Here is a 60,948-nt window from a genome sequence, read left to right as displayed (position 1 = left end):
TCCAATGTTTTCCGCTTACAAATAAAACAAATTTAGGCCCAAAGAAGGGAGGTGAGGGGGCCCAGCTCACAGAGCTATTTGATCCAGATGTGCCGGGCCCTTGTGGGGCTTCTCTCCTCGAGCTGGGTGGATCCAGCAATCCAGTTCGGGAACATATCCCTCTGAGGCTGCAAGCCAGGGAGAAGCCACGAGGGTCCCGCACAGCTTCCCACACTCCCCACAGCCCACCACCACACAAAGTCAGCCATCCACAGTGAAGAGAAAGACATTTAATCACTTCTTGGTCTTATCTCTTAAAGCGCTCAAAGTGTTTTCACAAGTGCAAAGGGAGCGATTGCTCTCAGCCAACAATTACCAGTAATTCCAACACACGCAAAAAAACTACAAATCACCGTGCTTTATACTTACTTTTAATTTCTGCACTGAAAAAAAAAAAAAAGTGAAAACCATAACAGGTTAGTTTACAGTGATGTCACCTCTGCCTTTAAATTAACTTTTGCTCTTGGGGGCAGAAGGGGTAAAGAAAGACAGAAACACATTGAAGCAGGAGAGCAAAACAGTGGCCGAGACTCCTGGGTCTGGCTAATCCGGCTCTCAACGCCCAGAGGCGGTGGCACCCTTGGCGCGCGAGCCTGTAAACACAGACAGGCAACAGTTAAGATACATTAAAAAAAAAAAAAGTCCCACAATTCCATTCTTAGAATCAAGCACAAAAACAGACAGTGACTCCAAGATTCATATGAGTGCACCCTGTCAGCGGCGAGGGCGGCCACACAGCAGGGTGTGCAACCCAGGCCTCCCAGCGGAACCTGCTCTGCAGAACTCTGCAGGGCTGAGCTGTCCCAGGGCCCCTTGCTGGGCCAGGCGCAGGGCACTCTGCGGGGAAGGGGTCTGCAGGGGAGGGATTCGCAGAGAGGGGTGCGGCCCACAGCCGCAGCCTCCCCCGCCAGACAGCAGGAGCCGCGGGGGCGGGTCTGTGTGCTTTCGAGGCTCTGCCTCTGGAATGTTCTGCACTCAGTCTGGGTGGGTGGTGGGTTTGAGTTACGCTTCACACGTTGTTTAAGTGCTTGCTTTATTTTTCATGTGCAAACTGTCACTGTCTAAAGCTTTCAGAAGGACGTGTACAGGTATGGACACCCTGCAGAGAGCTGAGGGTACGCGCGGTAAGGCCCCCCCTTTTGAGCGGGTGGGGACGTGGGGGCGCATGGCAGAGAGACTGGGAGAAATGACGTGTTCGGCTGCATAAGCTCTAGTCCCTGATTCGGTCCGTCCAACGGAGGGGGTCCTCAGTAGGTGATTGTCCACTCTTTGACAGAGGCATCATGAGACGTCGTGACCAGCGTGTGCTCGTCCAGCCAGGCCAGGCTGCTGACATGGTGAAGTCGGTGCGCATCTGGGGAGAGAGAAGTTATGCTGAGGGTGAGCCCCGTGTCTCTGCCCCTGCAACACCGCAGACGAGGAGCAGGGGACAGGCTGTGGCAACACTGACAGCGGGCCCTGAGGAACTGACCGCAGACTGCTGTTCATCCAATCCTGGCCCTTCTCCCGGAAGGGTGAACATCTATCTGGGTGGACAGTGGGTGCAGCCATTCTCAAGCCGGTCCCTCCCAGACATGGGGACTGTCTCAACAACCAACAAGGTCCCCTGGGGGACAGAACTGCTCCTCCCATGGGGTGTGTGTGAGAAAAGTCTTACTTCTTTTCATGCATAAGCAACACTACACAGAGGATACACAGCCTCCTGGCGTATCTGCGGTGATGGGGTGGGGGGGAGGATGAAAAGGCCGAGAAACCTCTGTAATTGGTGGACTCGTGACCAGAAGACCCCGAGAGTCGCCCCCTGTGTGAGGTGCACCAGGGGTGACCCCATTCCCCCCCAGTCTCCTGCCTCCACCCTGCTGACTTGGTGGGTCTTACTACAAACAGAGCAGGGAGCCCAGGTAAATCCCCTCTGCCTGGGGGGGTGACACCGGGACAGACACAGTTCCCACGAACCACTTGTGACCACAGAGTCCTTGAAGTGAGCTATTGCCACATGGAGAAAAAAATATGCTGGGCTAAATAAAACTTACTATTAAGAATAGTTTTACTTTTTTGTTGTTGTTTTGTTTTTTAAACAGGGCTGCTAAAAAACCGGCTCTGAGGGGCGCCTGGGTGGCTCAGTGGGTTAGGGCCTCTGCCTTTGGCTCGGGTCATGGTCCCGGGGTCCTGGGATCGAGCCCCGCGTCGGGCTCTCAGCTCAGCAGGGAGCCGCTTCCTCCTCTTTCTCTCTGCCTGCCTCTCTGCCTGCTTGTGATCTTTGTCTGTCAAATAAATGAATAAAATCTTTAAAAAAAAAACCCGGCTCTGAACTACTATTGAATGCTGCCCACTGTGGGGAAAATCTGCTCAGCTGTTTAATTTAGGGGGTGGGGTAGGGGAAGGGGCAGTGCTGTGGTCTGAATGCTTGCATCTGTCGCCCACGTTGTACGCCGGAAACCTAATGTCCAAGGGTGGGGGGATCAGTGCCTTATTAAACAGACCCCACAGAGCACTGCCCCTCCCTGCAAGTCTCTGACCTGGAAGAGCTCCCCCACGCCCCAGCCCTGCAACCCCCCATCTGGGACTTCAGCCTCCTGAACTGTGAGCAATAGTTCTGTGGTTTCTGAGCCACCTAGTCTGCGGTACTTTGCCATGGGAGCCCAGCGGGATAAGGAAGAGATGTCAAGAGGAATCCCCATCTGTGAAGGTGAGTGTCCGGTGAATGGACACCACCTCCTCTCCTTCAGGGAACACACGCATCATCCCTCCCTCTGTGTGTCAAGCAGGGGCCAGGGGAATGAGGGCCATGCTTCTCAGGGCTAACTTCCCCAGAAGCACAAAGAGGACACTTGGGCTTGGGGACAGCCTCTCTGGGGCTGCCTGGGGAGCTGATGTAGGAGCGAGAGTCACCTTGGATCTTGACCCTGGTCTCGGGGTCACTCAGGGTCCAGACGTACACCATCATGTCCATGCCACCAGAGGCAAAGTGCTCGTTGTCTGGTGACCAGGCCAGGCAGACGATCTTCGCGTGGTGTCCGTAAAAAACATTGTTCTCCTAGTTTCGGGTTAAAAACAGAAGGGGTAGGTCAGGGTTCAGGCCAGAGGGGCACGTGTCATCTCACCTGCCCTCTGACCACAGTGAGGGCCGATGCTGACATAGTGCTCTCTGCCAGAACCCGTGTACACCTCCTGAGGTGTCCGCTACTCCGTGACAAGGCCCAGGAGGATGCAGCCCAGCACTGGGCAGCAGCCACTGTGTCCCTGGGACCAGACGGCCTCTACCACAGCACCTACCCTGAGGTGCTAGGTGTGTGTGCGCTCCTTCACGGGGCCCTCAGCCCAGCCAGGGTTATCACGCTGACACGAAGGCTCAAGGGGCCCCGCCTTGGGCAGGGGGTGCGCAGGGAAAGTACGGCAGCAGAGGGAGGCAGCCGGCCCCTCCCCACTACATCTGCCTGCTACTCTCTACTCTGTGGGGCGAGGACTGGACGGGGCCTGCAAGCTGGAGGACTAGCACTTTCCTGACGCTGTAGGGATGGTTTTTCTTCAGGGCATTCCATTTCCTTAATCCCTAGATGAGGTCGACCTCCCGAGGATTTTCTTTTTCAAGTTTGCCTGTTCCATACTGTGTTGATACCACCCTGCCTACTTAGCATAACGTCAACAAGACTTCTGTTGTACATACATGAAATCACTAAAAATGAGATAAACACAAAAGTTGAGAAACGTGGCAAGGGAGCAGAAAAATCCCCCAGGAGGCAGGGTGTATGTCCATGGAGGTGCAAGTTACAAGCTTTCTGTCCAACACAGGCGGACACTTGCCTTCACCCGCCCCTCTTACCAGAAGTGACATTATAGCATCACACAGACTAAGAAAAGACACAAGCCTACTTACTGGGTAAGTGCATGTATTTATGGGGAAGTATACAGATGCCTGTAATTTACTTTAAGTGCACCCCGAATTAAGATCACGGGATGGATAGTGTAATACAGGGAGATGTTAATGGCAAAACCTCAGTGGTAAATTCTTTCATCTTTGCTGCATTCCAAAACGTTCAAGTGCTGGGGGGCTGGCGTGGTGCACGGCCCCGAGACCGGAGACCTGCCAGCCTGTGCCCCCTGCTCTGGCCAAATCCAGCAAGTGACCGACCCCCTAACCAAGCTCAGTCTCCTGCCCCGAGCCCCCCGCGAGGCAGTGCTGAGAGGATGCGCGCTCATCCTCGTGAGACCCAAATGGTAATGAGACTCAAGAAGAAAATCTAGTCTCAGCCCTTCGACAGAGAAGAAACCAGGAAATCACTCAGCCAGGCAGCCCAGGTGAACCAATCGGCTTGTCTTCATGGCAAGTCTCACCGACGTCTAGGGCCCTAACTTTGTGGCAAGTGCTCTACCTCACTCATAAAACCCCAAGACCCTGGACAGCAGCATGTCTTGTCTCGCATCATTCAGCCCTGAGAGCAAGGAAGCTGTGTGGTCTCATGCAACTGCCAGGCTGATGACAAGGGAGAGAAGCCACGGCCCCCAACCCGCCCACTCACCGAGTAGCCATCAGCAACGCTGAAGACCGTGACCACTTTGCTGGCATCGCACACAGCGAGGAAGGCGCCATCATGGGAATATGCCACATCGGTCACGGGGCCCTTGGCCTCCAGGAGCTTGCCCTCGTCCTTCAGCGTGGTGCCCAGGATGGAGTACAAGCGGACATTTCCGTCCTGCAGGAGGACAGAGGGGCAGTGAGTCACTTCCCGGCGTGCACGCTACGGGAGAGCATACGTGAGTACACACACATGCTCCCGATACCTTCCCCCCAAAACCTGTCAGCAGTTCCCATGACATACCAGCAGTGTGGGAAGAACTACTCAGGGAAGTAATTAAGAGGCTGAATGCTAGGTACCCCCAATTCTGATTCCATGTGTGTGGGTGTCCAGGACTCTGACTTTTTCCATCAACGCTCCAGTCAGTCCTGACGCAGGGTGTTCACAGGGCAAACCATGAGGTCCGCCTATACACGTTAGTGCTGCACTGGTAGCCCTGGTCTGGCTCTGTCCTCCAGCCACACTGCTTGCCCCCTGTGCTCTGGATCCACACCACCCTCTCCAGCGCCCTGGAGGTTCCTTCAGGCACCGACTCGCTCTCTGACCACGCCCTGCTCCGTCCAACCTGCTGGCTCCTGGCGAGCTCCCCATCCTTGGCGTGACCCAAGCGCTTCACAGGGGAGGCACACCTGCTCTCTGAGGGAGAGGGACCCTCAGAGGGTCCAACTGCCCCAGGGGTCCCTGAGGTTGGGATGCCCAAGCACCTGGCTCTACCCAGCTCTCCTCGGCTGGAAGCCTCTGAGGGTGTCTGGACATCTTTGCTAACAGTTCTGCCCATGCCGTGGGAGCCCAGCCAGGCGGACATACCTTGGGCACCTGTCCTCCAGGCCAGGGACTGTCTCTCCCCAATTTCATGACCCCTCACACTTGTCCAGGGCCTGGCCTGAGAAGTGTCACACACGGAATGAATCCATGAAGGGGGCAGAGATGGACAGACAAAAGGAACCAGGACAGGTGTCCTTGTGACTAGTGTCCTTGTGACTGTCCAAGGCTTCCCTGGGAGGAGTCAGATTAAGGACCAGGCCACCCTCTTGGGGCAGCTGAGCTGTCCAAGGGGCCAAGATAATCCAAGGTCTCCTAGCTCTGGCCACAACACAGCCCTGGCTCTGCCCCTAATGCAGGAGGGAGAGCCACGTCCAGATGCTGCAGGTCGATGAGGACAAAAGTCCTTGAGCTCTCGTGATATGCTCGCCTGATGTCTACCTACAGTGGGAGCCTGGCTCCAGGGTTCTGTGAATACATGTCCTACAGGAGGCACTGCAAAAAAGGAAAAGGCTATGCTCTTAGACTGTACACAGTGGACGTCATAGGAGGCACACAGCACCAACGTCCACCACCGGGCTAACTATGTGATGGGAATGCCACTTGCTGGAAAGTCACTAAAATAAATGGAGACTACTGGTGTGTGGAGGACAATGGGGAAACCTAGGATAAACAGAGATGTGCTCCGTGTGATCACGGAGATTCACAGGCCCAGGGCTGGCAGACAACCAGGAAAGACCAAAGTTGGCAAGACCTTGAAGTAGGAGCTGAGGAAACATGGGAATAGCCATCTCTCTTCTTTTTAAAAAGGTAAAGGTCTAGTAAGCAGGGCATAGTACAAGAGGGAAGACCAGATTTAAACCCCATGTCTGACTCTGACCTCCTGCCCCAGGACCATGGCTGTGAACTTCTCCCTAAAAAAGGGAAGACAACTCCTCAAAACATGCCAGAGAGCGGGGATTTAGGAAAGAAGCGGTGACAGGCCCAGAAGGGACTGCCAGCACTGCAGGGGTGTGGGCCTACAGGGACGGTAGCCCAGGCAGAGCACTGCAGGAGAGCAGGGCTGTCGGGAACCCTGTGGGAGGCAGTGGGGCTGTTTGGCAGGAGGGGATGCAGTGCCCCGTGGAGGGGCAGCCACACACAGGACACATCTGACTCATCTGAAAACCAGGGAAGTCCACGTGTCTTACAGCCACGACGACGAAAACACAGAGGAAGGGCTCGAGTGCAGGGGCTAAGGGCTGACAAGCCCTGCTCCTGTGTCTGGGCAGCAGTGGCTCGACACTGTGCCCAAGGGCTCTTGGGGGAGGGAAGAGCTTGTAGATGTGGCTGGGGGCTTCCTCACCTGCTTGGGCAGGTACCCTGACCCACTGTCGAAGCACCCAGGGGCCCCTCTGGCTGGTCCTCCTCCAGGCTGGAAGGGTGGGCAGCAAGGACATTTCGGAGGTTGAAGGTGAGACCGCCTGGGGAGCAAAGCCCCACCCACAGTCCAGCCTTTCCTCAGCCCTCACACCTGCTCCATGAGATCCACCCCGGGCTCCTCCAGCAGCTGGGGAGCAGGTGGTTTCACAGTGGACACCAGCAGGTGACCCCTGGGTTGGCTTTTGGCACATTGGGCACTGCCCAGCACTGACTTCCTCCCCTGGGGCATGAAGGTCCGCCATACCTGCTGCAGAGCTGCTTCGTCAGGGCACCCAAGCCTCCCAGGGCCAGAAGGGACAAAGGGAGCCAAGTTGTAAAGCACTTTAGGACTCAGCCTGGCAGGCAGGGACCACAGGGTCCCTGCGCTCTAGGTTTAGAGGAGCAAGAACACCACACTGGACCAGACAGATGCCAAAACTACAGGAAAACCTTGAGCCCGTCGGGTTACTGCTGCTAAACACGGGTTAGGAATCTTCTTGTCATGTCCCTATCTCCAACCTGCCAGCCCAGGTCACCCACGCTGGTCCCCTCTCAACACACTAAATCACATGTGCCCTACGGACTTACGTGGTTGATGGCCCAGCAGTCTCCCCTGCTCTGTGCTCCCAAGCCCAGCCCCTGCTCACTGCCCAGGCCCTTGGTCTCCCACTAGCTCCCTCCCCTTCTGCCTTAGGACCCTCTGTACATAGCCTGTGTCACCCCCTAACCGCCCCCATAGCCGGGGTCAGAGGACATGAGGGACAGGAGACTCACCGTGCCCCCGATGGCCACCGTGTCACCACTGGGGTGTACTGCCACCACTTCCGGCTCGTAGCCAGGGCTGTCGATGCTGAAGCACTTTTTCTGGTCCTTGAGCAGGACAATCTGAAAATCACAGGCAGCGGTCAAGGTGCAGAGGCCGGGGACAGATTGCTTGGCCCGAAGCTCACTGGGGGCGGGCGCCCTGTGACCCTGTGTTGTGCTTCCTCCCTCATCAGTCGCTGGGGACCAGGAAGCCATCTGACCTCTAAACTTTTCATTCTCCTGTCACATAATGAATGAGCTCTCCCAAATGGCCTTCTTGCGAGATCCAAGGGACACAGCGTTTGGAAGAGCAGGGCTCTAAGGCAACAACAGGAACGAACAGGACAGGCTGGATTCTAAGTTCTGGTATCCCAGGTCCGAAAAAGTCCCTTCACAGCTCCAACCCGCAGCACGTGAAGCATCCTACGTGTGCCAGCCAGAGCGTCTCCCACAGCTGGGGGACAATGCTGGTACCTGTCTTCTGGACAAAAACTGGGCCCCAGGCATGGGCTCCCACTCCACAGAGTCTCTCTGCTCCCCACTGGCCTCCCACCAGGGCATGACTCATCCCATGGGAGGGCAGGACGGATGGTGCAGGGCAAGTCAGCCAGAGGCACCGGAGGGTACCTGGGAGGGGCTCCACCCCAGCCAGCCCCTGCCTCACCTCCCTCTAACAGAGGTGGAAGCAGGACGGAGTCCCCAGCCTGTCCTCAGCACCCTGTGGACACACAAACAGGGACCTGATCCTGGCTCAGTCGCCTACTGCTTATGGGGACAGCTCTGTCCTGAGCCTCAGCTTCCCAGGGCAGAAGAACCAGCCAGTGCCTACACAGCACAAAGCCGGAATTTTACGTTCAGGATAAATAAAGTCCTCAGTAAAGGCAAACAAAAGTATCAGCTCCGAGTTCACCAAGTGTGAGACACACGCATTGCTAACAGTGGGGCACACCCCTGGAGATAGCAGGATCACCATCCCCCACCGCCACCTGGAGGCACTCACAGAAGAGGCCCTCTGTACACAGGGACCCTCTTCGCCCTCCACCCCCACTCTTGCTGCCCCTCCTGCTTCTTGCTCACTGGACTGCTCCCAGATAGCATGGCCTAGATTTGTGACAACTCTGGCTTCATCCCACAGTACCCCTGCCCAGGCTACCAGCTGTCCCATGAAGGGCGGGCCAGCCCCTGACCCCACTCTCCAGTAGCCTCTGCTTCTGTGTGTATTGTGAGGTTGGTGGGGGGGCGAGAAAAGGGAACAGGTGGACAGGTGGCAGAACCCTAAAATCTACTATGAAAATGCAGCCCGAGGAACGTTTACCTACCACCTGCCTGACTCGGGAAGTGGATTCACCTGACAGGTAAACAGTAGGGGACCAAGCATTTGCCAAAACTTGCCTAAGAAGTGAGACTTAAACCGAGCTATTTCCCGAACTAAAATCACAGGCCCCTTCCAGCATATTCTATAGAAACATCCCACCTGGAGCGGGGCAGGAAGCCTGCGTAGCAGGGGCACATCACAGAACAACCTTGCATACCCCCAACCCCGCCACGTGGCACCAGGTTGCCCCTCTCTGACCCTCCTTGTGCAAGCCTCGCTCTGAGCCTCAGAGGAGGGCTTGTCAGGACTGCCCTCTACCGACAGGGAAGTGAGGCCTGGAGACACGGAGCATCAGCCCAGGCCCGCCTGTGCTTCTAGAAGGCTGCCTTTCGGCACCTCCAACCCTGACTCTGCTCTGGCTCTCCATGCAGATCATCACTATTGTTCCCCCACTGACTGCCCAGGCTGCTGACGGTAACTGCTTGGCAGAAGCTTCTGCTATCTAGGACACGCAGAAAACATTCTCCCCGAAGCACGTTAAGTGCACGTGACGCAGGACGGGTGTGGGCTCCTGAACAGCAGCTATCTTTACCAGGGTTGTCACTCCTGCCGTGGGGGGCTTAGTCACACCTGCCCACCCTGATCTCCTGGATGCCCTGGTCTACTGACAGACGCCGCCTGCATCAGAGCAAAACCCTGTAGAAAATGGGTCACACCAGGGTCTGGATCAAGGGCACTTTGTTCCCGAAATTCCAAAAGAAAAGGTCTGTAAGTGACCTGTCTTCAATGAGAAGCCAGGCCACAGAGCTAGGACACCAGATGCCATCCTGGCCCTGGTGCCCCTAGACACCATGTGGCCTCGGGAGAAGTCAGAAAAAGAACGGGCAACACTGAGAGGAGCCTCCCAAGTCCCCTAGGAGCTGTTAGGGAGCTCACAGATGGTAAGGAACATGTGTGGAGTCACATGGTTCCAGGGCTCATGGCTGAGACAACCGTGTTGCTGCTGCTGGGCACCCAGCAGGCTCCCGGGCTGATGGACACACAGGGAGGCTGATGCCTGACAGCTGTGCCCTCTGGCAGCTGCAGACTGGGGCAAGCAACTAGCCCTCCCTCTGCCTCCGTGTCTGTAGGATAGGGAGGATGCCGTGCTACCGGAGAGAACTGCTGACCAAGTGACTCAATGTGTGTGCACGCGGTTCTTGGACAGACACGCAGCAGAGCTCCCACTGCACCAGAGGCAAAAGGTCAGATGCCTCACCCACCAGCTCCGCTCAGCTGCCTGGCTGGTGCTCCCCGCCACTCTGAAGCAAACTGTACCTGCCCGATGCAGACGACCACGGCATAGCCTCCGGGGCCCACAGCCACGCACTTGGGTTGGACGTCCATCTTCACGACTCCCTGCCCGCTGGTGGAGACAAAGGAAAACACATTACGTCAACCTCACAGGGCTCAGCATGTATGTTAAGCCTACACTCAGAGATGCCGATCCACCTGCACTGAGGGAGTCATGAGCCAAAACCCAGGAGCAGTGAGAGAAAGAGATCCCCAGCTCTAGGGAAAGAGACTGGAAATTAAGCGGGGGCAGGGAGCGGGGCGGGGGGTGGTGGTGCTCTAGTCGCTATGACCTGTGGAATAGCTGTGACGCCCCCAGCAACTCCACCCCACTCTCGTCCTGAGTCCACTGGCCACAGACCCTGACGATCCATGGCTACAGATGGAACTGAGCCCACCTCTCGCTCCCACGGTCACAGCCACTCTGCTCAGCAGGGTGACTCTTCTGAAGAATCAGATACTTTCATGGATGAAAATCATGTCTTTGTTTTTGGTTAATGCTGTGAAAACAAGCCCTGGAAATCTTGCACACACACAAAAACTTGAAAATAGTAAATGAAGGAAAAAAATCCCATGTGACCAGGCCAAGCATGGGGACCTTGCGGCTCAGGTCACCAGCTGTGGCTCTGCCCCGGGGGTCTCTGAGGAGGCCGAGGGTGCAGCAGCCCACGCAGCGGGAAGGCTCTCGTGTGGGCCGTGCTAATTCAGGGTCACCAGTACAGAGAGAATGGCTGCGGCCTGGACACCAGACTGTGGGGCATTTTCCGCACGCATCACGAGGCTCAACCAGTTCCCAGTGCCCAGTCCCACCAGGCAGGTGAGGCCTGTCACACGTCCTCCTGGAGTCCCCTGCCTCAGTGAGGTAGAAGAGGGGCACGGCTGCAGACGTCCAGTCTGTCCTTTCACGAAGCAGACCCTGCTCACCCACCTCTTCACTCTGCACAGGAAACCGCAGTTTGGTAACAGCTAGTCTTCTGGTGCCAAGGACAGCCAATTCAAGGCACCGGAGCCAAACCAAACAACATGGCCGCTTCCTCAAAGCACCTGGGTGCCTACGTGTCCTTTTGAGCACCTGCCGCATGCCAGGAGGCCGTGAGGGCCTTGCTGGGCCTTCCCAACAGCCCGCAAGGCCGGCCCCACTGATACCCTCCTCTGCTGTAGAGGAACAGAACGAGGAGGGCATCTGGGCTGAGAGGTTTCCCAGGCAGAGTCTACACAGGTCACTGTCCAGGTGGGCTACCTGGACTCTCATGCAGCCCCTGGCTGAGAGCATGGCCATAAGAGAAGCAGTTGGGGGGAGCAGTGAGGAGAGCAAAGTGCCATTGAGCCAGAAGCCATGTGGGCAGAGAGCCCCTCTTCTGGGGTGCACTGCGGACTGGGCCCTGGGCAGCCCTCACCTGTAGTCCCTCAGCATGAGGCTGGTATAGCGCACTGTGTCATCCATGCTGCAGCTCACCAACTGCCCAGACTCGTCCACCGTCATCCTGGACACCTGGTTCGTGTGGCCCTTTCCGGCGAAGGAGTCGTTCTCCCCTGTCTCTGAATCCCAGTAATGTGGGGCGGGGGTTAAGAAAAAGCCACCTCCAGGACACGGTGCGAGCCCCACCGGGGAGGCCTGGCCGCCTCTCACTCGGGATGAGACTGTGAGCACGGGGCCTGAGGAGAAGTCCATGGCAAGTCTGAATCCGAATTTCAGAACAGATGTTCTGGTGATGGTCGGTCGGACCATGGAGGACACGCTGAGTGAGCAGTCCGGCTGGAACCCCTGCACGGGGACCCCCTGCAGCAGCTGGGCACGGAAGTGTGCGGGTTCCCACTGGCTAACGGGGCCCATGGACCACAGCCCATCTGCGCTGGAAGCCTGGGACCAAGAGCAGGAGGGTGGCTGCGCCTCCCTGCTCAGAGGATGACCAGCTAGGAACTGCCCGGGGCCTCCCAACCTTGGCAGGGATGGTCTGCACGCTGTGAGTCAGAGGTGCTCATGGGGGAGGGGTGCTGTAAGTGAGTGGACTGTTCTCATTTCAAGTTGAGGATTATAGTTGCCTCTGGAGTGTCACAGGTATGCTCCACGGCTGATAGGCTCTTGGATTGGAGACCCCAGTGCCTGATACCTGAGGAAACCTAGATACCTGAGCACTGGAATACACGCCAGGCTGCCCCGGCGCTGTGCTCGGGGAAGATCTGGAAGAGGAGGCGTACACCAGGAGGGGAGCAATGCAGGGCAGCTGAAAACAGCCTGACTGCAGACCAGCACCTCGCTCCAGGAGGGGCACATATCATACACTCCCCTCCTCACATTTAAGTGGATAGAGGGTGACTTCTCCACCCTCCTACCCCAGAGCCGTAGGGACAGCTCCCTAGCTAGAGCTCTTTTGTGAAAACAGGGGTGCGTCAGCCTGCACCTCAGAACCCGAGGGTGCTGTGGGAGGAGGGGGAGCCCCAGGCCTCAAACAAGGGGGTGGGGGTGGCCTGTAAGGGCTGCTTCACATGCCTCCAGGGAAAGTCTTGCGGGACCACAAAGAAACTCAGAAGGGAGGTTCCAGTTCCAGTTCTAGCTGCTACCGACCAGTGGGGTGACTTTGGGGAAAGCACTGGAGCATGCTGGGTTTCTGTTCTCTTATTTTTAAAACAACGGGAAAAGTACTGAGATTCTAGGTCCTGCTGAATCCTCAGACTCCTGACTCCTGGCCTGTGCGAGGGATTGGGCGGCACTAGGGGCCCAGGCAGGAGCAGCAGCTCGATGCAGTTATCAGCCACTTAGAGCTGCAAAGAAGCGATCCATCGGGTCAAGGCTGCAGCCCAGAGCCAGGGACCTCAGCGTGGACACGGCCCTCTGGTTGCAGCCCTGCTGCTACCCTGGCCTCCGGCTCCACAGGGACAGAACACTCCCACTTGTCCTGCCAGTGGCCCCAGAGCCAGCTCTGTGAGTCAAAGGATATTAATGTGTCCATCGTGGCTCCCGGAGTAGATATAGGACTTGCCACCATTGTTGTGCACCGTCAGACACTGGATGGATTTGCTGTGACCCTGCACAGGAGAGGACAGAGCAGGTGAGCGGAGAACACGCCTTCCTGCCTCTGCCACCTGCCAGCCGCCCTCCACGACTGCCCCCCGCGGGATGACGAGACACAAGGCCCTCCACACCGCGGCGCCTGTCTGTGCCAACACCCTGAAGCTCCATGTGCCCGAAAACCCCCTCTGTGAGCCGCGGCCAGCTCTTCCCCAGCTGACGGCCCATCTGGCAAAACCTTGTCATGAAGCCCTTCCCTCCCAGGACACAACCTCAACCCCAGCCAAGAACCGGATCTAATAAAACCCTAGGAGCTGAGTGCCTGGTCCGTGCAATGACCCTGGCAGCGCCCTTGACTGGGGGGACTGCTGCTCACATCTGGCAGATGCCGGTGAGCCCCAGTCCGAGCTGAGCCCCCGTGGACGGGAAGCAGCAGTGAGCGGGATCAGCCACAAGGGGGGGTCCATCGCTCACAGAGGCAAGTGGGCACACATCCGGGCCCTGCAGGAACCCAGACAGTCCCAGGACCCAGGGGAGACCTCCTAGCCACTCAGAGACCCAGACAGTCCCGGGTTCTACTGTCTATTCTCTCCCCAAACTGGAACATACAACCCTAGCTTTGACTCCTAGCTTGTGAGGCAGCTTCTTCTCTCTCAACATGCCCCTCCCCACCCAAGCTGTTGGCGGACCCTGACCCCCAATACCTCCCTCACCGGCAATGTGGGGGGCACAGTCAACTCCTCTGTAGCCAGTCCCTTGCTACTAGGGAACACATAACCTCACTATAACTGCTCCTGGGGGCCAGGGTGGGTGGGTCTCTGTCTGGTCTTTCTCAGCAATGCTCTGTGGCCGGGTGGCACAATTCTGCACAGGCCTCACCCCCAGAGCTTCCCGAGCATTCTGCAGGTTCCGCCTGTTGCCACACTGTGGCAAAAAGCTTCCAAGAAAGGTACACACAGTTCTCAGGGGACACAGTGGGTCCTTTCTACCTCTTGTCTCCTTCTAGGACAGAGTCCTGCCAGCCCTGATACTTATCAGCCCTGATACTGATCTGGTCCTCAGACCAGATCAGCCCCACTGGGCATCCCCCCTGCACATCCTGACTCAGGACCTGCACCTGCCCTGCCTGGGGCCGCAGCACTCCCCAGGCACTTGTGAGTTAACACATGCCCCGCAGGTGTCTAGACAGACCCAGCCACCATGTTTGCCTCTCACAGACCTTCTAGCTTGAGAACTGCTGCTCCAGCTACACAGCAAAATGCCGCAGGTGTCGGGGTACCAACAGATAGAGCCATCCCTACAGGTTCTGACCAAATCCCTCTGGGGCAAGTCCAGTTCCAAGGCCTCCTGGTCCTCCTTCAGGGTCTCCAGGTATCCAGCCCTCTTTCAATCTCCGTGAGCGGGAGGGCTAAGAACTGCTATTCCAACTCCGGCTTTCTCTGGGGCGCCCACATTTGGCTCAGATGCCTCTGCAGCGCAAGATCAGCACCAAGGACCCCCTGGGATTCACGTACACTACTGTGGCGGGAATGGGAACGGGAAGGACTTTCTGACTGCTGACTGTAAAAGCCTGCAAGATTCCGCAACCTGGCCTGGGAGCAACAGAAGCCCAGCTTGTAGTTTCCATGCTTTCAGTGGCCAGTGGGAAACTGCTCTTCTGGGCCCAAGTGGGCTGACAACGGCCTGAACCTCTCAAGGAATCTCTCCCCATCCCATCTAGAGAGAGATCCAGTCAAGTGACTGTGTCATGCATGCCCCCCGGCTCTGTGCCAGGCTGTACACACCTGCACAATACAGGCACTGCGCCAGCTAGGGACCCATCAAGGAGGAGGCCGCAATGCCCCGTGCTTAGGTCCAAGCTGGGGGAAGCATGACAGCAGGCATGGAACCCAAAGTGAAGATAGATAGTGCCGTGTTACCACATCAATCCTCTTCAATCTCATCAAGCCACATCCCCTTCTGAATGAGACACAGCAGTTCCCACCTCGGACAACTGTCTCCATCAACTCCAGGCAGAGGCAGTGTCTACAGGGACTGGCACGAGAGCCAACCTCCTAGGTCCTCGCTGGGCTGCTGGCTTCCTGAGATATCAAGACCACTAGGGCTGATGCAGGGAGAAGGCATGCTCCCCCACCCCCGAAGCAGGAGTCCCCAGGGCAGACCCTGGGCACCAGCTGCCCCGAGGAAGCCCTCCAGGTGACAGGATGGCAGCTGGGCTGGGGCCTGACCACCTCTCAAGGCCTCTGAACCTCAGGATCTGCCTGTTTCTCCAAACTTGTTCCTTCCCATGTGCCTTCCCTCCTCGAACCACGTAACACTCCAGGCCTCCTCACACTCTATCCCACGTTCAAATGAGACACAGGGCCCAGGTCCAGTCCCCAGGCCTCCTGGCCGTCCCTTAGGTGCTCTCCTGGTCCTCCAAGTCTGTAGTGATGCTCTTGGAGCTCCATGCATTCCAGCTGTCAGCTCCTACCTGAAGGAGGCTATTCACCCCAGGACACAGGGACTCCTGACAGTAGGGGGAGGGGCACTGTCCGCAGACCAAGGCCCTGAGCCTCCAGTGCTTCTAGAAGCTTAAGGGGAGCTCGGCCCCAGCCTTCCACTTCTGCTAAACACACACCCCAAAGCAACTAGCCTCCTGCCATTGACCAAACCCCCAAGGTGGGTCCCCAACTCGGCCTCCTGCCAGCTCTCCCTCTTCCTCGCTGGGCCACAGCCCTTTCCACCACCCCACTGGCTGCCACGCAGCCTTACCTTGATGACCCGCAGGGGTTTGCTGGGGTTGTTTTTGTCCAGGTAGTTGATGTACCCAGACAGGGAGATGCTGAGGAGGTGGTCCTTCTGCCACAAGCAGCCCAGCTGCTGGTCCAGAACGGTGGAGCCCATTGTAAACGTATTGACGACAGAGTTCACACTGACGTCCCAAATCTTCGAGGTTTTGTCTCCAGAAGCAGAAAGCAAATGGGTGCTATCAGGGCTCCAGCTGATCTACTCAAATGAAACAGCGGGCCCGGTATCAGAGAACACAGAGTGGGAAGGGGCCTCGGAAAGCAGCCTGCCCAAAGCCCCCATTTCTGAGCAGGGAGAAGCGACGGCTGGGGAGACCAGGTGTCCAGGCCCCTCCCTGCTCTAGCCACTGGCTTCTCCAAGCTACGACACCCCTTCTGTGTGATCCTGAAGCTCTCCACTTCACCCCCTCACACTTCATGGTTCTAACTTCTAGTTGTGTACTGACCACTGCACTCATGGACACGGCCCCCAACGGTGGCTGACACAGTCACACACCACGGATCCATACTCACAGCGTAAATGCCTCCGTCATGAGCCTTGCCGCCTCCCAGGGCACACACTTTCTCTCCCGTCTTTCCATCGTAGATGTAAATCTTTCAAAGAATAACACACACGTGGGTCACAGGTGGGAGGACGCGCTCACCAGCTGGCACGCAAGATGAGCTCTTCCCCGTCCCTGCTCTACCGTCAAGAGCTTGCTACTGTGACTCTTAAAAAAGGAATCTGAAAAACGTGCTAAATGGGGGAGTTTCCAGCTCCATTTAAAAGGAGAGAGATGGGAACGGGGGTGTGGGGGTGCGCACCAAGCTGTGATGACACAGCCTGGGAACTGTGCACCTTCCAGGAATGGAATGGAGGGAAAGCGATAGTTCCCCCAGCAAGACAAGCTTTGGGAGGCTAGTCTGCCCTGAAGAGCTGGGAGGTGATCAAATGAGCCCCTACCACCCCCAGGCCCCGGCTCTCACCTGCCCATCGGCGCTGGCTGTAGCAAATCTGTTCCCATCAGGAGAGAATCGCACACAGTTGACAAAGCGGCTGTGGTCCTGCAAGAAAGAGCACAATTATCCACCTGATGGCAGGAGGTTCTGGAAAGTTCTCTATGAAATACGCAGTCTGCTTCAAACCTCTGCTCCAGCTGCCAGTGTGAACGGTCAGTCCACAGGAAGACCTCGGCCCTTAAACAGAATACTCCCGAAGTAGCTCCTGACTCACCAGGAGGTCTGCTTCAGCCCGCCTGCCTTGGCCCAGGCCCATCTGTGCCCAGGCCGTCCTCTGCTAGGCCTCCCAGCCCCATGCTTGGTGGGATGCATGAGTTCCCCTCACCCTCAATCTGCAGAGCAGACAGAGTCAGGGCCCCAGAGGTAGCTCAAGTCCAGAACCCTAGGCCTCTTCCCCTGAGTCTCCAGGGTTAGGCACACAGCAGGTACTGGGAAGGGTTGGGATGGAGTGGAGTTAACAACTGAGCTTTTAAAGAAATTAAACAACGGTTTTGCACTTCTGGGGACTAAGACTCCAGACGACCTCCAGGGATGATTTCCTATCCTAAAGATTCATTCTCTCCCCCATCAAAGGTCTGCATAAGAAAACATCCTCTAAATGCCACATGCCCCTTCCCCTACCTTCAAGAAACACCCCTTCAGTGAACTTAATAATATAAGCGCTTCTCAAAGCAGGGAGGGTTAAGGGCTCCTGGGGCATAAACACCTAACCGCCCATCACCTGCCCCACAGCATTCCCTGAGGCCAAGCACAAGTCCACTTAAGTCAGGAGCCGCTCGTGTGAAGGCTCCATGTGTGTCTGTGTCATGCAAGGGGCTGAATTGGGCTGAAACTGTGCCACCTGTGAATGGAAACCTCAGGAAAGAGGGTCTATACAGATGCAGTCGAGGTATGATGAGGTCCTTAGGGCGGCGCCACTACAGTGACTGGTGCACTCCGAAGAGGGAGACTGGGACAGACAGATAGCGGGTGCGGGAAGAGCCCGTGAAGACATAGGCAGATTGGGAGGGTGCCCCTCGGGCCAACGGAGTTTGGGGAACACCAGCCTGCTGACATGGGGAGCTCAGGCTCTGGCTTCAGGAACCGAGAATAAACCCATGCTGAACCCCTGGCTTGTCATCCCTTGTTACGGCAGCCCAGGAACAGGCATGGGGCACACCGTCTGTGACACTCCCAGAGGAAGAGCCCTTCAAGGACACCATGCTTAATGCACTGGCGAAGCAGCTCAGGCCAGGAAGGAGAAATTGGGGCCAGGATCCTGAGGAGGGAAGCCACAGGCCAGGACCAGAGGAATCCACGTGTCTGCAAAGTCCACCTGGGAGGCTGAGCAGAGGAGTTGCCCCGCAGTGGGGTTTCCCTGCTGCAGGCAGCTCTGTCCCTTGGAGCCAGGAGACTGTGTTCTCTGCCCAAGGACACTTCCAGGCCAGGCCCCTCGGGCCCCACGAACCTCGGGTCCAGTGCTGGAGCACGGAGACAGCCCGGCATGCTGCTCTTCAGATCTCACTGCTGGCCGGAAGCAGCCAGCATTTCCTCTCCCTCAGGGGGTTTCCCCCGCAGGGCTGGGGACAGGAAAGCCTGAGCCTTCTGAGCACAGTGACACTGGTGAGCCACCAAGCTGGCTTGCCTTCCTATCTCTTTTCGGCAAGCACAATCATGGGGCTGCCAACTTGGTTCTGACTCAAGAGCCTGTCCTCTAGGGCATCATCACCGGTGCCTGTGACGGAGGTTTATGATGGGCTCACAGCTTCAGCCTGAACTTGGCCCTGATTCTGGGACCACTGGGAGGCAGTTCCCACTACTAACATGCCACACACCTCACTCCCAGGGCCCAGCCTCAGCCAGCTCAGGCCTGCAGGGTGACAAGGCTATGGCCGGTTTTACAGTGTGTGCTCATCTGGGTGAGGGCTGACCTTCCCTGCTCCCAGGTCTGGCCTCTGGGTTTTAGAGCAGGTGCAATCTGCCAAGCTGAACCACAGTGGAAGGAGTCTGCTTCCCAAGCCGGGATCTCTCAAGCCCTCCTGGGTGCTTCTGTCTCCCTCATAGCCACCTGTCACTCACCACCTTACCACCGTTAGGGCTTTGGGGAACCTCCAACCCCTCCGAGACAGCCAGGCCCAGAGAGAACCTGGGGCTCTGGTTTCTCTTCCAGATCTCTAGGCTTGGCTGCACTGGCTGTGGGGAGTACCTGGGTCAGATCTTCCCTCCCCAGGCCAAATGCCACCATGGTGCCTTCCACCCAGGGCTGTGAGGGAGCCAGCTGGTCTCCCTAACAACTTGGATGCCAAAAGAGGGCACAAGAAATGGAATGAACCCCGGCTACAGGGGTCACTACAGTACAATGCCGGCCCCCTTCACCGGGCGTAAGGAATACGCCATGAGATAGGTGGCTGGCCACCACTCAGTTCCACTGCACAACGAACTCCAGTTTCCGCTGCTTCCCTGAGAGAACAGGAACGTCCTGGATCCCAAGCCCAGCTCACAGAAGTCAGGATGCCCTCCTGAAGGGTAGCACCAAACACTCAGCTGCATACCTGCACATGTCCACCCAGCGGCCCGAGTGATCCCATTATGAGGCCAGGCCGCTGCCTCTCCTCAGAAGGGCCCTCTGCCCTGGCTGCCATCTCTCGGGAATCCGACTCCTTATAGCACTCAGCATCTCTGATGGGAAGGGGACATCACACACAATGGGCTCATGGCCCTCCTCCCCCGAAAGAATGCTGCACATCACTCCCCAGGCCCTGGAACAAGGCAAGCTTGTGGGAAAGCCTGGGTTTAGTGAGGGCCAGAAACAGCGGATGCCCCCAGAGAACCCGGCACTGTGTGAACCAAGGCCTTTGGCTTTAGAAACTCCTGTCAGCTTTTCCTGCAGCTTGGGCCAAGAGTCTAAATGAGTAGGAAACTGATGTCTGCTCCTGAAATAACCCACTTAAAGGAAAACAGCAGTGAACGGCTCATTAACCAAAAAAGTGAGGGTTAAAAATAGCCTGTTCCACAGGGAGGTGAGGCCTGAGTATGAAGAAGGAAGGGGTCTGGGGAAACATCAAGGTGGGGAGGGGTGTGGGAGGGGTATGGGGAGGGTTCACATACCTGCGGGGCTTCCTCCTTCCTCTGGCTGCTCAACCCAGCCACCACCTATTGGACTGGGGCTCACAGCCCCTGGCCCTCCCCTCCCCATGCTCCCTGGAGGAGATGCAGCACCATCCCGCAGGCCTAGGTCCCTCAGGCTGTTCCCTGATGTGGAAGGTCCTCAGTGTCTGACCGACACCTGTCCCGCCCATTAGTCACAGCCGACTCTCAGTGGAGCCCTGTGTCAGCTGATCCTCCCAAGAACCCCCACTGTCATTGTCCCTCCCCCATCATCGCCCTCTCTTGACACTGAGAAGAGCTGTGAAGCCATTAGGTAATAAGTAACATACCTGAGCCCCCGTCACCGACAGGGTCAGAGCACCACGGGGCTCTGTGGCTTGACTCCAGCGAGCACAGGCAGATGAGGTGGTCAGCTCAGGTGTCCTCTCTGGGAGGCCCTCCCTGGTTTCACTGGCCTCAGCTGTCCCCAGAACATATAGCTGCTACTAACTCTCACAGCACAGTGCCCTGCCCACCTGTCCTGCTCCCTGTCATGAACTCATGGAGGGAGAAATGGGCTCAGACACCTGGGCCCACCTCCTCATCCTCCCTCAGCACACAGCACACACCTTTAGTCAGTGCTCTGAAAGTGGGTTTCCGTCCTCAACTGCAACACTGCCTCACTCCTTCAGTCGACTGCCCCCTTCACACCTGGCCTCCTCTCCCTCTGGGAAGTCTACCCTGTCCAGTGGTTGGAGGGGGAGCACCACACCCTCTTCCTGCTTCAGCGTGGCTGAGACACAAGTGATCCCCATCCTCTGCCTGCCTCTCCTGCCACCTGGGCAGACTGGCTCAGCGACCACTTTCCTCTGCAGAAAGAGGACCAGAGGAAGGTGCAGAAGGCTTGTCTGGTCACTGCCCCACCATCAGCCACAGCCCGTGCAAGAGCAGACCAGGAAGGAAATGGGAGGAAGAAGACCTATCCCGCTGGCCCCCAACGTGACCAGGACTAACACACCCACAGCTCTCTGAACAGCAAGACCGGCAGATATGAGGACAGAAGGCAGAACGGCTAAGGACAAGGCAGACCATTCTGCAGGCCCAGCCCAGAGCCTGTCCAAAGCAGGCACCTGATACACACCGAAGGCCTGACACGGGCATTCTGCCCTGCTTAGAGTCAGAAAATGGGAAAAACACCCCCCAAGAAAATCCTGCATAGCAGAGGTCCAATTTTACTTAACTGCCTTGAAAGGCAATGACTCTAATAATAGCCAAGACACATTTCTAGCTCAACTCACCTCCACTGTGCCAAAGGAAGCGGGACACCCCATCCCCCCACCACAGGTGGCTGGAGAAAGCTGCTCTCAGAGCTGACCATGCTGCACAGCACGCCTGGCTGGAGAGGTAAGACCAGGTGTCCCCTCTGCCTCAGGTGGACTCTATCCGCCCTTAGAAGCTCAGGCAGGAAGTTTCCACTTCCAGATCACACGACCACAGCCTGGACAAGCAGGCTTGGGCCTCATGAGTGCCACCTAAGCAATCACTGAGTTAGACAAAGTAACCTACAGACCACCACACCTGGCTGCAGGACAGGCTGAGGACGTAATCCTCCCGGGTGCCTGCTCTAGAAGGGGAGTCTGTGGTTGTCCCTGATGGAAAAGGGCAAGGCCAGAAAGGTGCTGAACCTTGCCCAATGTGCCCGTGGGTTGCTAGCCGCGCCTTGGTCACAAGGACCGGTGCCATGGCAGGAAGAAATTCCTGCTGCAGGAGGCAGCGAAGGCACACACACTTGCTCTTTCTTTCTTGGGTCCTCCAAGGGAACCTCAACCTTTGCCACAAAATGCCAGCACGAAGCAGAAACAGAGACGCTGCAAGCCTCGGTCCCCTAGCCGGTCCCCTACAATCCTGGGATGTCATCTGCCCAAAGTGGCCCATGGCCTCTGAAATGAGGGGGTCCAGAGCCTATTTCAGTGCTGGTTCCTTCACCTCATCTTTCTGCAGCTTCTGGAGCCCATCGCAGGTCCAGGCAAAGGAAAATTCATGCTGACGCTGACCTGACAGCCCAAGGGCCTGGCTGGCTCGAGATGAAGTGGGTCCTTACTCAGCTCCCCAGGAGCCAGGAGTCTACACTTATTGTACAACATGAGCAGTCAGTTTACAGCTGAGCTCAAGAACCAAAGAGAAAAGCTACCCAGCACCCCCACGTAGGGCAGCAGGATGGCCAGGGAGGGCTGACCTGAGCACGTTCAGGCACTCTGGCTTAACCCTGCCCTCACCTCCCCTTGGGTACACACACCACCAGCATTTTATTCTAGCACTTACTGAAATGGAAACACAACTTCGTCTTTCTCACAGCAGCAACTTGAGCTCAACCCCTCTGTGCTCCTGACATGCTCAGTCCTCGTCCCGCAGCCTCAGACATGGTGCAGAAGGAGAGACGGAGAGGAGCTGGAGCCTAGGGGGGCAGGCAGACAGCCACCCATGGTAGGTGCACTCTGGGTCTCTGAGGTTCCAGGGGAGATGCACATGCCTAAGTCAGACTGATCTACACAGTTGTCAACACTTGACAGGCCATTTTGGGTGGGTGTAGGGCCCCGAACACTTTTCTCCCCATCCTTCATTTGCTGGCCACCTGAGCCTGTCTGGAGCACCCGAAGATCTCCTTGTGGACACTCCGATCTGATGTTCACCAGCATCTTACATCCTCCCATAGGAGAATGGCCATCACCGTCCTGTCTCCCAAGGGGACCGAGCCACACCACTGGCCCATCCAACGGTCAGAGCCAGCCAGCTGTGGTGCTGGGCTGCTATCCAATGTCCTCCATTCCTGATCTGCAGCCAGGTCCAGAAGCAGGACCCATGGGCGATAGGCTCCACAGGCAGACCTGATGACAAGCTGTGTGTTCACCCTGGACACAGGCAGTGGGCAAATGTTCGTATCTGATCGCCCTGGGCTGGAGTGTTGGGGTGAGGGCTGTGTTCTCACGTTAGAAAGGAAAACAAAAAGAGAAAGACTATTCCAGCCAAGTCCCCAGGTGAGCAGAGGGAAGGCTGGCAGAGTGCTGAAGTCACAGCCTCGGGCTGCCTGGGCACAAACCCGGCTCTGCTGACCGGCCGCTGTGCTCCTCCTGGCTGGGTTTAATCTACATCTGCAAAGGGGAAGTGACCCTTCCTGGGGCAGGGAGAGGAGCCTCACTGGCCCACAGCCCAGATCACATCCAAGTGACATCAAACAGTAGCGAGGAGGAGGGGGACTTGGAGATAGGGACAGCTTCACTGAGACAGGCAAAGACCGCCTCCTGTTGCCACAGAAACCCAACCCCTCCTCCTCTCTCTCCTGGGTGCAAGGCATGAAGTTTAGCTATCTGACTCATCCCACAGAACCTTGATCTGCACTTAGTGAATACTGACCTTGAACACAGCCTTTGACAAAAACCCCATCACCTACCAACTGGGCAGCAGCCACAGGGGACGGCCACAAGAACCGCTACAAAAGGAGCTCTGAGCTGCACACCCCGTGGGGCTTTCCATGCAGCCACCTGGCCCCACTCAGGAGCCCTGGGGGCAGAAAGGAGTCCATTTCACCAGCAGGGAAGCCCCGCAGAGCTCTTCCATCCCCAAGCCAAGATCTGCACTGGAAATTCTGCCCACTGCCCGAGTGCTACCCCATGGGGACCTGCTGAGGAAGTGGCATCGTCCTTTCCAGCCACACCCTGCCTGGTTTATGAGTCACTGTGTTCAGTCATCAAAGTAAACAGTGGTCCCCGCGGAGCCTCATAAAGGACCTTCTCTCATTTAATCCTCGATGAGGTAGTACTGAGAACTGCTCTGGACCCGTGGGCAGCTGTGCAGTTAAGTTCATGGTTAAAATGCACTATTATTGATACCCCCACACTCACCTTGCAGATAGGAAAAGTGAGGCTGAGGTTCAGACCCTTGTCCCAACCAGGGAGCTGGAGCAGAGCTGGGACACTCTGCTAAGGTGTTTTGACATGTGTCTTCCACAGGCAAAGCATCTAACTCTCATCGAGTGTCACATTCCAGCTGTGACCCTGCCCTCATCATCTCACCAGAGGAGACGAATCTGGTGTCCCTGGAAGCTCACCAGCAGGTCTTGAGTTGGCAGAACCAGAGCCAAGCCTGGGCCACCCCTTTCCGACAAAGCTCCTCTAGGCCAGGATGCTCCCCTGGTCACAGGCCATCAGAGATCCACTCATTCACCCCACAACCCCAGAAACACACACACATCTCCCAGGGCGGGTCCCTCCTTGCCAGAAGCAGCCCTTCCAGCCTGAGGGCAGGGCCACGTTGGCCTGGGGCTAGTGTGCTGTCCCACCATCACAGGACGTTCCCCTGCAAACCCCACTTCTGTCTATACACCACAGCATAAACAGCACGTGCTCACAACCCCGCAGGTCAAGACTGCTGGTTTTACGTGCAAACCATCCCCAGGGGGACATCCACTTACGCCAATTGTGAACTTGAACTTGAATGGTGGCCCCTCAAAGAATGCAGCACAGTTATCGTCACTGCCCGTGGCCAGCCGGTAGGGTCTGCTCTGCTTGATGTCCACACTGTTGATGACTTTGTTGTGTCCCGTGATCTCACCCACGGAAGAGCCACTGTCCCACAGGAAGACCGCTCCAAACCTTCACCCAGAGAGTCACAGGAAGAAAACAATCAACCTTGGGGACGGTTGATGAGATGTGGGCAGCAGCGAGGCTAGTACGCAGGGTAGTACAGTGCAGGGATGCTCACAGCAACACTTCACGCACATTCGTGAAAGGAGCCAACACCGGAGACACCGTGGTTTGGGCTCTGTGCGGTGCTGGTCAAAGAATCCAAGAATAAGAGGCTCTGGGAAGGGACTGGATGTCTGCATCTGTATGGGCCAGGGCCAACAAGACTCCCCTATGTGGAAAGTCCCTTAGAAACACATGCTGGGGAACAGCTCTGTGACTTCTCGGTTTCCTAGTGGTTGTACTGGGCAGGACCAAGGTAATCAGCAGCCACCACCCCCTACCAGAAAGGAGACGATGCTCTGCTCTCAGCTGGCATCTGGTAAGTAAGTACTGCAGGGGCTCCTCCTTGTGTCTGGAGGCAAACTGAATTCTTAAGACCAACAGGATGACCTGAAAAACTGGCAGAACTAACCCCTGCCAGAACATGCATTAAAAATAGCCTCCGAGTAAGGGAGACGAGAGGCGTGCCTACCAAGTCCGAGTGCCTGAAGTCGCCGTGGTGCCCTGGAGGGAAGCCTGCGCTGTGGCACACGTACCCCGTCTCCACCGGGCCCCTATTCCTTCGTAAGGTCACCACCTTCGGTGATGTACCCAGCTCTCCTGCAGCCAGGTATGGCTGCTGGCATTCGGGGAGGGACCCCAACAGAGATTGGAGCTCCCTTTCCCCCTCCTCATTTCCTGTTGCCTAGAGTGTGGGCACGACAGCTGGCGCTCCAGGTGAGGGGCTGAGGATGTCAGAGACAGAAAGAGAAGGGCCCAGCCCCATGGGGCCTCAATACACACTGGTCCAAGCTGGCCCAGAGGTCACTGCTCCCCTCCCAGCTGGAGTACCCACAAAGAGAGCAAAGCCAAGACACACAGGCAGGGAGGCGCCAAGGCCAGAGACTCACTTCTCCCTTCCTTCCCCGACCACTGCGATCCTCTTACTGTCTTCTGTCCAAGCAATGTCCTTGATCTTCCCAGCGAAAGGCTGATACTCATACTTTAAGAGGTGCTCCTTCTGCGTGGTATCCCAGATCCTCAGCTTTCCAGATACATCTGTGGGCACAAAGGGTGGTGACAGCCATGATCATCCCTGGGCCTGGGTGATGTGGGCACGAGGCGTGCCTGTCCAGCAGGGCCCGGGGGCTCCACTGCCCCAGGCGGCATTTCAAGTGAGCACAATGGGCCACTGGCCCGTCAGAGTACGCGGCCTGTGAGGCCCACTATTGGGTCCCTGCAGCTCACCAGCCACTCCCTGGACAATAAACCCTGTGTGGGCACCAGAGCACTGAGGCACACAGAGGCACGGCCCAACGCATCAGGTAGCTGTCTGGGTCTGATTCTAGTCTCCTCACAGAGGGGTCTAAATGGCCTATGGGGATCAGGCACCTTTCTGAATGCTTGATACTCAGTTTCTTCGTTGCAAAATGGGCCAAGACCAGTGACAGCCGCCTCTCCCGAGCAGTGGCTGTGCTAACGGAGTGGAGCTGTGTGCGGCTGGTGCATGCCGGGACTTGCTTGCAGCCCCCGCCTGGGCTCCCTTCCAGCTACTCGCCTGCATCCCCCGCATCTACAGTGACGCACCCCCCGTTGGCCCAGACGAGTGAGGTGAGCACAGGAGCCTTGTGGGAGGCATGCAAGGTGGGTGCAGGCAGGCAGAAGTGGTGCTCCAGACAGAAAGCCACGCCTCTCCTCGGGGATGAGTAACCAAGAGACACGGGAGCCAAGGGAGAGGCACACCCCTCCCTTCCAGGCAGGATCCCGTCACCAAGATCTGAGACTGATCCCCACACAGCCCTTTCCAAAAGAGCACCGAATTCCCAAATTAGCACGAAGATGGAGGATTTTATGCTAACTCCTCAGGCTTAAATCCTCAGTCCAGATTGGGCTTGGGGGGGCAGTCTTCCCAGGAGGGGGGCTCCGGGGCTTCCTAGGGTCCCTAGGGCCCTTAAGTACGTCACAGAGACCCGCCCGCTGCTCTGTGAGCACAGGTCCTGTCCTCTAGCTCAGGGCACAAGGCTGAGGTAGGCGAAGGCTTCCTGGGGCTCTGAGGGCATCAAACAACATCCTACACCTACAGCTGCACCGAACAGAGAGGGAGGACAGGGCCACCTCGGTGGGGGGCTACTGAGAAGTGACACGAGTCAGCATGTGGAAAATCTCAGACAAGTGCTGGATACACAGCAGGCGCCCGCTGCAAGCTGGTCATTACTCACCAGCGAAAAAACTAAGGGCCACTAGAGACGCTACCTCATGAGCAAGCAGCTGTGCCCACAGTCCACAGGGCAGACAAGGGAAGACTCGCTGCTATGTGAAGAGCACGACCTGAGGGGCCCTGGGGGTGCTGGGCCTCTCTGGGTGAGGTCTAGGAAGGCTGCCTGGCCGAAGGGAGTTGCAAAGATGACCTGGAACTAGTTCAGTCTCTAGTGAACAGGCCAGCAGGAAAGGAAAGAGGCAGAGGCTGAAGTACCAGGAGCGGAGCAGGGTGTGTGCAGGAAGGACACGTGTGCACACAGTATCACGCACATGCTCACGCACACACCAAGCCATATTGTCAGCTGGGCTCAGGCCGGTCCAGGTCGCTCTAAAGTCTGGCCCCATCAGCGTCTTTAGCTCAGGCTGACTGTATCCCACCTTCTTGGCCAGGATGGAGCCGGCCACCCCCTTCCCGCTCCCAGGTGGGTGTGGGGCACTCAGACTCCTCTCTGGGCTGGGAGCCAGCTATTTTTCCCATGGCCTCCCCACCACACCCTCCACCTCCTGCGTGGACCCTGCTCGTCTATTTAATCCTCCTTCTGTTTCTCCTGAGGAGAGCTGACAATGTCACAATGTACAACCCAGTGACCTGACAAGTTCCTAAGTTACGATATGTGCAGCACGGGGGTAACCACCATCTGTCCTGACATCACTACTACAACATCTGCGACTGTGTTCCCCAGACAGTGCCCTTCTTTCCCCCGACTCGCTCACTCCACACCTGGGAGCCTGTGTATCCCACTGCCCCCATCCCCGCCCCTCCCCTCTGGCAACCATCGTGTGTTCTCTATATTTATAGAGTCTGATTCTGCTTTTGTTTATCCTTTTTTCCCCCCTAGATATCCCTCTTAAGTGGAATCATATGGCCTTTGTCTTTCTCAGGCTATCCTCTTGGGCCTCTGTGGGGTCTCAGATGGCATACTTTCAACCTTTTTTACAACCGCATCGTGACTCTATTGTATATGTGCACCACGTTTTCTGTATCTGTTGCTCTATTGAGGGAAGCTTAGGTTGCTTCCACACATTTAGTTCTTTTTGGGAAGCAGCTAGAGCCAGGAAGAGAAAGTGGGGCTCGGGGACCAGGAGCTCGGGCCCCACTGACAAGGGCAGCCCCTGTGCAGGCAGGAGATCTGATCAAGTGTCCATGGGTGCCGAGCCCTGTGCTGAGTGCTGGGGACACAACAAAGACACCTGCTCAGGGGCAGAGGACACCTGCAAGAAGCCAGAGATGATGGGGAGAGAGTTCCTTCTGTCCCCTCACTGGGAAGGCATCTCCTCCTCCAGATAACACGCTACACCAAGGGGAGCAGTCTGAGCCTGCAGTCTGCCCCTACTTCCCAGCAGCTTAGCAACTTGAGTGGCAACAGGGAGTGGGGTGGGCCTTCCAGTGCCCATGGAGGCCTCTGCTCACCAGCTCCGCAGCCTGGCCTCTCTTCCTACGTTCCTCACCTGAGCGACCCTCCTGTTCTCCTCTCCCCTGGGCAGAGGCCCCTCTCCTAGGAAGCCTGATTATCTGTGGCCTGGGTGCACTGCTCTGAGGGCAGCCTGGGATCAGGAGCCCTGGTGGGTACCCAAGGGACAGAGCACAGAACATAGACTAGTGGCATCAAAATTACCCAAGGAAGACACAGCTAGAAAAAGGGAACTGGGTTTGCCCTGGAAATGGTTCTGAACAAGAAAACATGACACCATGGGTCATGTCAACCCAAGGGCAGACTGACCATTTGGCTCAGGGCTGGGGATCCAGTCTCTGGCATGAGCTTCTTACATAGTAGGCTTTCCAGAAGGTTCATTCAGTGGACACAGACCATTCAGACTCACAGAAACCTATAGGTCCCACAGAGGGCTGGAACCCCATCTGGGAGCAAGCCACAGGCCTCCTGAGGTACTGGGATCCCCGCCCTAATGTGGGGAACTCCAGGTACCAGGTAACCCACTTAGCCAGAGAGCAAAGCCCTTTCTCAGCCTTCCTCTCTCTCCCTCCCAACTCTGTACAACCCTACTATTTTTAGCCCAGCACCTAATCTCTGCAATGAAGGTTTCCTTCTCTTCACTCGATTCAAGGGACCAGCTCGCTAGAAAAGTAAATGTGATCTGCATGCAGCCCAGACCTCCCTCAGTTCCTCCACCAAATGAGGGCGCCTTTATGAGAGCAGAATGTCCAACTGACCCTTTATTTATGTGGACTGTCCTTCGCAGCGGTCTCTGTGCTGGGCTTCCTCATTGATTTAGCACTAGGATCTGAAGAGCCCAGACTTCTGGCTGGTGGAGGGCCCTGCCCCAGGACGTGGACTGCAGGCCTGGGCTCCCACATGCTTCAGCAGCCGGGCCTGCAGCTCCACGCGCCAGGGTGGGGAAACCACGCCAAGCAGGCAGCGGGGCCCTCGCCAACCACACTCCTCTTCTGAGAAGACATGATTTTAAAAGGGTCACATCTTGGGGCTTTCAAGGAAAAGGTATTTTGCTGGCAAGCAGGGCTGGCCAAAAAAAAAAAAAGAAAAAAGAAAGAAAGAAAGAAAGAAAAAAAATCACATGGCTAAAATAAACCAAGGCATATAAATTAGAGCAAGTTTTATAGATCGAGTTGGAGTGAGTCTAAACACCAACATCATTAAGCGCCCACGGTGGGCCAGACTCGTGGCCAAGCCCTTCACACACAAGCCTGACTGCCAGCTTCAGCCACCAGCCAAGCGCGCCTGTCTCTCTGGCGTGTCCCAGGGTTAGTGGCAGACACCTTGGTCACAGGCTATCAGGAGGCCACCAGCATGAGAGGGTCCCTGGCATTGCACACACACTACGGCTCAGGATTCTGTCCGGCTTCTCCGAGATCAAACCAAGGCCCAGGAAGGTGAGCTATTCCAGGCAGCCTGCACAGTGAGTAAGGGACGAACCGTGCAGGGACAGGTCCCCACATACCTCCCACGCAGGGGCGGAGGGCAGTGCAGACCAGCCATGGGGCATGTGAACCCCAGCCCCTCTCTTTTGCCCAGCAATTCATTCCTCTCTGCTGCTCTCTGGGGAGGCTGACCAGGCCCTGGCCCACAGCAGCTCACTCACTTGGCTTTCCCAGAGGCTGGAGACTGGTAAAGCAACCAGTTACTATCTGCTGAGCGTGCAAACGAGGGAATGAGTAAGTCAACCAAACGAGGGAATGAGTAAGTCAACGGAGGGGGTGGGGCACGCACACCCACTGCCTCCCCTTCTCATCTGTAAATGGTGAAAGATCTGCCTCAAAGAAGTAGGTGAACAAAGCATCCACCATGGTAAAGACCCTTCTGTCCCTCCTCCCAGCCAGCCTCCTGCAGAGCCACACAAAAGCCTGGCTGGAGAGAGCAGAGGGCCTGAGCAAGCCCAGGGAAATGGAGCCTTTGCCTGAGGCCAGCACTGGCAGGGACTGGGAAAGGAGCTGCTAATGAATAAAGGTGACACAAGACAACGCTGCAACTCAGAAAACACACACACACACACACACAAATGAGCTCCTGAACATCATGACACAGCTACTGCAAAGGCCTCTGGCCAATCTCACATGAGTATTTCTGCTGACCTCTGAGCGGGAACCAGCTGGAACACCGCCAGTCATGAAGTTCTGCAACGGGGCTTTTTGGTGGCTTGTACTTTCCTTGTCAGCCCCAAATGAAATTAATCAGACTGGCACCCCTTCCTGCACCCCTTCCTTTACACTTCCCCCACCCCTCCTCCCACCACCCTGCAGCTAGGAGTCCAGGTGGGCTGGGGAACTCCTGGGTCACACCCCCGCACCCCAGCCAGGCGCACACACAGGTACCTCCGGAGGCGATGTAGAACCCGCTGGGTGCATACTTGGCCACCACGACCTGATGGGCGTGCTCCGTGTAGATGTCAGCAAGGGCTGGGTTCTGCGGGGAGGAGACCAGAATGAGCACAAGGAACGCAGCAGCAGTCAACTGCTTTTCCCTCTCCCGATGAGCGGATTCAGGGGCTAAAAATAACACACGCACGAACATCTCAGTCAAAACCTCCATAAAGAAAAATCCTAGCAGTATGACTCCCTACCCACACACCCAGTGCCTGCCTGCCTGTCTTCGGGTGATAGAAATCGAAGTAGTTTTAACTCTTTCTCTTTAGTCTGCAGCTGTCGAAGTGGAGATGCTTGTCTTTTCTTTGCTTTTCTGCACCTGACACAGTACAAATATGTACTTGTAAGATACACTCAAGACAAGTTTCATGGGAGAAAAGTCTACCACTCTCTCTTCCTGGTGGGGAGCTTCCCGGAGTCAGCTGTGTGCTGGTCTCCCTGTTCAGAAGCAGCTCTGCCCCGGACGCCAAGCAGCAGGTGGCCCGAAATGGAGCCCTGGCTCTTAGCTCCAGCAGCCTGGTGGGGCGCAGCACTGGGACCCTACCCCTGTCACAACCTTCAATGGGAAATGTGGACTTTACCACCTGCTTCGTAGCCCAGATGGAAGGCTGGCTGGACTCACAGCGAGAACAGGGCTGGCGTCCCGGACCACTACTCGCCAAGAAGGTTCTAATGTCTGATTTACCAAAAGAAGATTGCGGTACCCCCACTTCCACATACACTCAAGCAGTCTCAGCAAACTGGAAACACATACACTGAGATGCTCCTGATCTGTCTCTATGGCTGGGCTTTCTTTCTGGAAGGAATAAAAACTCGGTCATCTACTCCCCATTCCTGCTGTCAGGTAAACCAAGCGCTCTTCAAAGAGGCCACATCCCCCTGGCTGGAGGCTGAGGACACATCAGGTTCCAGTGTAGACACTCTGTTTTCTAGAGGCAGCTGCTGCAGGAACATCTGGCCTGATGCCCAGCTGCCCCCACTGCTCTCCAACCTGACCACAAGGTCAGAGGCCTGCAATTTTCTCAGCCTTCCGGCTACAGCATCCCCAGCTCCTGACTCTACCAGACTGAGACCAGAGCAGCTGACCCTAAATTCTAGCCCCGCCCACCACCAGCCACCTCTGACATTCCTGTTGGCCTTCCCCTGGCTGGCCAGGACCACCCCACCTGCCCTCTGACCCCTACTTACAAGGCTTAACTGCAGGGTTACTTCCTGCATGAAACCTCCTATGCCCCTTAAATCATTTACCTTGTTCCCTAAGGTACTCAGGACACACAATAAAGGTATTCCCTGCTTTTACAAAGTTTGCACTATGCCACAAGATCTACATTAATACTAGTTTTCACTAACCGAAAGCAAGCCACACAAGATTTTCACTTTCATAAAAAAAGGCAAAAAGCCAAAATAGCATTTAGCCCTATTTCTGTGGTGAGATGAGCTGGTCTGGGGTAGTAGGCACCCCGGAGCAGTGTGGGGTGACCCCCAGCTCCTTCCCTAGGAGCCACACTCAGCATCTCAGTCTCAAACAGCCAGAACTCTAAGCCGTGTCTGGGAGCACCTGGGCTCTCCATTTATTTCATGCATCTGTTAGCAAGACATATCCTAAAGTATCAGAAACGCCAGGAGAGGTGATTTTTTGGGGAGGGTCTATGAACACTCTATACTCTTTTTCATATAAAGCAATGGTAACAATGGTAACTGCCTCTTTGCTTTAGGCCATTTGGGCTCACGTGAGGTTTCAAAGAATGCTCTGTTTTGGATAGTGGGGAAACCTGAAGTCCCAAACCTTCTTGTCATCGCTTCCAATTAGTTTTTCTGCGACCTGCTTCAAGTGCATTTATCTCTTCGGCCATCAAAGCAGTTCACAGCTAGCCAGTAGTCAATAAATTTTTGGGGGGGGGGGTGGTTACAAAGTCTTTTTCACCCTAAGACTTAACACATGGCATTAATGTGATGTAGTGAGCACTTAATATACGTGTTTCATAAATTGATCCATCTCGGAATAAACATTTACTAATGAAATTAGAAGGGTATCAGGTACTCAAAATAAGATGTCATAAATGGCACACAGGTATATGCAAAGGTGCTTGAGTCTTTGGCCTTTAGGGAAAAGCAAATGGAAACTACAGAAAGATACCGTTCCACACCCGCTAGAATCAGGAAGATCGAAAGACTGATGTCACCAAATGCTGGCAAGGATGGGGGCGCAGTGTACTGGAAAGTTTCTGTGTTGCTGGTGGGAATGCAAAATGGTGTAGCTGGAAAACTGTCTAGCTGGTGATTCATGAGATTAAGCATATACTTACCACACACCAAACATGCAATCCCGCCCTTCGGTATTTACCCAAGAAACCAAAGCACACGTCCACAAAAAGATACATATACATGAAGGTTTATAGTTGCTTTACTCATTAACCGTCCAAATTAGAAAATAACCCCAATGTCTACCAATAGACACTGAAGAAACACCACCCTATATCCACAGTGGAACACACCCGGGCAACCAAGGGGGCATACACTAACACGCCCAGCAACACCAGTGAACTGCAAAGGCATTACAAAAAAGTCAGACACAAAAGACAACACTGGGTTGCAGGACTCCTTTCTTATGACTTTCTAGAAAAGGCAAACTTACAGGGACAGAAAGCAGATTGGTCCTTTCCAGGTGTTAGGTATGGAGGGAACCCACCGACGGCAACGGGTTAAGAGAGCCCTTCTGGAAATCACTGTGGTGGTGTTTATGGGGCTGTGAGTATCTGTCACGTTGAGCAGCAGATAAATCTTGCTGTATCTAAACTATGCCTCAGTAAAATTAAGATGCCTGGTATCCATTAACATCTGCCGAATCCAACTCATTCCAGCCCAGATTAGTGCTTCTTATCCTAACACCCCAACATGGACAAAATCCCTTGCAAAGAAGTGGGCCAAAAGTGGTCTGTGGACAGGCCACCCCCACTGAGATCCTTTCCAGGTGTGTTTCAAAGCTGACTGAGGGGTCTTACATTCTAACGGGGGACACCACGAGCCCATTTTACAGATGAGAAACCATCCCATGGGCAAATGACCACCCATGCTGGCACTCATCCCCACTGGGCTCTGCTTTTAAAAGGGTGGGCATGTGAGATCAGTAGGCACTGGCCCTGGGAGAAGTTCTGCCCCTAAACATTCCTTCCCCTAAATGGTCAGGGTGCTGAGTCCAGGGGGCGTGAAACACCCAAGGTCATCCCCAGCAGGCTCAGCTCCAGAATCCTGGGCTGGATGAGACATCTCTCTTGTCTGCACTGCAAATACAACTAAGCCAGCGAGGGAGGGGGCCAAATTCTCCAAATTGAGCATAATGACCTCATCTGGGTCCATTGCAAACTCCCCACCTCGGCTTAGTACACACAAGGAGGCTGGCTACTAGAGGCAGAAATGTCCCACTGTCGTCCTGCCAGTTCAGGCTCATTCCAGATCAGCTAAGGCCACAAGGCACTAGGATTTGTACCCAACACCCCCCGCCATAGCTGGCGGCAGGCTCCCCTCACTTGCCCTCTCTCTCCTGCTGCCTCAGGCAAGGAGAATAGGACTTGGGTGAGTAATTTATTTGGGGCAGGGCTAGGCAACAGGGGAAATGAGCCAGTGACGGGAAGAAAGCCAATTCTGGGTGCACCAAGGAATATTCCTGCTAAGGCACGGGCTTCCCCTCCCTGGCAGTCTTGGGAGATGGTTCAGGACAGGCCTAACCCCACTGCCTCCACTCTTTTCAGACCCCCACCCCCCACACAGGACCCCCACAGGTCTGCCCTTCCAGGCTAAGAAGCCGCTCCCTGGGCTGATGCCCTTATGGGGCCAAGGCCCCTTTACTCCTCAAGCCAACCTAGGGCTATATAACAGGGGCACCCGCTCCCCCTACCACCTGCAGCTCAGGGTCTGGCAGGGGGCACTCAGCAACACTGCTAGGTGAGGGGCAGAGCTCAGGGCTGTTAAGGCCCTGGCATAAGCCCCGGAAGGCTGCCCCACACTTGGGGGAGGTCGGGAGTCTCACAGAAGACATGAGAGGACACAGAGGCACAGATTTGAGGAAAGACACGGGCATGGAGGGCCTACCATGTGCCTTGCAGACCCTGCAAACACCTGTGGGGACAGCAAGGTGGGGGCGCTCTGGCCACAGTGGGAGCCAGACGACAGGAGGCACCTTGGCCCAACCTGAGGCGGCCCTCTCCCCTGCAGACTACATACCACCCAGCCTCCCACCTGCGCAGACACCCATCCCCAAGACCAGACTTTCTTCCGCCAATCCTGTCAAACAGGAAACAAATCCAAACCCCCACGCCCTCCAGGTCTCCACCTTGCCCAAGGAGACTCCCTCCATCAAGGGAGGATTCCCAAAACTCACTTCATATGGGCAGTGTCTAACTGAGCTACCGACTCCCCAAAGCTCTTTCAGGTCCTATGTCCTCTCAACCTCAGGGCTGAAGAGGGATCAGAGGTCACCACACCATCCACAGTGAGGTCAGTGACTGGCCCAGGTCACAGGGCGTGGCAGCTCTGACCTCAGCTCCTGAACCACAGGGAGCCTGGTGGACGTATCAGGAGATTGGGAAGGCCTCCCTGAGCAACCAGTGTAGAAGCTGTTGGACCTGGCATGGCAAGAGGGGCCTCTGTGCTCTCCTGGAGCAGCTCATGGTCCCTAGAGCCTCCAGAGAGAGAAAGAAAGCCCTGGGCAACTCCGAACCCAGCCCAGGCATTGTGAGCGTGACCTTCCCGGAGGATTGCGTTTCAGAGCATGGACTTTCTAACAACTTCTAGTTCCTAAAAGCAGTCCTGGTAGCTGGACCTGTGCATCCAACACAATGTGCAGAGATCTCTATAGAAGACTAAGTACAAACTTGAATTACTGCGCAGCAGTCCAGTGAGAAGCAGCCACACAGATAAGTATGCTTCCAGAGCGCAAGCTGGGGCCCAGAAGCCGAGCCCCGACCTCGCTGCCTCAAAAGACAGAACATGTAAGTGTGGCTCATTCACTCCTTCCAAGAACTCCCTGCACCCACTTGGGGCTGGCCCTGTGGATCCAGCAGTGAACGAATGCTCTGTACTCTGTACGAGTCCAACAGGCCACCAAGGTAGCTGGCCCGAAGAATGGCACCTCCCACTGACAATCCAAAGTCCATCTTCCATTATGCCTGCTCCTTCCGTCAGGAAATCACTGAGTGACTTTGTTTTTTGACTTTATCTGCCTCTGTCTGGAACTCCTTCCCTCCTCCCTGGTCCTCAATGACATCTCCTAATTAGCTTCTACCACACAAGCAAAGGCCACCTCCGAGAATCCTTCCCTGCTGCCCCAATTGGAAATGATCTCATCCAGCCCTGAATGCCCACCATGTGCCCTCGCCGCCCACCCCGCCACCCTCACCACTTACCGCCTTGCACCACATGCCACACTTACACCCATGTGCCTTCTCCCTAAGCGGGCCCCGCAAGGGCAGGGCCTGGATGTGACCCAACACGGCCACCTCCAAAGGCCCCAGAAGGCCAAGGCTGGCTAGACCCCGAGAACCGGTTCTGAAACATCGTGCCCAGATGGTTCACTCTCAGCCATGAGGGTGGACCCTTCTATTGACTTCTCTGAAACCTCACAGGAAGGTAACCTTATAACCCACTTCACAGGCAAAAGCTGCACACACAGAACGGGATGTGCGCAAGGCTACCCGGCTGGTAAGCAGTGTGCGTGGGGACCTGAAGTCAGGTAAGGGCGTTTGTTCCTCAGTTCTATTCTCTTACCTGTGGTTGGTACCATCGTCAGCCTGATTCTCTGACTCAGAGGAGCACTTTAGTCTGGCCGACAGGTAAGGATTCCAGAACTGGCGTGGGGCCATTCAGCAGTCCTGCATGGTCTGCTGCTCCCTGAGGGCCTGTCCCTCTTGCCTCCAAGCTCAATCCCTTCCCAGTGCAGCAAATCAAGCTGTAACACAGGGACCTCTGCACACAGGACAGTGGCACCTTCCTTCCTGCCCTCCCTCTTTTCCTCTTGTCTGCCCAGAGCCTTACTGAGCAGTCCTGCGTAGAGTCTGGGGAAGGCTGCTCAGGGTCAGATGCCAGCACCTCCTGGGGTCTGGTGTCCACATTTTTAAAAAGAGCAAGTCTCTAGGCAACACGGCGGTTGTGTTGCCTAGAGACTTGTGAGGAAGGCACTGTGGACCGTCACAGCTCAGGCAACCCTCTAGGGATACTTGTGAATGAACTCTTCTAAAGCCCATGATGACCCCATGATTATTCTCCCTACTCTTCCAGATCAGAAAACCAAACCGGTTTAAGTACAGCCACTGCCCAGCACAAAATGTACTCAAGCACAAGGAGCTCCTCTGCCAGAGGCAGGGCTCAGGGCTGCTGCTGGATTGGCACACATCTGTGTTCCCTGAAGAACAGATGAACATGGGCAGGGCTGGTGGGGAGGTGGGGAGAGGACTGGAGTGCCCATGATGGGATGGTATATGGTGGAGAAATTGCCATCTTCTGGGTAGGATCCTAAGGAGCAGGGATAAAATCAGTGGGTAGAAGCTACTAGTAGGCTGACCAGAGCTTGAGGTCTAGGTTCTTCTACAGGGGCTATCACCACAACCAAAAGTGTGCAGGTTCCACCACTGGGACTTTTAGAAGAGAAGCAAAAAGAGCCCTCTTCCCTCCAGCGTCTACATATCCTCTATAATGAGGCCCTATGGGGAAAGATGGGTTAGTGGGGGAACAGTCTGGGGGTCAAGACTGCACAGGGACCCAAATGGGCATCTCCAACCATTTCAGGACAGGGTTGACTTCCATAACCCAAGCAGAACCAGTACCACCTTTCTGCTGGCTTCAGAGATGAGGTCATAGCCTTGTTTTCTTTGTAACCTTGAAGACCTTGCTATCCCTCTCTATACCTCCAGGAACAGAAACGCCTAAGAAATGTATCAAAACCATGGACCCCCTGCAGGAGCCCCTAACTGTGTGAGAGCATACAAGTCTAACTTCTAACCTTGCTGCACACTTGGCTTCCTCTCTAGATTCTCTCCCATCTCCACTTTCTCACTCCTCCTCCTGGAAAACTCTAACTCATCCTCCAAAACACAACTCAAATGTTCTCCTTCTCCAAAAACCTTCCCTGCTGCTCTGTGGCACAACCGGTTCTTCTTTCTTGTTCCCAAATCACCAGGACATTCTTTTAAAGTGCTTTACCAGATCATTAGAATGTTATCCACCAAGGGTAACAACATTCAATCTCAACACTACTGATGTTGTGGGCCAGATAACTTGTAGCACAGCCCTGTGAATTGTGGGATGCTTGGCGACACGCCTGGCTTCTACCAACTAGACAGATACCCGCAGCACACAAAACATCTTCAGACGTTGCCAAGTATCTTAGGGGATGGGGCGGGGGCAAAATCTCCTCACATTGATTTGAATCTTGGGCACTGTGGTCACAGGCAGGGCTCAGCAAGACAAGCTTCGTGAATGCAGGAAACATTAAGAACCAAAGAGCGAGGTGGTGGGTATTATACAGGGCACAGATTGCATGGAGCACTGGGTGTGGTGCAAAAATAATGAATACTGTTATGCTGAAAAAAAAAAAAATTAATTAAAAAAAAAAGGAACCAAAGAGCGGTTCTACCAACTGCTGATAAGCATTTGCTTGGGTGTTTTCATCTTGAATCTCAAATCTTAGGTACAGAACAATCTCAACTGCAGATTCAATCCTATTACTAGTCTGCCTAACCTCTTAATGGTTCTGGTAGCCTCTGACACAGGGCTGCTTGATCGCTGACAGCTAGAGCCCCTCCCACACCCAGGCTCCGACCCTGGAACTCGACAACCCTGTAGAGGCCCTCTTTCTCAAACCTGCCTCATTTGTCTGGCAGCACAGCGCCTGTGCTTCCTCTCAGGGTCAGTCCCATCCAGTTTCCAGAGTTAGTTTTCCCCACTGGACTGTGAGCTCTGTGAGGAAAGGCCCATGGGCTCTGCTACAAAGCAGATGCTTGGTAAGTACTTATAACACGGTTCACTGGAGCTTGAGGTACAGGAGGTGGGGGGGCAGGGCAGTGGGACAGGGATGGAAAGGAAATGCCTATCCTGGGTCAGGCAACACTCAGGGAACCCTATGAGACTGGATGTGGGACAGCCAAAGCACCCAAGAATCACTGGCCCACGAAGTAAGTCACCACCACGTCACTTGGGCTCCAGGCAGCCCCATGGCCTGGTCTGAGCCTGTCTCCTCACTTCTTAAAGATCCAACCCCCAGGTCTCTTCTGGTTGAATCTCATGCATGTGTTGCCTACTCACGTGTCCAGGTGGTACTCCAACACGCCACTCCCTCCTACCACCTGGAAGCTTATGTCGCTCCCAAGACCAGTTTAGACAGACCTCCCCTGTATCTGGACTCCCCACAGGGCTGGTGGTCATCCTGGATGTATAGCAAGGACTCAAGAGGCATGTGCAAATAGACAGAAGGGACAATGTCTATCCTTCTGGAGCCATCTGTCCTTTCGCAGACACCCCCCACCCCTTGGGGGCACACGCACAGGTGGTCCTTCCGCACAGGGCTGGCAGATCACCCCAGGACAAACTCAGCACTCATGTTCAACAACCCTGAACTTCAGGGGCGCCTGGGTGGCTCAGTGGATTAAGCCGCTGCCTTCGGCTCAGGTCATGATCTCAGGGTCCTGGGATCGAGTCCCGCATCGGGCTCTCTGCTCAGCAGGGAGCCTGCTTCCTCCTCTCTCTCTCTGCCTGCCTCTCTGCCTACTTGTGATCTCTCTCTGTCAAATAAATAAATAAAATCTTAAAAAAACAACAACAAAAAAAAAACCAACCCTGAACTTCACACTGTGCTTTGAAGCAGACTGTGTTGAACTACAATGTATCACTTCCTGGAATTGGATTTTATATACATAACTTTGTCAAACATACATATTTTAGTTCTACAATCTAGGGCCTGGACTTCTTTAAAAGCGAGATCCAAACCTGCCCTCGTAGCAAATCTGCTGGCTGCTTTTGGCAGCTTTCGAGGGGCCTCTGCTGGGAAGTTTATGTGCCAAAGCTGTTCTGTACAGGGATGTGATGCTGGGCAGCTCAGAATCCTGAAGAGCCTCCTTCACGGTCACTGGGAGTAACTCTTCCTGTCGTTGCAGAATCAGCAGGAGCAGTGGCCATGCCCGCCCCATGCTGAGAATATACCAGGCTCTCCCCTTCTGGTAGATAGCCACACCACTGCATACTTTAATTCAGGTGAGTTGAAAGAAAATAGGTAAGAAACATTCTTCTCCATGAGCTTATAAAATGCCTTTATACTGGGTTCACAAAACAACTTTTAAGTCAACACAATGAGCGGCGGCAGTGGTCCCAAGTGGGAAGGAAGTCATATGGGTATGGATACCTGTTTGGTTTGAAAGGAGGGGAATGCCACAAAACTGAGCTCCAGCAACCTCAAGCAAGCTGAGCTTCTTTAATTTCCAGGAAATAAAGCCTGCGACAGCTGCCTATTATCTCCATGACACAGCTTCACTTTCAAGGCCTTTTAACCAATGGATAAACTTACTGAGCACCTGTTACGGGCCAGGTACTTTCCTGGGTGAGGACACAGCAGTGAATGAAACAGGGGAGAGCCAAGGCCTGCTTTCAAGGAGTTTCCAGTCCAGTCCCAGAAGACAGGCACTTGTCTTCTACTTCTTCTACTTGTCTGCCTGCTGGCTCGCTTTGCGTTAGCACAGAGGGGCAGAAAAGGCCAGGATGGGAGTGCTACAGAGACCTATGCCCTGAGACAGATAGGTGACAGATCTCAGAAAGCGCATAGAAGCAAGAGTGCCTGGAGCTGAGTGGGAAGGGTCGGGGAGGGAGGTTTGGGGGTGAGACCGGAAGAGATGTTGTATCAGGCTAGATGGTGAAGCTGTATCAGGCACGGTAATTACGGCACAGCAAAGGGGCAATGGACACCATCTCGTATTTTAACGTAACTGGTCCAGCTGAGCTCTGAGAGCAGACTGGAGCACAGCCACCTTGGAATCAAGAAGACCAGTTTGGGTTTTCTGTTTTGCAATCCGGAAAGGATGGTAGCTTGGAGGAAGGTGAAAAACATAACAGGTAGAAAAAAATGTCAGATTCTGAAGTTAGCTTGACAACAGACACTAGGATCCACTGACGAAGGAACTATGGAATGGAAGAAAAAGAGGGAAATCCAGAAGTCCCAGGTTTGGGGCCCGAACGGCTGGAGAAATGGCACTGCTGTTTTGGGGGAAGGACACATGAGGAACCTGAATGTGGTTTGGACAGGCCAAGCAGACATCTGTTGGACATTCCTTGACCTAATTCCAATCTTTTCTTCTGGGTTTCCTCTCTTTCCCAAGCCTGTAATATAACCAGACCATCATCTTTCCTATTCCCTGAATGGTCATGAGAGTTCCCCATAGCTTTTTCCCAGGAATGCTGTACCCCACTAAAAATGGTATCCATCTTTAACTGAGTACCAATTATCCCCCAATCCAAAAAGAGCCTAAGGGCCTAATTTTCACCCAGAACAGGAACACATTAGCAGCTCCCCATGCTGTCTGGGCCCGACAAATAGCTGGGAAAGAAAAGCAGATGCACCCTCAAGAGAGAATGGTGAACTCAGGAACCAGCAAAACTAAAGACTTCTGAAGAGGGGCGCCTGGGTGGCTCAGTGGGTTAAACCTCTGCCGTCTGCTCACGTCTGCACTGGGCTCTCTACTCAGAAGGGAGCCTGCCTAACCCCCCTCTCTGCCTGCCTCTCTGCCTTCTTGTAATGTCTGTCAAATAAATATATATTTAAAAAACAAAAACAAAAACGAAACACCTCCGAAGAATGAGCAAACTGGGTTTCACAAGCAGGGGAATGTTTGCAGGGGGGTGGAGGTGCTTGTGTGCAGCTGTGAATAATTCTCACTTGAAGCAGCTCCAAGGATCGGCCTCCTTCACTGTGCTGGCCTGACCCCTCTGCAGAGCAATGGGCCCACAGGGCTGAAAGATGCATCTGGTCAAGAACTTTCGTGGCACCCGACAAAGGGCAGGTACGTCACATGAGGCCCCCCACCTGGATGCACATGTAGACTGCCATGACCCGTCCAGGAATTTTAGGGGCCAACTCAAGCGTTCCCCACCCTATATATCCCTGAGAATGGTTTAGTCCATTCTGTCTGCCCAACTACAAGCAAGTACCTACTTTAGGCCATCAAACTTTTATTTACTCACAATCTCGGGACCGCACCCTGGGTATCTCCATCATTACCATCTAAGTCCCTGGTAAGGTTTCCCTCAGTTTTGGGTGAGGCCAGATCAGCTTTCTAGGAATCCGTAAGACTAGCACAACAGAGTGTGGCACCTCCGGGGAGCATTCACACCCGCCCACCTCTTCGTTTGACATGCCCAGCAATCCAGGGCAGGGCTGAAACTGCCACTCGGAGCTCGGTCCTTCAGCAGAGGAACGACAGTGACCGGCTAGATTGCCCAGAGATGAGGGAAGTGCCAACAGCACCTCAGATCATGCAGAGCCCTCTCTTTTTACATGCAAGAAAAGCATGGCTCCCAGAGACCCTTTACTCCCTTAGCCAGTTGTGAGGTCCCGAGGGCAAGTGCATCTGATCAGCAACAATCCTGGCCCACCAGGGGTAATCACTTGCAACAGATGTGAATCTAAACTGACATCCCTTGGGAGCATGACCAATCAGAATCATCCACCTACATACTGTGCAGAGGCCCAACCCTAAGCACAGTGCAGGAGAACCCCTCCCCCCACAAATGGCTGTGCTGGTACTTCCACCTTCCCTCCCCTATACGGTAACTCGGCCTGAGGAAGGGAAAAGAAAGATTTCAGTGTGCAATCCCAGCAGTGTGGAGACCAAAAAGCAGACTGGGTCATTTCAGTAATTACAGAGGAGTAAGAATTTGCAAGGATTTCCCACAAAATTGGCTCAAGCAGCATTCTCAGCCTGGGTACAGGACGTCTGTCTAAATGATTCATGGGAATAAACTGGTTCCTGATTTTGCACTGGGGCTCACACCAGGTTGAAGTGCAAAGCTCTGAACATGGGTCCTGCTGGCTCTGCCACACTGAGACCCTGGGTGTTAATAATGATCATACATAAGTACCATTTACCAAGTGCTGGGTGTGCGCCAGGCATGCTGGACTGGAGGGACACATCATCTCATTCAGCAGGCACAGGCAGTCCGGGGAAGAGGGGGGAAGGGAGCCTCATCTCATCATCACTTCCATTTTACAGATGAGGACACTGGGATTCAGATGCCTAAGTCACCAACGGCCCCAAGGTCAAGCAGCTGCTGACTGGGTGTGTCTGATCCCCCCAATCCAGAGCCCTTATACTTCTGGTCTGAACTAATCCAAGCCTCAGTTTCCCCAGGAAGAGAGAGAAGAGGGCCTAAATAAGCCTAAAACAGTCTTCTAGGCTTCCGAGGTGTGGTCCCAAGGCTGAGGGGGCGTGGCGTTCTCACCCTCACCAGGCTGCCGGGCGGGAGAAGAGGTGGGGAGCGGGGCGGGAGAAGAGGTGGGGAGCGGGGAGGGAGAATGAACCTGGGAATTGCACCCAGGGTCTGAACCCGCGCCTAGGGAGTAGGTGGGAAGGGGTTACTCACGTCGATGTTCCTTAGAATGACGCACTTTCCATTGGTGTAAAGAAAATTGTTGCCCTTGGGGTCTCCACCAATGATTTTGGAGACGCCCCTCTCCACCTGGGGGAGGCTAGCGAACACCTTCTCTGCGGAGACACAAACCAGGCAGAGCGCGTTAGGGGCACCCTCCACCTTGGCCCCCGGCCGAACTGACAACAGGGGGCCGGGAGCGGACGAGAGAGGGGACCTGGACCGGTCTCAGCCGGTCACCTGTTGCCTCCACCGGGAGGGGCGGCCGCCACTTTGAAGGAGCGCAGGGGACCGCGCGACTTCCTGGTCCGCGCTCCCGACCAGGCCCTTCAGGAACGCGGGGGCTCCCACGGGCCCAGCCCGCAGCACCAACTTTGGGGCACCCCCTGGGCCGGGGATCGCCGCCGGGCGCCCTGAGGGCGGAGGAGCTTTCGCTCGCCCGCTCCCTCTCCCCTCCCCCGCGGCCCGGGACTCAGGCGGGCCGCTCGCGCCCCACGCCACGCCGATGGCCGAGGGGGTCCGGCGGCGTGGACGCCCATCCCCGGGGGCACCGGGCCGCGGCACTTACTGATCTCGTACGGCATCCTCGCCCACTTGTTACCGCGCCCCGCTCGCTAAGACCTCCGGAGCCGCCCGCGCCGCGAAGCAGACTGGCAGAGGCCGGGCCAGGGACCGGGGGCCGAGAGGCGGCGCCGGGCGTGCCGGGCGCGGAGGGGGCGGTCCGAGGCCGGGGCTCCGAGGCCGGCTCGCGCCCTGCCCTGCGCGCTGCCGCTGCGGACGCGCCGAACCCGGAAGCGCGGTCCCGCGCGCGGCTCGCCCCCCAGCTTTGACCATATATAGTCAAGCGCTCAGCTCGGCGACTGCAGCCCGCGTGAGGCTGCGCGGACCGGGCCGCCCCTCCCCCGCCCCCGCGGGGCCCCGCCCCGGAAGTGACGTTGCACGCGGCCCCGTAAAAATGTGGCGCGGGCAGCGGGCTGAGTGTCGGGTCCCTTCTGGGTGCTGCTGAGTTTACGGAGTGTAGGGTGGGGTGGGGGGGGCTGCTCCGGCCGCTCCAGGCTGAAGTGCGGGGGGCCGCGCAACGCGCCCGCACGCTGTTGTGGGGCGGGGGGTGTTGGGGGAGCCGTTTCCGACCCTGTGTGTGCGCAGCGGGCGATCCTGGGCCGCTAGCATTCCGGCAGAGTCAAGGCCCGCGCAGGGATTGCAAACTGGTTTTTCTTTTCTTAGAAACATGCCTGAGTAGGAGTCGCCCTTCCTCTAAAGCAGCCGCTGGCAGCATAGATTTCAGGGAAATGCCTTGCTGGGCCTGAACTCTCTCATAACTTCCTTTAGAAACCTAAGAAGCCGAGGAGAGCGAAGGGCATGTAGGCTCTGAGAAAACCAGGGTTTATGAGTCAGGAGGCAGAAAGAAAGGGGGAGCTTCCACTTTCACGATCAAGGCAGCGTGAAAATGGGAAAAGCAAGGGCTCTGAGATGTTGCTTTAAGCCTTCTTTTTCAGTAGGGGGACACAGCTTTCCTGAGGGGCTGCTAAGTGAGGGTATGTAAAGCACCTGTGGGTACTGAAGTCCAACCTGAAAAACCTTTCTCTGATGTACTGGAAAGACCTGTTAGCTCTGTTTCCAGATCTACCCAGGTTAACCATTTCTTGCCTCCTTGACTGTTAGTCTCACAGAACCAGGGCTCACCTGGGTTATCGCAGGTGTTATGTGCCTGTTCTGCTCCTACCACCGTCCCCCACCTTCACCTCAGTCTGTTCTTCAGGTTGCAGTCTGTGTGTTCTATAAACTGAAACCTACTTTTCACCTTAAAGTTTATAGGAACTCCCAAGTCCCCAAGCTAAAGTCTTTAAGACGGCTGACTGGGCCCTAGGTAACAAGTCTCAAGGTTAGGAGAGACTCCCATCTACTGCTCTCAGCTGTACCTTTCTCTTGCACACTGTCTGCCTTGTTCCAGGAATGCCCCAAGATAGGCCTGCCCTAGGTCCTTGGCAATTTACTCTTTTCTCCAGAAGAAACTAATTGCTACAGTATCACTTGCTCAGTGAAGGTCCCTTTCCCTGACCACCTTATTTTAAATCCCAAGCTTCCAGCCCTTAGGAACATATTCCTGATATTAACTTTCCTGTGACTTGTCTAAGTGTTCACCTGGCAGATGTTCAAACGGGTGACCCCGGTACCCCACGTGTGCCCTTTGATCAGGAAGCAGTGGCTGTGAAGGTAGTTTTGTGAAGGACCCTAGAAATGTTAAGTCTTGATATCAAATGGTGATTCCTGAAACAAGTGGTAGCTGTAACTCTGGAGAAACCAGGGTTTGATTATCAGCCCCTAATGAGACTTGGGTTTAGAAGAGGTGAATTCAAAATCACCCCTGGGATATTTATGTAACAGAAGGACCCTCGTGCAAGTAAATCTAAGGCACCAGCCTTGGACTCTTGCAAGCTGGTAACCTTTAGCTCACGTACAAAGCCTTGTTGAACTTAACGCTACTTCACAAGGAGACTAAAACTTCAACGTAGAACATTCTCAAAATGCTGGTAGGAGGGTTTGCTGCTATCCTAGGAAGTCCTATTGATCTGGGGGCTTGAAGTTTAGGTGGGGGTAGGAATGCTTCCCCTACTTTAAAAACAAAGCAAAAACCTGTCTGGACAGCAGGAAGAGGTAGAAAGTTACAAGGTTGAAAGGGAAAAGGGACCCCAGGACATTCTTCCTCTGGCTTGTCTCAGGATTTGTAGGCTTGGTTGTCTCTCAGCTGTAAAGGCTCAGTAACACCTGAGTAGTATCAGCTGTGGCTAGCTGTCTGGCACTTTTTCCTTGGGTTCCTCTACATACACCTTTGTTGATACAACCAACAGCCTGCTTCCCCTCTCTAGGAGGGACCCTGGATGTCAATATCCTGGTGGCTCCTTTTCTACATGTCTGTCCAGCTACTTCTCTTAGCATATCACCTGTTACCAACTGCCTCCCCAGCATCTCTGTAGGGAAGTCCACAAGGCACTTCTTGAGATTAAACCAGCCTAAGACCACACCCACTCCCTCCTGCCATAGGGCTGTTTCTCTGAGGCCTCCCTCCCTTCCCATGGTGACCCTGTTTTTCTGACTATTTTGGCTCCAGCCCTGTCCTCACCCCCTCCACCCTCACCCTGCGTTCAACCCCTCACCAAATTTGATTCTTTGAATGCCTGCATTTCTCAAATCTATCCCTTCATCTCAACACCACTAGGTTCTGAGCTTCTACGCTTCATCCAGTCTCCTTTAACCACTTCCTAACTACTGTGGCTACTCAGAGCCAGATTAACCTACTGGGTGTGGCCAGTAAACCCTGAGGTAGCGAATGAAAAGATTATTTCAGACACCTAAATAGGAGAAAGGAGAGGGAGAGAGGCTCTAGCGGTGAACAGATCCCGAGCTAGACTCAGACTCCATTTTTATTGCAAGTCTCAATACATCAAGTAAGAGCAGAAAAGCAGAAAGGAATGTGAGGCTTTAGTAATCAAGACCTAGACCTATGGGTCCAGGCGTCCACAGCAAGTGGCATCTGCTGTGGATACAGGCTAAGGGTATGATGCATACATGACCCTAAGGTTGAGAGTGTTTTTCATTTAAGTTAAATGTTTACTCCCTAGGTGAGAGCTTTGAGCTGCAGTAAGGATCTGACTCTGGCTGTTTTCAGCTCAAACTTCAAAGCAGACCCAGCGTTCCAGGCCCCCCTCCTTTGTTTTTCGTAATCAGTCTTCTCTTGGGAGACCCATTTCCCTTAAATCTCCTCTATCCAGGCACTGTGAATCCTCACAGTAATCTCAAACCTTGTCAGCACCCCCACACATCTTCTATCTCAAGAGGATGTTGGTCTCTAAGGCCCTGTGGGGATCCAGCCTCAGCTTAGCTTTCTAGTAGCTCTGTGCCTGTGTTCCTTTGGTTCACAAGGGGCCACCCCCAGGGCCTTTCAGCTCTGCTGCTCTGCACAGCGCCTGCCTGGGCCTATTGTCCCTGCTATTTCTGAGCCTTTCCTGCACAGCCCAGTTTAAGGCCAGTCAGTCAACTCTCAGATTAAGGCCAAATTAAGCCCTCTCCTTGCTGGATTGACTTGCTTCCCCACCCCCACTGTGAACTGAGAACAGGGGCCCCCTGTTGAGGGGCTGCAAGATTTTCGAATATTTAGCTAAGGGCCCACCAGGTTGCCCTAGAGGGAATGAGGAATCCGAGCATCCCCTGAATTTGCATTGAATTTCAAAGCAATTAGTGTCTTAAAAACCTACTTAAGTGATTCCTTAAATCTTAAACTCCTAGGCTGGCTCTGGGTAATCTGGTGTCGGTTACTTAGGTAACCCCAACAAAACCCTTAGATCGGCTTCCAGGTGTCAGTACAAGGCCTTGATGCTTCCTTTTTGGGTCAGTTCTGCTGGATGCTTTGTGCTGAAATATGAAGGCGCAGGATACGTAGCTCTACATGAATCCACCACTTCCTGAGCGTGCTTAGCCCAGGAGACTTGGTTTCCTCTTCCATAAACTGGGATCCCACAGGAGACCTGGGCTTTGTCAATTGAATGACTAACCCCTGTAACCGCTACAAGATTTTTTTTTTTTGGGGGGGGTGGGGAGGTCAAATTCCTGCAAGCTACAGGAACTTTAGCATAAGTTACTTTCCCGTGAAGATGATCAACAGTAGATGTATTTGTAGGAGAAAACTCCATATTCCTGCATGTTCAGGAAATATACTCCATATTCCTGCATGTTCATTCCTGCATGTTCAGGAAATATACCCTTATTCCAGTCACTGACCTATCTTAGTTCTTTATAAGCCATGCTTCACAGACCACTAAACCTTCACTATCTGATCTTCCTAAGGTCTGGGTGAGGTCCATCAGCCGGAGACAGCAAACCTGGCTTGAGACTTGAACCTGCGCGACTTCACTCCTTCAGCATAGAGCTGTGAAGCCTCTGGGGCAGTCCCACCACTTCCTTGTCTGTTCTTTGCACTAAGAACTCCTGTAGCTTGTAGAAAGAACACAGCAGCTGTTTTGCTTCTCTCTGCTGCCTGATACTCAGAACTTTGGTTGAAGTGGTGCCCTGAGGGCTGTCCTCAACTCTGCCTCTCTGAAGGGCTTTCTACAACTGAGGACTTCCCCAGCCACTTCCCATGAGCCAGGTGCTGGCTTGCATGTCCTTTGGCTCGAAGGTTAGGACTTGCCCAAGTTTCCAAGCAAAGGGCTACAGGCAGGATTAAAGCTTGGGTCAGCTTTCTCCAAAGCCCAGCTGTTTTCCTTAGTAAAAAGGCGTGATCCAGAGGCAATTGGGTGGCTCAATTAAGTGTCTGACTCTTGACTTCAGGTCAGGTCATGATCTCAGGGTCATGAGATGTGAGTTCTGCATTAGGCTCTGAGCTCAGAATGAGTCTGTTTATCTCTCACCCCCCTGCTTCCCACCTCCCACCGCCCTCCACCCCCAAAATCTTAAAGTGAACCAGACCAACACTTGTGAACCTGTGTTCTTGAACAGGCAACTTTATTTCATTCCAGTGAACGATAGAATCCAGTAGCTCTTCAGTCAAGTGCAAGGATGTCCTTGTTCAGTTGAAAACTGTGACCTGGGACAAATACTCGATTACAATACTACTGTCTTTTCTTTTTGCTGACTTACACTAGAAAATGATCCAGCCGTCTGTTAGGTCAGTTGTGATCTGCTTGGCTTTGGGTGCTGCCCCTGTCCCAGTAGCTGCCATCAAGCAGGCATGTGGCTGCATGTCACTTGACATTCTGCAGTGCTGTGGGGTATTTGGCCCGAGGGCCATGCTGGCCTCCTTCCTGATGACCCTAGAGCCTTGGGTGAAGGGAGCTCTGCTTTGTGTAGAAACCCTGGTACAACCCCCAGGTCTGTCCTTCCTCTGGTCTGGTCAGCACTGGGGTCCTTCTCCCTGGCTGTTGCAGGCATGGAGAGTTCCTGGACCTCTGTGTATGGAAGTACAGGGCGTACTTAAGCCCCAGTTCTGCAGAACTGGCTCTAGGCTACTTCCCCAATAGCTGAGGATCTTGGGAAGTGCCAGAGCACTCCAGAAATCCATCCTGGCTTCTGCCAACACTTCCTGCTTGATTAAAGGAGTCACTGGCCATTTAGGAGCAGACTTTAGTCTGCTCCAAGACCTAAACCAGTCTCCATATTTTCCAAAGCACAGAAAACCCAAAGCTGGCTTTATTGGTAGCTGAGAGGACTTTGGCCTTTTGCTTCCACAGAGAGGGACATGGATTAGCTGGACATAATCTGTTTTTGTCCTTCTGCGGGGAGTGATCAGACCAATAGGTCAGCTTAGGGAACTGGCTAAGCATTGCTGAGCACTTGTTTTGCCTGCATTCTGAAAACAGGTGCTTTGCTTCCTCCAACTGGTTGAGTGTTGGCATATAGACTGCCCAGCCCCTGAAACCAGGCCCACTAAGTCTGCCTGTGGCTGGGAAAGTGTATTTGTTTGCTAGACCTGCTGTCCGTAAGTACCACAAGCTGAAGGACTTAAGCAGCAGACGATCTCCATCTGGTGATGGCAGAATTGTTAATTCCCTCTGCAGGGCGTGAGGAAAAGTCTGTTCTATACTTGTCCCCCAGCTTTTGTGATTTTTGACAATCTTTGATTTATATGCAAGCATCACTTTGATCTCTGCCTTCACGGTCATGTGACATCTCCTTGAGGCTCTGTGAGCCAACCACTACCCCCACTTTCTCTAAGGACCCTAGTCATTTGGGACTGAGGCCTCCCTCCTCCAGAAGGACCCCATTGTAATGGATTACACATACAGTGGCCTGATATCCAATTAAGCTTCTGAGGGTACTGGGGATTAAGACTTGACTGTATCATTGGGATACATTTCAATCCATGAAAGTAGGTAAAAGGGTTGCCTGTTCCACCCCTCTGTCCTCCTTCCCTCTATGTGCCTTTGACTGCTAGTCTGAGGCCTCCTTGGAGGGAAAGACACAAGATGCCTAAGTATGCAGACATGCACAATAGGCAGGAACAATAGTTTTGACACTAGAGCTTTGCCACCCACTTTGGAGTAGATGCCCTTGAGGAAAACCACCAACTAGGATACAAACTGATCCACGGGCAGGTGTCCTGGCAAAGGTTCCCCAAAGAAATGATCAAACAGCTATTCCCCAACCCACCCCCAATCCAACTTCCATTCCAAAATGCTTCAATGCAGCAGCTTAGAATAGCAGCCTTTAAAATAGGCACCAGAACATTTTTGTCATGTTTTGGAGCTACTTGGCATGTGGTGCTGCCCCTAGGGCTCTGAGCCCAATTCCTTAGCCCTGCTGGCGTGGCTGGGAAGGGGCTTCTGCGTCCAAGTGCAGCTTCAGGGTGATGGCAACTGTAGATAACCAGGAGCTGCTGCTTGGCTTCAATGTCCTCAGGAAGGCCTAGGCCCCTTGTCCTGGTTGGGTGGGCTCTGGGACCTACTGATGGCATTGTTGGGACTGGGGTGGTAGGCCTCTGTCCAAGGACAACTTGAATTCTATACGGCAGTGTTTGTTTTCAAAGCAGCAGCTCTACAGGGAGACTGCAAAGTGGGAGGCTGGAGCTGGAAGGAGCTCTGACTTGGGTATCAGAGTGGATGGAGTGCACCACTGTGCACTTGGAGATGACTGGCATTTGGTTTTAATTCTTATCTTTTAAAGATTTTATTTATTCAACAGAGATAGAGCCAGAGAGCACAGTAGGGGGGAAGGGAGGCAAGGGAGAAAGAAGCCGACTGCCTCCTGAGCAGGGAGCCCAACGTGGGACTCAATCCCAGGACCCTGGGATCATGATCCGAGCTGAAGGCAGCCGCTTAACTGACTGAGCCACCCAGGCCCCCCTAGTTTTAAGTCTTTAAAACTAGTTAAGTGTTCTATTGGCTTCAGCGTAGAACATAGTGATTCACCACTCCCATACAACACCTGGTGCTTTTGACAAGTGCTCTCCTAAATCCCCACCCACCTCCCCTCTGGTGATCGTCAGTTTGTTCTCTAGAGTGGAGTCTGTTCCTTGATGTTCTCCCCACACACACACAAATTTGCTGGTTTTTAAAATTCCAGATGAGTGAAATCCCAAGGTAGTTGTCTTTCTGACTCATTTCACTTAGTGTTACAATAATCTCTAGCTCTGTTCTGGCAAATGGCACGAATTCATATGTTTTTATGGCTGAGTAATATACCTGTGTGTGTATACACACATACATTTTTTATTAATTATTTTTATTAGCATATATTATTTGCCCCAGGGATACAGGTCTGTGAATCATCAGGCTTACACATTTCACAGCACTCACCATAGCACATAGCTCCCCAATGTCCATAACTAAACCATCCTTTCTACCCCCCCCCCACCCCACCGGGCCAGCAACCTTCAATTTATTTTGTGAGATTAAGAGTCTCCTATGGTTTGTCTCCCTCCCAATCCCATCTTGTTTCATTTTTTTCCTTCCCTACCCCAAAACCCCCCTGCCTTGCCTCTCAAATTCCTCCTATCAGAGAGATCATATAATACTTTCACTAATTGGCTTATTTTATTTAACATAATACCCTTTAGTTCCATCCACATGGTTGCAAATGCCAAGATTTCATTTCTTTTGATGGCTGCATAGTATTCCATTTTGTGTGTATATATACACCACATCTTCCTTATCCATTCATCTATTGATGGACATCTAGGTTCTTTCCCTAGTTTGGCTATTGTGGACATTGCTGCTATAAACATTTGGGTGCATGTGCCCCTTTAGACCACTACATTTGTATTTTTAGGGTAAATACCCAGTAGTGCAATTGCTGGGTTATAGGGTAGCTCTATTTTCAGCTTTTTGAGGAGCCTCCATGCTGTTTTCCAGAGTGGCTGTACCAGCTTGAATTCTCACCAACAGTGTAGGAGGGTTCCCCTTTCTTTGCATCCTCGCCAGCATCTGTCCTTTCCTGACTTGTTAATTTTAGCCATTCTGACTGGTGTGAGGTGGTATCTCACTGTGGTTTTGGTTGGTATTTCTCCGATGCCAAGTGATGAGCACTTTTTTTGTGTGTCTGTTGGCCATCTGAATGTCTTCTTTGCAGAAATGTCAGTTCATGTTCTCTGTCCATTTCTTGACTGGATTATTTGTTTTTTGGGTGTTGAGTTTGAGAACTTTATAGGTTTGGGATACTAGCCCTTTATCTGATATGTCGTAAATATCTTCTCCCATTCTGTCCGTCGTCTTTTGGTTTTGTTAACTGTTTCCTTTGCTGTGCAGAAGCTTTTGATCTTGATGAAGCCCCAATAGTTCATTTTTGCCCTTGCTTTCCTTGCCTTTGGTGATGTTCCTAGGAAGAAGTTGCTGCGGCTGAGGTCGAAGAGGTTGCTACCTGTGTTCTCAAGGATTTTGATGGATTCCTTTCTCACATGAGGTCCTTCATCCATTTTGAGTCTATTTTTGTGTGTGGTGTAAGGAAATGGCCCAGTTTCATTCTTCTACATGTGGCTGTCTAATTTTTCCGCCACCATCTTTTTGAAGAGACTTTTTTTCCAATGGACATTCTTTCCTGCTTTGTCAAAGATTGGGTGACCATAGAGTTTAGGGTCTATTTCTGGGCTCTCTATTCTGTTCCATTGATCTATGTATCTGTACCATAGTACAGTACCATACTGTTGTGATGATGACAGCTTTGTAATGGAGCTTGAAGTCTGAAATTGTGATGTCACCAGCTTTGGCTTTATTTTTCAACATTCCCTCTGGCTATTCGGGGTCTTTTCTGGCTCCATATTAATTTTAGGATTATTTGTTCCATTTCTTTGAAAAAAAAATTGGTGTTTTGATATGGATTGCATTAAATGTATAATTGCTCTAGGTAGTATAGACATTATATGTTCTTCCAATCCATGAGCATGGAGCATTTTTCCAATTATTTGTGTCTGCCTCAATTTCTTTCATGAGTACTTTATAGTTTTCTGAGTACAAATTCTTTGCCTCTTTGGTTAGGTTTATTCCTAGGTATCTTATGGTTTTTGGTGCAATTGTAAATGGGATTGACTCCTTTTCTTCTGTCTTATTGTTGGTGTATAGAAATGCGACAGACTTCTGTGCATTGATTTTATATCCTGACACTTTACTGAATTCCTGTATGAGTTCTAGCAGTTTTGGAGTGGAGTCTTTTGGGTTTTCCACATAAAGTATCATGTCATCTGCAAAGAGCAAGAGTTTGATGTCCTCACTCCTGATTCAGATGCCTTTTATTTCTTTTTGTTTTCTGATTGTGGAGTCTAGGACTTCTAGTACTATGTTGAATAGCAATGGTGATAATGGACATCCCTGCCATGTTCATGATCTTAGGGGGAAAGCTCTTAGTTTTTCCCCATTGAGAATGATATTCTCTGTGGGTTTTTCATAGATGGCTTTGATGATATTGAGGTATGTACCCTCTATCCCTATACTTTGAAGAGTTTTGATCAAGAAAGGATGCTATACTTTGTCAAATGCTTTTTCAGCATCTATTGAGAGTATCATATGGTTCTTGTTCATTCTTTTATTAATGTATTGTATCACATTGATTTGATTTTGTGGATGTTGAACCAAACTTGCAGTCTAGGAATAAGTCTCACTTGGTCATGGTGAATAATCCTTTTAATGTACTGTTGGATCCTATTGGCTAGTATTTTGTTGAGAATTTTTGCAACTGTTCATTAAGTATATTGATCTGTAATTCTTTTTGTTGGGGTCATTTTCTGGTTTTGGGATCAAGGTAATGCTGGTCTCATAAAATGAGTTTGGACATTTTCCTTCTATTTTTTGGGGAACAATTTCAGAATAGGTATTCTTTAAATGGTAGAATTCCCCTGGGAAGGTGTCTGGTCCTGGGCTCTTGTTTGTTGGGAGATTTTTGATGACTGCTTCAATTTCCTTACTGGTTATTGGCCCTGTTCAGTTTTCTTTTTTTCTTGGCTCAGTCTTGGGAGTTTATACAGCTCTAGGAATGTACCCATTTCTTCCAGATTGTCAAATTTGCTGGCGTATAGTTGCTCATAATATATTTTTTTAAGGTTTTATTTATTTGACAGACAGAGATCTCAAGTAGGCAGAGAGGCAGGTAGAGAGAGAGGAGGAAGCAGGTTCCCCACTCAGCAGAGATCCTGATGGGGGCTCAATCCCAGGACCCCGGGACCATGACCTGAGCCGAAGGCAGAGGCTTTAATCCACTGAGTCACCCAGGTGCCCCTGCTCATAATATGTTCTTATAATTGTATTTCTTTGCCAATGGTAGTGATCTTTCATTTTGATTTTATTTGGGTCCTTTCTCTTTTCTTTTTGATAACTCTGGCCAGGAGTTTATCAATCTTATTCTTTCAAAGAATGAGCTCCTAGTTTTGTTGATTTGTTCTACTGTTCTTTTGGTTTCTATTTTATTGATTTCTGCTCTGGTCTTTATGACTTCTCCTGCTGGGTTTAGGCTTTCTTTGTTCTTTCTCCAGCTCCTTTAGCTGTAGAGTTAGGTTGTATACTTGAAACCTTGTTTTTTGATAAAGTCTTGTATCACTGTATACTTTCCTCTCAGGACCACATTTTCTGTGTCTCATGGATTTTTTTTTTTTTTTTTAAAGATTTTATTTATTTATTTATTTGACAGAGAGAGATCACAAGTAGGCAGAGAGGCAGGCAGAGAGAGAGAGAGAGGAGGAAGCAGGCTCCCTGCTGAGCAGAGAGCCCGATGCGGGACTCGATCCCAGGACCCTGAGATCATGACCTGAGCCGAAGGCAGCGGCTTAACCCACTGAGCCACCCAGGCGCCCTGTGTCTCATGGATTTTGAACAGTTGTGTTTTCATTTTCACTTGTTTCCATGAATTTTTTCAATTCTTTTAATTTCCTGGTTGACCCATTCATTCTTTAGTAGGATGCCCTTTTGTCTCCATGTATTTGAGTTCTTTCCAAATTTCCTTTTGTGATTGAGTTCTAACTTCAGAGCATTGTAGTCTGAAAATAGGCAGGGAATGATCCCAATCTTTTGGTACTGGTTGAGATCTGATTTGTGACCCAGGAGGTGATCTATTCTGAAGAATATTCCATGTGCACTAGAGAAGAAAGTGTGTTCTGTTTTTTGTTTTTTTTTTTGGAATGGAATATTCTGAATATACCTATGACGTCCATCTGGTCCAGTGTGTCATTTAAAGCCTTTATTTCCTTGTTGATGTTTTGCTTGGGTGATCTGTCCATTGCAGTGAGAGGAGGTGTTAAAGTCCCCTGCTATTATTGTGTTATTGTGGATGTGTATCTTTGATTTTGTTATTAATTGGCTTATATAACTGGCTCCTCCCATGTTAGGGGCATAGATATTTAAAATAGTTAGATCTTCTTGTTGCACAGACCCTTTTGAGTATGATCTAGTGTGCTTCCTCATCTCTTATTATAGTGCTTGGCTTAAAATCTACTTTATCTGATATAAGGATTTCCACCCCAGCTTTCTTTTGATGTCCATTAGCATGGTAAATTGTTTTCCACCCTCTCACTTTAAATCTGGAAGTGTCTTTGGGTCTAAAATGAGTTTCTTGTAGACCGCATATTTTTTTTTTTTTATCCATTAGGATACCCTGTGTCTTTTTATTGGGGCATTTAGCCCATTAACATTCAGGGTAACTATTGAAAGATATGAATTTAGTGCCATTGCATTTCCTGTAAAGTGACTGTCACTGTATATTGTCTTTGCTACTTTCTGGTCTGCTACTTTTAGCCTCTCTCTTTGCTTAGAGGATCCCTTTCAATAGTTCCTATAGGACTGGTTTGGCATTTGCAAATTCTCGTAATTTTTGTTTTTCCTGGAAGCTTTTTATCTCTATTTTCAGTGATAGCCTAGCTGGATATAATATTCTTGGCTAAATATTTTTCTCCCTTAGTGCTCTGAATATATCATGCCAGTTCTTTCTGGCCTTCCAGGTCTCTGGATAAGTCTGTTGCCAATCTAATATTTCTACCATTGTATGTTACAGATTTATTGTACTGAGCTGCTTTCAGTATTTTCTCTTTGTCACTAAGACTTTTAAGTTTTACTGTTAGATGATGGAGTGTGGACCTATTTTTATTGATTTTGAGGGGGGTTCTCTGTGTCTCCTGGGTTTCAATGCTTGTTCCCTTTGCCATATTAGGGAAATTCTCTACTATAATTCATTCCAATATACCTTATGCTCCTCTTTCTTCTTGTGGGATCCCAATTATTCTAATATCGTTTCATCTTCTGGTATCACTTACCTCTCATTCTCCCTTTGTGATCCAGTAGTTGTTTCTCTTTTGCTCAGTTTCTTTATTCTCCATCATTTGGTCTTCTATATCACTAATTCTCCTTCTGCCTTATTTCTCCTAGCAGTAAGAGCCTCTATTTTTCATTGCACCTCATTAATAGCTTTTTTGATTTCAACTTGGTTAGATTTTAGTTTTTATTTTTCCAAAAAGGGTTTCTCTAATATCTCCCATGCCTTTTTGAAGCCCAACTAGCACTTTCATAACGTCATTCTGAACTCGAGTTCTGACACATTACCAATGTCCATATTGATTAGGTCCCTAGCCATCAGTACTGCCTCTTGTTGTGTGTGTGTGTGTGTGTGTGTGTGGTGAGTTTTTCCACCTTTTCATTTTATCCAGATAAGAATACATGAAAGAAAAAAAATACTAAAAGAGTAGCAAAGACCTCAGAAAAATGTATACTAACCAAATCGGAGGAGGGAGGAGACCCAGAAGTGGGGAGGAGAAGGGGGGAGAAAAAGAAATAAAAATTAAAATATATGTACATATATTAGATGGGCAAATAGAACAGAGCCACCCATTTGATTTTGGGTGTATTCTGGTCTCTTAGAGGCTACCCCCCAAAATTCTAAGGAAAAGGAAACACACACACACATAAGGGTAAACATGATAAAGGGATGGAATATGACTGTAAAGATGAGAATTTTAAAATTTCCAAAAGAATTGATAAGTCAGTTGGAAAAAGAAAAAAGAAAAAAAAATGTGATCAGGCTAGAGACTAGAACAGAGCCATGTGCTGGATTTAGGGTATATTTGATCTATTAGAAGAAATCGTATTCCAAAATTTTAAAGAAAAACACCCTATATGTATACAAAAAATAAGGTTAAATAAAATGAAGGGATAAGATAGGACTATAACAATGAAGATTAAAAATATATTTTTTAAAAAGGTATTAAGATAAACTAGTTAAAGGTTAAAAGAGGAAAGAGGAATGCTTAAAAAAATAAAAGAAAATTAAAAAAATTAACTTTGCAAGACTAAAGGATCATGGGGGAAAAGCCATGAATTCTATACATTGCTTTCCCCTAGCTCTGGAGTTCTGCTGTTCTCCTTGATCAATGAACTGGGTCTTGGTTGGTTATTCTTGCTGATCTTCTTGGGGAGGGGCCTGTTGCAGTGAATCTCCAACGTCTTTTCCCGAGGCAGAATTGTACCACCCTTGCCAAGTGCCAGGCTAAGTAATTTGCTTGGGTTAGCTCTCAGGAGCTTTTGTTCCCTGAATGCTTTCCATAGAGATTTGGAGGACAGGAATGAAAATGGCAGCCTCCCAGTCTCCCACCCAGAGGAGCTGAGAGCTTGGAGCCCCACTCCTTAGTGTGCCCTCAGAGATAAGCATTCAGTCATTCTGGTTGCCTGCTAAGCTCAACCAGCTTGTGACTGAGCATTTCTGTTTCTGGCGCACAGCCCCATTTGGAGTTTCCAAACCTAGCAGGTTCCTGCTGCGCATCCTGCACTGCTTCTCCCAGAAGAGGAAGGAGGGGTTCTCTCTGGATCTGCCATTTTATGGTCCCTGCTCAAAGAGCAGTGGCCTGACTGTGCCTTGGATCATGGCTTAAGGTAACCCCAAGCTGAGAGCTCACTCCTCAGCTCTGTCTCTGTAGTCAGCTTCCTCACTCTGATACCTGGGAGCTCTGCCACACTCAGACACCCCCAGTCTTTCTGTGATACTGCGGGACCTGAGACCACACTGTCCCTGCAAGGGCTTCACCCCTGCTTTAGCCTCTGGAGTGATGTCCCTCAGTGGAGCAGACTTCTAAAAGTTCTGATTTTTGTGCTCTGCTGCTCCACTGCTTGCTGGGAGCTGGCCCCTCAATACCGTGGTCTGTCTTCCTGCCATTTCAGATTCACTTCTCCGCACATCCATCCTTCTGGAAAGTGGTCAATTCTCTGTTCCTAGAATTGCTGCTCTTCTCTTCTGTTGAGTTTGTAGGTGTTCAGAATGGTTTGATAACTAACTAGCTGAACTCCTGGGACTTGATGTCATTTCAGTCTCCTACTCTTCTGCCATCTTGCTTCAATTGCCACATATACACATCTTTATCCACCCATCATGGACACTCAGGCTGCTTCCATTATTTGGCTGTTGTAGATAAAACTGCAATAAACACTTGGGGTGTGCATCCCTTTGAACTAGTATTTTTGTATCCTTTGCATAAATACCTAGTAGGGCAATTGCTGGATCATAGAGTAGTTCTGTTAATTTTCTGAGGACCCTCCATACTGTTTTGGAGTGGCTGCCCCAGTTTGCATTTTCACCAATAGTGCAGGAGACTTTATCTTTCTCCACATACCTGCCAATGCCTGTTTTTGTGTTTTTGGCCATTCTAGCAGGTGTGAGGGGAAATCTCCTTGTGGACATGATTTGTATTTTACTGATCTGTAATGTTGAGCTTCTCTTCATGACTGACCATCTGGATATTTTCTTTGGAAAAGTATCTATTCCTGCTTTCCCACTTCTTAATTGGGTTACTTGGGTCTCCTAGGGTGAATTTTAGAAGTTCTTCATTTTTGATACTTAACACTCTATCAGATAGGTCTCCTGAGTCAAGGAAAATGAAAGCAAAAATCATTGACTTCAACAAAATAAAAAGCTTTTACATAGCAAAGGAAAGAGTCACAACTAAAAGGCAATATACAGAATGGGAGAAGATACTTGCAAATGACATATCTGGAAAGAAGTTGCTACAGCTGATGTCGAAGAGGTTACCACTTGTGTACTGCTCTAGGATTTTGATGGTTTCAGGTCTCACATTTTGGTTTTTCATCCACCTTGAATTTTTGTGTATAGTGTAAGTGGTCCAGTATCATATCACTATCCAGGTTTCCCACCACTTATCAAAGACCTTCTTTTCCCTTTGGATATTCTTTCCTTCTTTGTCAAAGATTAATTGGCCCTAGAGATTTGGGTTCATTTCTGGGTTCTTCATTGTTTCCTCAATCTAGGTCTATTTCTGCACTAGTACCATACTGTCTTGATCAGAATGGCTTTGTAATAGAGCTTGAAATCCAGGACTGTGAGGCTTCCAGCTTTGCTGCTTTTTCAAGATTGTGTTGGTTGTATAGGGATACCTGGCTGGCTTAGCTGCAAAGTCATGTGACTTTTGATCTTCAGGATCATGGGTTCGAAATCCATGTTAGGTGTAGACCTTGAAAAATTCTCTTGTTTTGATTTTTTTTTTTCTTAAATTTGCGGTCATCTCTGGATGATTCTGTCATGCTGAATCCCTAAAATGTCTTTAGGCTGCAGCTGTTAGGTTTCAGGATAGATAGGTACTTAAGCATCTGAGAGATACTCCTTTTTACCCTCTCCCTGAAATAGGAGGTGGTGCAGCATGGGCTACATTGGACTTACACAAGGAAGAGTGAGTGTGGGTCCTGAGATGCCCTTGTAGGTTAGAGATGAAAAAGGTCAGGCAGCATGACATTTACACACTAGTCGCACAGCTAGTGTCTTGCCTAGTGTATTGTGGATAACTGAGTCTCCATCCTGCACCACTAAAAATCAATAGAAGAGTACCTTTTAAATTCCAAAAGTGTTGGAACCTAGATAAATACTCATAGTGGTCCTTGTGACATTCAAACCTAAGCTGCAAATGCCTAGTCATAGAGCAGATACTGAGTCAGCTGTTCCAGTGAAGGTCCATCTATTGTAGAATATAGTATTTTAGTAATGGTTCACAAAACGCTGATTTCAACCCTCCCTTGGTGTCCACCAATCACCCTAATTTCTAGAACTAATATATTTGAGTATCATTTTTGATTGTTGAATTGAACCAACACACCTGGAGGTCTCAAAGTCACATACACTACATCAACTCCTGGAATCATGCTTCTATATTAGATGAAAGACCTGCACACCCTTTGGAGTAAGGCTGTGACCGTTGAAAAGTTAGAATATATTCTGGAGCTTAGTATGAATTAGGCTTTCTACAGCCCCCTATAAAACTTAATGCATTATGGGAAAGAAGCATAATAAGATCATTGTATTGGAAATGTGTAACTTTTTTTTTTAATTTTTAATTTTTTTATAAACATATATTTTTATCTCCAGGGGTACAGTCTGTGAATCACCAGGTTTACACACTTCACAGCACTCACCAAAGCACATACCCTCCCCAATGTCCATAATCCCACCCCCCTTCTC

The 60,948-nt window shown here is 52.4% G+C and overlaps 1 protein-coding gene across 1 annotated transcript; it reads right to left on the bottom strand.

Annotated features, from left to right (window-relative positions):
* Positions 1–249: 249 nt before the first annotated feature.
* On the bottom strand, positions 250–44,263 carry WDR1 (WD repeat domain 1). Its single transcript, XM_059165329.1, has 15 exons — positions 44,102–44,263; positions 43,528–43,649; positions 30,862–30,952; positions 25,727–25,874; positions 24,563–24,743; positions 16,996–17,073; positions 16,543–16,623; positions 15,995–16,228; positions 13,165–13,257; positions 11,628–11,779; positions 10,216–10,303; positions 7,554–7,664; positions 4,560–4,733; positions 2,932–3,076; positions 250–1,393 (listed from the first exon to the last, which is right to left on the bottom strand). The coding sequence occupies exons 1-15, from the start codon at positions 44,115–44,117 to the stop codon at positions 1,287–1,289; spliced, it is 1,821 nt and encodes a 606-aa protein (XP_059021312.1). The 5' UTR covers positions 44,118–44,263; the 3' UTR covers positions 250–1,286.
* Positions 44,264–60,948: the final 16,685 nt, after the last annotated feature.

This window comes from Mustela lutreola, chromosome 1 (genome assembly GCF_030435805.1).
Source record: "Mustela lutreola isolate mMusLut2 chromosome 1, mMusLut2.pri, whole genome shotgun sequence".
Taxonomy (NCBI): domain Eukaryota; kingdom Metazoa; phylum Chordata; class Mammalia; order Carnivora; family Mustelidae; genus Mustela; species Mustela lutreola.
This window is presented reverse-complemented; position numbering and strand designations above follow the sequence as displayed.

Bases quoted from the DNA above. Each gene is read 5' to 3' on its own strand.
- WDR1 (XM_059165329.1), bottom strand. The intron at 25,875-30,861 runs GTACCTGTGTGT...TTGTGCCCACAG, and splicing joins GTTCTACATCGCCTCCGGAG to ATGTATCTGGAAAGCTGAGG. The intron at 16,229-16,542 runs GTGAGTATGGAT...TCATTTGAGTAG, and splicing joins ATGACGGAGGCATTTACGCT to ATCAGCTGGAGCCCTGATAG.